The sequence below is a fragment of the Cannabis sativa genome, chromosome 8 (assembly GCF_029168945.1).
Source record: "Cannabis sativa cultivar Pink pepper isolate KNU-18-1 chromosome 8, ASM2916894v1, whole genome shotgun sequence".
NCBI lineage: Eukaryota > Viridiplantae > Streptophyta > Magnoliopsida > Rosales > Cannabaceae > Cannabis > Cannabis sativa.
In genome coordinates, this window is record NC_083608.1 from 37,211,765 (window position 1) to 37,276,614 (window position 64,850).

At 35.0% G+C, this 64,850-nt stretch overlaps 8 protein-coding genes and 3 long non-coding RNA genes across 13 annotated transcripts in view; 4 read left to right on the top strand and 7 right to left on the bottom strand.

The window, feature by feature from the left end:
- Positions 1 to 551, top strand: part of LOC115701051 (pentatricopeptide repeat-containing protein At2g41080) — a 3,140-nt gene extending 2,589 nt beyond the window's left edge. Inside the window, exon 1 of the mRNA XM_030628740.2 lies at positions 1 to 551. This exon is cut by the window's left edge and continues 2,589 nt beyond it. Within this exon, the coding sequence (XP_030484600.2) occupies positions 1 to 36 (36 nt within the window). The 3' untranslated portion in view covers positions 37 to 551.
- Positions 552 to 712: 161 nt separating this feature from the next.
- Positions 713 to 4,092, top strand: LOC115700212 (G-type lectin S-receptor-like serine/threonine-protein kinase SD2-5). Its single transcript, XM_061101934.1, has 2 exons — positions 713 to 1,477; positions 1,645 to 4,092. Exon 2 carries the CDS (start codon positions 1,769 to 1,771, stop codon positions 3,929 to 3,931), a length of 2,163 nt encoding a protein of 720 aa, XP_060957917.1. The 5' UTR covers positions 713 to 1,477; positions 1,645 to 1,768; the 3' UTR covers positions 3,932 to 4,092.
- A 908-nt stretch (positions 4,093 to 5,000) lies between these two features.
- On the bottom strand, positions 5,001 to 9,144 carry LOC115701042 (probable alpha,alpha-trehalose-phosphate synthase [UDP-forming] 7). 2 transcript variants are annotated; one of them, XM_030628725.2, is made up of 4 exons: positions 8,870 to 9,144; positions 6,581 to 8,581; positions 6,171 to 6,444; positions 5,001 to 5,680 (listed from the first exon to the last, which is right to left on the bottom strand). In XM_030628725.2, the coding sequence occupies exons 2-4, from the start codon at positions 8,503 to 8,505 to the stop codon at positions 5,369 to 5,371; spliced, it is 2,511 nt and encodes an 836-aa protein (XP_030484585.2). In that variant the 5' UTR covers positions 8,506 to 8,581; positions 8,870 to 9,144; the 3' UTR covers positions 5,001 to 5,368. The 2 variants fall into 2 exon arrangements, with proteins under 2 accessions (XP_030484585.2, XP_060957916.1); XM_061101933.1 differs by having other exon boundaries at positions 6,581 to 9,144.
- A 10,448-nt stretch (positions 9,145 to 19,592) lies between these two features.
- On the top strand, positions 19,593 to 26,380 carry LOC133029941 (uncharacterized). The gene is made up of 4 exons (XR_009683868.1): positions 19,593 to 19,659; positions 19,756 to 19,808; positions 19,939 to 19,970; positions 26,344 to 26,380. It is a non-coding gene; the product is annotated as an uncharacterized LOC133029941 (long non-coding RNA).
- Positions 20,537 to 23,813, bottom strand: LOC115700211 (uncharacterized). Of its 2 annotated transcripts, none has more exons than XM_061101935.1 (6): positions 23,330 to 23,813; positions 23,113 to 23,208; positions 22,894 to 23,010; positions 21,713 to 21,798; positions 20,955 to 21,075; positions 20,537 to 20,863 (listed from the first exon to the last, which is right to left on the bottom strand). In XM_061101935.1, exons 1-6 carry the CDS (start codon positions 23,438 to 23,440, stop codon positions 20,720 to 20,722), a joined length of 675 nt encoding a protein of 224 aa, XP_060957918.1. In that variant the 5' UTR covers positions 23,441 to 23,813; the 3' UTR covers positions 20,537 to 20,719. The 2 variants fall into 2 exon arrangements, with proteins under 2 accessions (XP_060957918.1, XP_060957919.1); XM_061101936.1 differs by having other exon boundaries at positions 22,894 to 23,007; positions 23,330 to 23,810.
- LOC115701088 (cysteine proteinase inhibitor-like) lies at positions 24,495 to 25,858 on the bottom strand. Its single transcript, XM_061101937.1, has 4 exons — positions 25,789 to 25,858; positions 25,318 to 25,418; positions 24,871 to 25,014; positions 24,495 to 24,744 (listed from the first exon to the last, which is right to left on the bottom strand). Exons 1-4 carry the CDS (start codon positions 25,841 to 25,843, stop codon positions 24,541 to 24,543), a joined length of 504 nt encoding a protein of 167 aa, XP_060957920.1. The 5' UTR covers positions 25,844 to 25,858; the 3' UTR covers positions 24,495 to 24,540.
- A 2,463-nt stretch (positions 26,381 to 28,843) lies between the features above and the next one.
- On the bottom strand, positions 28,844 to 29,593 carry LOC133030287 (uncharacterized). Its single transcript, XR_009684138.1, has 2 exons — positions 29,552 to 29,593; positions 28,844 to 29,087 (listed from the first exon to the last, which is right to left on the bottom strand). It is a non-coding gene; the product is annotated as an uncharacterized LOC133030287 (long non-coding RNA).
- Positions 29,594 to 34,894: 5,301 nt separating this feature from the next.
- LOC133030590 (uncharacterized) lies at positions 34,895 to 36,095 on the bottom strand. Its single transcript, XM_061103381.1, has 2 exons — positions 35,836 to 36,095; positions 34,895 to 35,624 (listed from the first exon to the last, which is right to left on the bottom strand). Exons 1-2 carry the CDS (start codon positions 36,093 to 36,095, stop codon positions 34,895 to 34,897), a joined length of 990 nt encoding a protein of 329 aa, XP_060959364.1.
- Positions 36,096 to 36,941: 846 nt separating this feature from the next.
- Positions 36,942 to 38,726, bottom strand: LOC133030288 (uncharacterized). Its single transcript, XR_009684139.1, has 3 exons — positions 38,572 to 38,726; positions 37,650 to 37,712; positions 36,942 to 37,185 (listed from the first exon to the last, which is right to left on the bottom strand). It is a non-coding gene; the product is annotated as an uncharacterized LOC133030288 (long non-coding RNA).
- Positions 38,727 to 41,353: 2,627 nt separating this feature from the next.
- On the top strand, positions 41,354 to 48,416 carry LOC115701073 (ras-related protein Rab11D). Its single transcript, XM_030628770.2, has 2 exons — positions 41,354 to 41,908; positions 47,758 to 48,416. Exons 1-2 carry the CDS (start codon positions 41,688 to 41,690, stop codon positions 48,194 to 48,196), a joined length of 660 nt encoding a protein of 219 aa, XP_030484630.1. The 5' UTR covers positions 41,354 to 41,687; the 3' UTR covers positions 48,197 to 48,416.
- Positions 48,417 to 48,683: 267 nt separating this feature from the next.
- Positions 48,684 to 50,984, bottom strand: LOC115701065 (probable WRKY transcription factor 69). Its single transcript, XM_030628757.2, has 3 exons — positions 50,392 to 50,984; positions 50,145 to 50,291; positions 48,684 to 49,540 (listed from the first exon to the last, which is right to left on the bottom strand). Exons 1-3 carry the CDS (start codon positions 50,526 to 50,528, stop codon positions 48,934 to 48,936), a joined length of 891 nt encoding a protein of 296 aa, XP_030484617.2. The 5' UTR covers positions 50,529 to 50,984; the 3' UTR covers positions 48,684 to 48,933.
- Positions 50,985 to 64,850: the final 13,866 nt, after the last annotated feature.

The following is a 64,850-nucleotide window of genomic DNA, read 5'->3' on the forward strand; positions in this document are numbered from 1 at the left end:
AAAAAAGGGAGTTGTTCTTGTGGAGATTACTGGTGAAGAGAGATTTGCCACATTCTTGCAGACTACAGTCAATGGGAGTTTTGTTTAAAAAAAATCAATATGATTATCATATTGAAATTTTTTTTTCAGTTTCTGTACTCTGAGATCACTCATTCTTGATTGAAAAGGGAACTAATTTATCTGTAGCTAAAGAGAAACTTGAGATCACTCATTCTTGAATGAAGAGGGAACTGTTCTGTTTTTTAGAATAAGGAAGAAGGTTGGTGTTAGTCAATCCATTTTGCAGAAAAGAGTTCTTCAGCAAAGCACTGTAAGCTAATAACCAAGATTTTGAGGTTCTTAGCTTATTTTTTCCTATAAATGAATGTCTCACACCAATCTTTGTGAAATGAATTGATTTGTTTGTAAGAGTCTTTTACTTAAACATGTACTAAAATCACCAAATTTATCTGTAAAATTGTTCAAATGATCCCCCCAACCTGGACTAAAGTTTTGGCAATAGTATTTAGTGTGTCGTTTTCTTTTGGATTAGCTATAGTTGGTTGCCTGCTTGACCATCTGTTTTTGTTCCAGTTAATTCGTTTACCAATTTTTAGTATACATTTTTTAAAATTCTATTAAGAATTGGTTTGAGGGAACTTTTCTTTTGATTTTCTTGAACATACAACGTCAACGTTACACTTTACTCTTTTTAAGCCAATGACAGCAATAAGGTACGAAAATAATTTTAAAAAGCTTTATTGGGTCTTTACTCCTTAGTATCTCACTCATCGAGTGAGATATATAAATGTTGTATGTATAAATAAATTTATAGATTAATGCTATAAATGCTACTGAAACAATAAAACCACGCAAGGTGACGACAACAAATCAGTGATCTGCGATCCACCTGTTAGTGAAGCTGTGGCCACCACAACTTGGTCTCCTCTCCTGTCGTACGGTACCAGTATATCTATAGTCTAAAATATAATGATCAATGCATATAACTTGGTACGTATATATATAAGTACGTACGTATGTATTATAATATATGTAAAGCAATATAATACGGGACATGATTATATATATACAAATTCAAAATGAGAGATAAAGGCTGGTTCGTATGTCGTGTGATGTGGGTTTACTAGAAATGGACAAACTATTAGGTTGACTTTGAAAATTCCAAGTCTTTGGTTACAATATTCATTTTTTCCTTTACCTTTTTCTGGTCTTCTTTTTCCTTTTCCTGGTTTAGGATTGTTTGTTTTTGGACCGTCACCATCTACATTAATTTATTTCATATATTGGATTAATGCTAATTGCTTAGCAAAACACAGTTGCCTAGTTTTTTTCCATTACATAATTGTCTGGTTTTTTATTTGTCTGTACAATGTTATTACATCAGCAGCATCTTGTTTGATTTGAGATTGAGACCGTGATTACCGCACCATTAATGTGAACAAGCTAGCTGTCATAGACATAGAGGGCATCATTTGTCGTAAAGTTTCAACTCCTGATCCTCTATCAATCTCTAATCATTTTGTGATAAGGATTTTACTGTCCTCTAGGAGTCTCAAGAAAAGAAAGCATAAAATTTTTCTAAGCAATCATGTCTTGCTTATTTTATAATCTCTGGATTCTATTTGGTGTGGTTTTCTTTGTCAGGTATTCGGTTGCACAAACTGGAAATTCTTCATTTCCCAGAACCAGCTACACATACTATTTTGATTCAGGACTTCCATCAACATGGTACAACAACAACTCAGTGATCATCGATGGAGGGAAGAAGATGAGAGTTATCCTTTTAATACAAGATTATAGCCGTAGTATCGGCTTTTACTGCGGATTTTACTCTGATGGAACTAGTGATTTCTACTTGCTTTCAGTCATTGCTGTTGGAGTTGGACATCATGCTGTAGTTTGGTCAACCGATAGAAAATCTTTTGTGACAGAAAATGCATCACTTCAACTGATAAGAGATGATGGCTTAGTACTAAGAGATTCAGCTGGTGGTATGGTATGGTCAGCTAATACATCTGGTAAGCCTGTGGTGGGAATGAACCTAACTGAAGCTGGGAATTTGGTTCTGTTTGGTAATCGAGGAGCAGTGCTTTGGCAGTCTTTTGATCACCCCAAAGACACATTGTTGATGGGGCAGAAACTCAACAAGGATCAAAAACTTGCACCGAATTTCTTTTCGACCGAATGGAGTAAGAGCCCCTTCTTTGCCACATTAACAACAGCTGCTTATTTCTCTGCCTTTTTCAGTACTAGTGATGGTCAATCTCTAATGTATTATCAGTTGGCACTGGATGACAATTCAAGAAATCACTCTGTACTACAGTATCAAAAAACTAAACAAACGGAGTTTGTTGTGAATGTGGGAACATCTAAGGCATCCAATTTTCTGGACTCTATTGTGTTTGTGAAACTAGATCAAGGTGGACGTTTAAAGACTTATTTATATAATCCAAAGGGTTCGAGCATGAATAATGTTGACATGGTCACTCAAGAATGCGAGAATTCATCGGCTCTCTACCTTCTTACAGAGGTAAGAGACATTGCTTACACTAACATAAGCAATGCAGATTTTGGAGTTGTGCCCACAAGAACAATCGACGATTGCAAAACAGCTTGTCTGCAAAATTGTTCGTGCATTGCAGTTGTCTTCAGGAATGGCAATGATAATTCAGATGGAAGTTGTTATATGCCATCAGAGATCTATTCTACTGAACACAACAGCACAGATAAAAGCAACGTACTTGCATTTGTCAAGGTACTAAATACCAATGGGGAACCGGAGGCTCCTTCATCATCTTGGATAGTAAGACATCGAAAAAAGATTACAATCATAACAGCATCTACTGCAGGAGGTATTGCCACCATTCTTCTAGTTATTGTTGTTATTGTGATGTTACCAAAGAACCAAAAGGAAGATGATGGGGAGGACAATCTAAAACAAGCTCTTGGAATGCCCTTGCGGTTTTCATACGAAGAATTACTGAATGCAACAGAGAATTTGAAGGAAACACTTGGTGTTGGAGGCTTTGGATCTGTTTTCAAAGGGATTTTAGCAGCAAATGGCACAAAAATTGCAGTGAAGCGCTTAGATAAAATGAGTCAAGGGATGAGGGAGTTTTTAGCTGAAGTTGAGACAATTGGAAACCTTCACCACTTTAATCTTGTAAGGTTGGTTGGATTTTGTGCAGAAAAATCTTGCAGACTTCTAGTCTATGAATATATGAGTAATGGGTCACTAAACAATTGGATTTTCAACCCAAGTCAGTCACAATATCTAGATTGGCAAACAAGAAAGAATATCATACTTGACATAGCAAAAGGTCTAGCTTATCTTCATGAAGAATGTCGACAGAAAATTATACATCTTGATATAAAACCACATAACATTCTCTTGGACGAAAATTTCCATGCAAAAGTCTCTGATTTCGGGTTATCAAAGCTGATTGAAAGAGATGAGAGCCAAGTCCTTATCCCAATGAGAGGAACTCCAGGGTACCTTGCTCCAGAGCTGCAAAAATCAATAGTCACTGTCAAAGCAGATGTATACAGCTTTGGAATTGTTGTTCTTGAAATTGTTAGCAGAAGGAGAAATGTGGATAGTTCGCGATCAGAGTCAAGTTTTCATTTGCTTGAAATGTTGCAAAAGAAGGCTGAAGAGGATAATCTTATTGAAGTTGTGGAAAACTTAGATGATGACATGCTAAATAATAGAGAAGAAGTGATAAAAATGATAAGGATTGGAGCCTGGTGTTTGCAGAACGATCACACGAAAAGGCCTTCAATGTCTACAGTAGTAAAGCTCTTAGAAGGACTTATGGAAGTTGACCCTGATATCAGCTACAAGTTTTCTCACGCCATGGCATTTGCCTCTGATGCAAATGATCACATTACTGTGGCACCACAAGCATCTCTTCTTTCTGCTCCAAGATGAAATGCATAATTAAAGAGGGTAAACAATTATGTTTTACACTTGTTTATCTTAACTGTATCATCTAAAATTCATTGTTTCGAGTGTAATTCGTTTCAAAATTTATTAATTCCTGATAGGAAATATTCTTCTTGAGATAGAGCTGTTATTAAATTTTCATGATACATAGCATTTTCCTTAAATTTTTCTTGCTTATTTCAACAACCACATACATTCCAAAAGTGAAATACTTGTAGTGCAATTACATATCAGATTTCACATGTTTTAATTTAAAAATTATTATGCAATATTACTAACCATTTGCAAGACACCACCAAATAGCAATATAGAGATAGAAACACTCCTATTCAAAACTAAACTAGAAATTTGTGAATTCAGCAACTAAACCACACCATTGAATATCATCATATGGTGGGAAGACTGACCGAGATGGTATCTATATTTATCTTGCTTTAAAAAAAAAAAGGCCAAAAGTTTTGCTCTCTTTAACTACATCTCACCTCACATATTTTCACTTTGACACAGCAGGATATATAACAACAAATCATTCACATTCATGAAAGTGCTATGTGATTGAATACTGTCCACATATTTTCTTACCAACTCTATATCTCATAGAGCTTCATCAAGGGAAAACCCTTTCTCATGTGATTGTATTGCTTGAGATGTTGCATGAATTGAGTTAATAGACAGCAGGGAAGATGGCCTCAGAAAATCGCAACAAAGAATTTCAAATTATCATTTAGTAACAACAAAAATAAAATCTTATAACTAAACAATAAAAATAATATACAGATACAACTTAAATGATAAAATTTATTGTGACTGAAATCATATTGTAATTTTTTTTACTCATACTTTATAATTTTTTAGGAAGAATTTTAGTGTCTTTGAGAAGTTGGAAACATTCTCCACTATTATACATAGCTATGGACTTTTAGTTTTAACAGAGATGAATCAAGCATACTTGTTTAGAAGGCCACACCTGGCATAGCCAAAGGGCTGCCTTATTAACTTCATGAAGATAACACATTGACTATAAACTACACATTCTCTTGGAAAGAGTTACAGATGAAGAAACATATTGATTATTTTATTTTCCTTGGAGCATTGTCTTGCAGAAATATGATGCTACACCTCCATATATTGCATAATGAAAAATTATATTATGAAAACCACTAGTATGTCAAAAATATCTCCACTGAGATTATGATATCACCCTGTGTTAAACTTACTGGAAAATCAATGTTGGTGTGTGCAACTTTTTACTGTTTGGTAATGCGACCTCTCGTAACAATATCTGGGGACTCAACTCCAGTACAAGCACACTACACTGCCTATTCTTACAAGGAAAGTTATGACTATACTTTCTACAGCTCTACTCAGCACTCTATATTACGTTTAAGATGCTCTAGTGCATTCTTCATAATGAGCCCTACTTTACATGGTGTTCATTGGATCTTCTTCCGGGAATGAAGAATCAGTAGAGGATTGAGCAAGGGTCTGAAGCATATATGTTACATCAGTTATTGTATCCATATAGTATTTTGCACTGCTTGGCTTTTGTCCAACCGTGCAAGGAAAAACTAAAGCTTTAGGGGAAAGAATATTGCCTAGCTTTTCACTACCAAATATTTCAAACATGTCTTCATCGGATCTATCATCACCAATACACAACACAAAGTCAGCTCGCCTCCCTTTTTCAGCCATTGATGAGAATATCCTTTCTGCAGTAATCCCCTTACTAGCTCCCTGGAAACAAGAACAGAAACATAATACTGTATATTAGTTCTACTAATTCCACTTAGATGAGGGTACACATTTAAATTGTTAAACTCATTCGTGAAAATGTAAATTTGCATGAGCAACTGAGGCAATGAATCAAAGGTATATTATTCAAAAGAAATGTCAGTAACTTATAGCTGTCTATGAAAAAAATCGCACAAATTTATTTGGACTCCTAAAACTATGCTCAAAATGCTTTGCAAAGAAATCAAAATGGCTTGTCATAAACCAAGCATCTAACAAAGCAGTTCATGAGTGATAATCTTTTGTAGTAAATTAAATTCTCGTTAAGACCAAATCAGATGACAGTACACATAGATTGATGAAGATAGATATAATCAAAATCAGGCTGAATATTTTTATTCTACTTTTTTCACTTTATATCACCCAACAGAAACATGTTTCCTAGCAAGTACTTTATTTTGAAGTTTTGAAGTTGAGATTAAGAGACATGTACCTGAGGTTTAATCTCTACAATGTACTTTCCACTATTTACAGCAACAGGTTCATTTGTTAAAACACTCTCGAGGTGACTTAACATCTCCTTTGCCTGGAAAGATCCAAACGTTGGGTCTGCATCTTGATATTGCCAAACGAGAGAACTTTCCTTAACTTCAATTGAAGAACCATCAGTAGCATCAGTATACAATCTCAAAACAGGTTCAACCAGATCCATCCAACCAAATTCAAAGTTTTGGTAACTAATGTCCCACTCGTCATTTTGAGGCCACCTAAAATTTGAGAAATTGATGTAAATAAGATTTTATAGTGAAGGCCAAATGTTATCATAGAGTCATGAATGATTCTTCTAGACCCTCACCTACAAAGAGAGTAGAAAATTATTGAGAGAGAGTAAGAGAAGCTCACCTGATAAAGTATCCATGTTCTGCTGCAATTCCAAGGTTCTGGCATGAAGAAAACCACTCGTTTAAGTGTTTCTTCCCTCTGCCACTAACAATGAAAACTGTATTCTTTTGGTCAGCACAAAGTCTTTTCAGAGTTGAGATAACATCCTCACTTGGGGGGTTGTTGATGGAGTTTTGGGGCATTATAGTACCATCATAGTCCAGCAGAATAACCCGATTTTCTGCATTGTTATAAGCTGACAGAATATCTTCAACTGCTAGTTTTCTGAAAGTAGCATCAACTGACATAACTCGAAAATCAAACCCAAAACCAATACCCCAATATGTTTTCTTATAGTGGTCAGCACAAGTTTTGAACATGTCTTGCAAGAAACTACGAGACCAATAAGCCACATCATGGGTACTAACATATCGATAATGTTTCCCATGCCTCAACTCTTTCTCTGAGTCACTCATAGAAATAGCTTGAAGCATTGCATCAGAAGTTGCCTGAACACACCATGGGTTTGTGCGAATTGCCCCAGAGAGTGATAGTGAACAACCAATAAATTCTGACATCACTATCATGCTCTTCTTTGGACTTGATGAAGAATCTGGTAAGCCTTGTCTACATACAACATATTCATAAGGAATGAGGTTCATTCCATCCCTTATTGCTGTCACGACAAGGCAATCAGCAATGCTGCAATAAGCAACTCTTTTACTTGCAGAGATTTCTGTGTCTATTAATACTATTGGATCATAGCCTGGTTGCCCAAATTCTTCATTGATCCTCCGGCATTTCTCTTTTGTTTCTTTCAATATTTTCTCCACATTTAGTCCTTTACCTCTGGCAGGGTTTAGAATTTGGATAAGCACAGCCTTTCCACGGTACTTCGAATGTTCCCTGAGCATCTGTTCCATTGCAAGAAGCTTGAAATTTATACCTTTGAAAATGTCAATATCATCCACACCAATCAACACCAGTTTCCCTTCAAATTGCTGTTTAAGCTCTCTCAAACTACAATCCTTATCTGCCATTGCCAGCAAGGACTCAATCCGACCCATATGAATCCCAACTGGCATAATCCTAATACCAATAATCCTTCCATGATACTCCAATTCTAAGTATCCCCTCTTTAATTGATAATTCAAACCCAACAATCGGCTGCAACAAGAGAGAAAATGTCGAGCATAATCATAAGTGTGGAATCCTATAATATCTGAGTTGAGCAAAGCTTTGAGTATGTTCTCTCTAACAGGGAGAGTTCTGTAGATCTCAGATGAGGGAAATGGGCTGTGCAGGAAAAATCCCATCCTCAATTCAATATATCGCCTCCTCAACAAGTACGGTAGCACCATCAAATGGTAGTCATGAATCCAAACATAATCATTTATTGGGTTTAGAATCTCAACCACTTTATTAAAAAACACCTTATTTGCTGCAATATAAGATTCCCACAAAGGCTTCTCAAACGGAGCTCCTTCATACACTGAAAGGGGCAACATGTAGTGAAAAAGTGGCCACAACTTCTTCTTGCAAAATCCATCATAGAATCTTTCCGAAAGATCAGGTTCCAAAAAAGTAGGAACACAATTAAAATTCTGCAAAAGAGTCCTTGACACATCGTCCTCCTCCGAAAGATCAACATCAACATTTAGAGACCCAACATAAAGAACCCGCGTACCTTTAGGAAACCCATCCTTTAAATGCAAAAGCAAAGAATCCTCATTCAAACTGAAACACCACCCTTCGTTATCCTCCCTTCTCTTAGCTTTTAAAGGAAGATGATTTGCAACAATAATTACTCTATCAGATGATGCTTGATCATCATCGTCATTATCTTCATCATTCTCTGACGATGAAAGCCTTTTTCTCTTATTTTTCCTAAGAGCAGCAAAATTCCCAGAAGACAAATCATGAAGATTTGAAAATGAATTGGTCATACTGTTCTCCTCCTCTTGAAATCAGTAATCCCACAAAAGACTTTCCTCACAACAAATTAGACGGGTTTCAGGCAATCTGCAAATGAGTCACTCAGTTCTTGATTAAAATAACAGTAAACATATTCGAACTGTGAAAATAACACACAACAACTAAAAGGAAGGGTTTGAATCGACCCATAACATACAACAACAACAACAACAACCTACATATATTTTAACACAACGCACTGATAATGACAAACTGATAACATTTAAGATCAACATCAAAACGTCATTACGAAACTGATAACAATAACTATTTAAACCATACGAAGATGATGAAAACACATTCAAACAAAAACCCAGTTCTTGAAAAAGCCCTAACCTTGTAAAATGAAGGGTCTGTAAGTGTACAAAATTGATAATTGAGAAGAGCTCTTGCATCCATCGTCTGAGCTGGTCACTCTTGGAGCCAAGATTTATACAGCATTACTCTACACTCTTCTTGATACTTATCATGAGATATTTATAAACTGTCGAAAACCTCTAGGGCTTATTCCGAACACAAATAATCGTACGTTTGTATATATATGGAATCAAAAGAAGAAAATATGGTCATGCTCATGGATACATGAATATTCAACACAATAAAATATCAAAAAAAGGAATATATATAGTTAGTAAAATATAATAAAATGCAATCAAATATATCAATTCAGCATGCAAGAAAACGTGAAGCAAATCCAAGAAATTATTGACAATTGGCAGCCTGTGACAAATAGTAAAAAGACAGACCAATGAACGTTGAGAATAAGTTCAGAGCAGCTCAGTGGGAGAGAGCGGTGACAGACTTAACAAAGTGGAACTGCAGGTGATTTTAACAAATCCTTATTACATGAAAGGGATGAAATTGGATAGTGTTGGTGAGCTGACTAGTAGTAGGGGTAAGCCAGCTGGACTCACGCGGCGAATAAACACGCGCTTAGCACGTGACTAATCAACAAGAAGGCTTTGGTCTGTATGTACGGAAGAAGCGTTACTGTTACTTCTGTCGCAACCAGTTTTTTATTGACAGCCTGGCGGATTCATCAGGAGATGACACGTGTCAAAAGGTTATTTAGTTGGTTGACTTTACAGAGAAGACAGCTTTGACGTGGCTGGAATGAGAAAAAACAGTGAGGCGGGGACGAACTTATCACCAGATAAAGAGCATATGCTCTGACTTTTTAAAGAAAAATGTTTCAAGACTAACTAGGACATTTTTATATGTTAATGTTGGTATTAATTTAAAGGCTAATTACTAATATTTTCCCTGAATATTTTTTACCGTTAAAAATTCTCCCGAATTATTAAGATTGTTAAATTTAAGCACTTTTGTCTAATTTTAGTAAAAAATTTCTAACATGGATGAAAATTCAAGGGGCATGATTTAGTACATATCAAAGTTTGAGGGGTATAATTTGGTAGATATCAAAGTCTGGGGAGCATGGTTTAGTACATAAACAATCACAGAAATAGTAAAATTGAATGAAATTAGACAAAAGTCCTTAAATTTAACAATCTCAATAGTTCAGGGGAAATTTCTAACGGCCAAAAAAGTTCAGGGGGCACGATTTAGTACATGTCAAAGTTCGGGGAAAAAATTACTAATTAGCCTAATTTAAATAAGTATGGTCTCATATAATTTAATATAATGTATCGCTAGTTAATCGAAAAGTTATATGTAGAAATATTAAGCACCATTGTCATTGTCAAATAGTAATGCTCTTTTTTAAAATACTAAAAATCTCCACATCATTTAAAAATATAATATTCTATTTTATTTTTCTTGCATATTATTTTTGACACTCTTATTTCTAAAATACTCAAATAATATAGCACTCTTCAAAAATATTATAACTATGTTTTCACATATTATTATTACAAAACTTGATAAAAATATTAAGTTTACTTTAAGAAAACCTAAATTATTCCTAAAAAAAATATTTCACTTTATTTTATGGGCTGATATGTAAATTGGCCCTATTAGAATTTAAGTGAGTATATGTTTTTTTTTAAAAAAAAAAATAGCAGAATGGTCAAAAATAATAAATTAGCTAATAAAAATTATAAAAATACATTTACAACATATTAATTTTTTAAAAAAAAAATTATATAATAATTAAATTAAATTATATAATTTTTTAGTATTGCACATTAATATAGTATAACAAAAACGAATAAATATATCAGATCATTAAATGGGTAAATACTCATTTGGTACCTTGTATTTTATTAAAATACATAGTTAGTACCTTATGTTTTGAATAATAATGGATGAGTACCCTTTATTTGTAAAAACTAACCACTTAGTACCCTTTGAACATTTAAATTTTTAATATTCCCATGTTACCCATAATTTTAATAATTCTATTTTTTTTTTTATTATTTTTAAATTGTGTAAATATATTTTCTGAATTAAATTTATAAACAATAAATAACACAATTTAAAATATCATAAAAAAATAAAAATATTTCTTTTTTCATTCTTTATGTTCTTCTTTTTCCATCTCCATATTTTTTTAAGATCTTTCTTCTCCATTCTTGATCTTTGATGGAGCCCAGAGGCAAGCTTAGAGGTAGATCTAGGCTATGGCGACTTTCAATCTTTGGGTGCGACGAGGGAAGACGATGTGTGGCTAAGTTTAATCGACAATGAGGTGGTAGGTGGTGAGATCGGACTTGACAAAGTGAGAGAGAAATTGAGAAGGAAAAATGTGAGGGAGCTGGACAATGACAATGGGGTCATAAAGATGTCTTTGCTTGCAAGAATAACGATTAGGTCAAGGAGTGTAGCTGTGTAAGGAGTTGATACTCATCTTCAATCTCTGATTCAAATTTTTTTCAGTTTTTATACTTATTTTTGGGTTTGATACAAATAAAAGATTCTTTTAATTATTATTGTTTGGTCTTTCTATATACTTAGTTTGTGTGAGATGACGATGATGATGATTTCATCCAATTTAATTAATATTTTGGGGGGTTAATATTCTTGGGTTTAGTTCGATTCTATATGGGGAGTTTTGGGTTTCATTATTCTAATAGTTTTTTTTTTTAATTAAAATATATTTTTAGTTAGTTTAATAATTTATTTTTCTAAAAAAAAAATGTAAAATGACCACTCATAGGCAAATATATATTTTTATTTTTAAATAGCTGATAGGTAGATAATTGGTAATTAATAATTAATAAAATATATACAATTTAAAAATAACAAAAGTATACATTTAAGGGGTAATGTAGGGATATTAAGGGTACCAAAGTTGTTAATTTTACAAATAGAGGATACTAATTGATCATTATTTTGCTTCAAAAAAAAAAATTGATCATTATTTAAAACATAGGGTGCCAATTATGTATTTCAACAAAACACAAGGTACGAGATGAGTATTTACCCATCATTAAATATATAAAACATTATTGAATATATCATATCACGAAAAAATTAATATATCGTAATAATAAAATTATATACTACAAAAAAATTATAACAATACTAAATTAATACTCAACATATATATATATATCATACTAACAAAATTATATATCACTATTAAAATGTGTATTCTATACCAACAAATTTATATTTAATCATTATATATAATAAAATAAAAATTAAATATCATTTTAAATAAATAATATGGTATACACAATAAAATGTGTATACCATACAACAAAACATAAATACCTACAATAAAAAATAAAATAAAACAAAATAATATATTATTACTTAAAAAAATTATACATATCACATTAACAAAATTATATACAACCATAAAATAATTATAGCATATTTATAAAATTATACACCACGTTTATATATAATAAAATAAAAACTAAACATTCATAATTTAAAATAAAATGATATACTATAAAATAAAATTTATATGCCATATAACGAAAAGCATATATCATACAACAACATATATATACCTACAATAAAAATAAAATAAAATAATATAATATCATTAAAAAATAGTATATACTATATTAACAAAATTATATATAATTATAAAATAATTATATCATATTTATAAAATTATTTATAATAAAATAAAAATTAAACATATATGATCTAAAATAAAATGATGCACTATACAATAAAATTTATACACCATTTAACAAAAAAAATTACATCACTTACAATAGAAAAATATATATAAGGGACTTTATATAAAACATAATTTAAGGTTTCACATCCCTCATATGGGACAAAGTATATTGAAATGTAAACTACTTGGTAGAGCTAGTTATGAAACTTGATAGTACATAATTTGTTGTGAGTTAAATAATTTTAATTTAGTTGACACTACTACAAAAGTGTGTTTTTGCGTAGGTCAACACTTCGATCAATGCCAAAAATCGATGTAAAAAAACTACAATAAAAAATTTTGTCAGTTTGGAACCGATGACATTTTGCGACGATTTAAAAATGATATATTCGATATTCGCGCCAATTCATAATAGACGCAACCTAGCGTCAATTAAAATCCGACACATTAAATAAAAAGAAAAAAAGCTTGATTCAATAAAGGCCCAATTGACACATAAAACCCTACATATATAAACTAAATATAAACCTAAACCTAAAACACAATCAGTCGCACCCCATTTCTCTCTCACTCTCTTGACAATCGGCAACCCCACCATGCACCGCCTCCTACGATCTTCCAGCCGTGCAACCCTTCTTCTCCCTTTCTTTATCTCATCTTGACACCAGCTCTGCCACCCACACGCCGACGAGCCAAACGGGCCATGAATGGCCTCTTCCCTTCTCTTTCGTCTCGACACCATGCCAGTGTTACCATGTAAGTTTTCTTTGCTCTCTTTCTCTACTCTCTCTTTCTTTCGATCTCGTGGGTGAAATATTTTTTTGTACAAATTTTTGAGTTGGGGATGAAAACAAAGAGGAAGACCATTGTCTATTTCTGGGTTTTGATTTAATGACGGTGGCTATTGTGTTTTGTATTTGGATCTGTTTTAGATTTTTTTGTGTATGTTTATTTGTGTAGATCTTAATATTTTTATATTTCTATTTTAGATTTGTAATATTATCTGGGTATTTGTTTTAGATTTAGGTGTAATTTCGGGATGAATATTTGGATTTGTTTTTTTTTTTTTTTGGTTTTTTTGTTGTGTCGGTACAAAATTGACGGGAATGTTGTAAAAAAATTTCTTTACACTATTAGCGATTGTTTTCAACTGTCGCTATTTTTGGTACCGACTGTAGAAAACTGACGCAAAATAATGTAGTTTTTGTGTCTATGATATATAGGTCGGTTTTAACAACCGACACTAAAAGAATATATGTCAGTTGCAAAACGACAAAAAATACTATATTTGTAGTAGTGTGACATTGAAATTAAGTCATTTTTAGGAGTAGATGTATCCATTTGTTTTATTGGTTAGTTGTATTTTCGACTAGTACATATGTCTCTTGAGAGAAAGAGTTTATATTATATATATTAACGTGTTAAAAGAAAAATCTCCCTTGGCCTTTATGTTGTACAATAATTAATATTTTAAATTATATTGATCTTTTAAAATAAATCATTTGTATTGTATTGTGCATATATTATTACTCAAATAAATTATATTGATAGCTTGTGCTGGTGAAAGTAAAGATGAAACTCAAGAGCTTCATAAAGTTTTAATTTGCAAATGGGAAAATTGTAGTAAAAGTCCTCAAGCTCGAGATTTTTGTAAATTTGTTGGTCCTTTTTTTTAACAGATCTGTTAATTTCTCCCTAAAATATCACATGTTGATATTAAATTGAGACATAAGTCCCTAAAAAATTTACGTTGATGCAAATAAGTTCCCAAAAAGTTTACTTTGATGCAGATAAGTCGTAATCTCAAAAAATTGTAGATATAGTTTGTAGGTACCCAATTTAACAACTTTTTTGTAGTTCTTAAAACTTCTACGTGTCAAAAATTTATTGTTTCACAACATAAAAATTGTTTAAAAATAATTTAAACATACAATAAAAAATTATTAAAAACTTTAATATTATTTTTCATTATCTTTTATTAAAGATTAAAAAATATTATATATATAAAAAACCTTCTACGATTCGCCACCCACCCTTCTCGATGGTGGAGGCTTTCGCCGACAAGTGTCATCTTTTCATCTTCACTTTCTTCCTCATCCCATCCCACGATCCCATGCAAAAAACTCGAAAAAATAATTAAGCAAAAAAAAAACCCTAAATAGTTGCACCTTACTCCAACCCTCTCCCTGAATCTATTCTGTCTGTCCCCATCTACAATGGGTGGTGGGTTTTGAGGGTTGTTTTGTGATATTAGCTTCTCTAGTTAAAACTTTACTTAGATCTTTTTTAGAGCGACCACTCTTGCTAATATAAATTGGAGAGTTTTAGTAAAGCATACCAGAGCTGTGATGTTGGGCTGGGAGTGAACTTGTGACAGTCAGTAGTCTCATGATCCGTAGGGGGAAACACCAGGTAAGCTGTGTAATCCCACATTTCCTGGTGAAGGTAAGTGTCATGATTCTGAGACTGTGTAGGTATGTGAATACACAATTGAAGAGGGCTTAAATGGATTGATTGGTACTACCTATATCAACAAGGTGCATCTTATTTTTTGATAGCCCATCACGAAAAAACTCCACGGTTAAGCGTGCTTGACTTGGGGTAATTTCAAGATGGGTGACCTTCTGGGAAGTTTTCCTAGAAAGTGTGCAAGTGAGGACAAAGCACGTTGGAAATACTCGTGTTGGTGTATAAGGCCAATCATCAGTCCATGAAGCTGCTAGAGTGACGTACTTATATATAAGAGCCATCATTTCGTGGGTATAAGGGCCCAATAGAGGCTTGAAACATGGATGTTACAAATGGTATCAAAGCCATGACCCATCCCAAAAAGTGTTCGACGAGGACGTCAGACCCCGTAACGGGGGTGATTGTGATAATCAGTAGTCCCGTGATCCGTAGTGAGAAATACCAGGTAAGCTGTCAATCCCACATCGCATGTGGAAGGTTGAGTGTGATGATTCTGAGACTGTGTAGGTATGGGACTACATAGTTGAAGAGGGCTTAAATAGATTGATTGGTAATACCTATATCAATAATGTGCATCTTGTTTTTCGATAGCCCATCACAAAAGAACTCCATGTTTAAGCGTGCTTGACCTAGGGTAATTTCAGGATGGGTGACCTCTTGGAAAGTTTTTCCAAGAAGTGTGTGAGTGAGGACAAAGTACGCTAGAAACACTCGTGTTGGTTTGTAGGGCTAGTCATTAGTCCATGAAGCAGCTAGGGTGACATACTCGTGTATGAAAGCCATCATTTCGTGGGTGTAAGGGCCCAATAGAGACTTGAAGTGGGACGTTATAGAACTAGAAGATGAAGAAAGATAAAAAAAATAGAAAAGATAAAAAGAAAAGGTTAATTAATTAATTTTTAAAATAATTTATTTATTTATTTAATTTAAATTAATTTTTATTAACACGTGATATTTTTTAGAACAACAATTGAGCTATTAAATTAGGTACCTGCGGAGTAACGAAAATTTTAAGCTTGGGGCTGTTGTCACAATTTTTTTTAAGATTAGGGACTTATCTGCATCAAAATGAACTTTTAAGAGACTTATGCCGTAATTTAATATCAACATGTGACATTTTAGGAAGAAATTAACAGATCTGTTAAAAAGAGGACCAACAGACTTACAAGAATTTCGAGTTTGGGGACTATTGCCGCTATTTTTTGAGGTTGGGGACTTATCTGCATAAAAATAAACTTTTGGGGACTTTGCCATAATTTTCTCTTTTTAAATTAGTCTAAGATTTATTTGCAAACACGTATATTTTATATTATATTTATATCTAAAATTCTGTATTTTAATATTCCCAGTTTAATATTAATTAAGTGATTAATTAAATGCAGAATAATGAAACTAGTATTGAAAACAGTTTTTCCGTAGTTACAGAATACAAGATACTGGTAGTGTATTTTAATATGCCCCCTAGAAAATTTAAGAATTCTCTAGCAATGTCTCTTTTATTAGAGATCCACACCCCATCATTATTCAAGATACTTTCCACTGTGTTTCGTCTGTTACGGATGATGGCCGAAATGAAGAAGAACCTAGAGCACGTATCACCATCCTTAATCCAAGAGACCTGGGATCTTTGTTGCCAATGTAAGGCTTTCTGTCGTAAAGCCTCATTTAGATTTTGTCTCACCTCCAACTCCTGGGCCCACTTTCTCGACCCCACGGGCATTTTTGGATATTCTGGAGTTGGGCTTCCATCATGGAGATGTTAGTATCTAACTTACCAAATTGCTCTCAGTTCCACCTGCCTAGGGTCAGGCGGGTAGCACCCACTTTCTTAAAAATACTAGCTGGGGCCCAGTTATGGGAAACTGACGCCTAAGCATAACTCACAATTAGGGTACTCCGCGGGTCCCTGGTCCACCAAGCCTCAAAATGAAAGGGCCTTTGTGCTCTAGACTCGGAATTCACAATACTAACATAAAGGGGTCGGTGATCTGAATTGCAAGTGTGGAGCGACCGAACCACTGCTTTAGTAAAAATCCTTAACCAACTCTCGTTAACCAAAGCCTTGTCTCCCAATTCAGGTTGTCACCTTTTATGGGCATATCTATCAAAGCATGGCCATTAATTAACTCAACAAGGAATGGGAGAAATTGGTGCTTCCCCTTGGATCCCACCCGCTCTGAGTTACTCAGGACAAAATTCACATCTCCCAAGATCAACCAAGGCCCGCCAAACTTGAAACCAAGGTCCATCATGTTCAACCAGAATTTCTTTTTCTCGTGAAAGTACGGAGGCCCATAAACACAAGACAACAACCAAGGATGATGCTTAGGGTCAGAATACACAATACCCAAAATTTGATTTTTTGATACACATAAGCATTTGAAAGTAAAATCCACATTTCAAGCAAGAATTAAACCCCTCGCATTACCCACAACATGAATAACAATGTTATTATAAAAATACAAATTCTTTAGAGTACGTACCAAATTAACAGCTTCTACTTTTGATTTGGCTATGAAAATGAAATCAGGTGAGCATGACCGAATCAGGGATTTCAATTCCAAAACTGTAGAGGTCTTCTCCAACTCTCTACAGTTCCAAGCAACACCAATCATGGCTCCTGTGGAGGGGATGGACCATCCACCTCCACAGGGGTAACGACTAAGGTTGTTCATGGGTTGAGTTGGGCCGACCAACCCAACCCGAAAATGGGCCGGTCAACTTATTTTATTATGGGCCAAAATTGTGTTGGGTTGTAAAGTGATCAACTCGTATGTTATGGGTCGAAATCGGGCTGGGCTTTTTGTGGCCCAATGAACCCAACCCAACCCATATGTGTTTCTATTACTTAAAAAAAATTACATATTTTATACATAGAAAGAAAATCAGGCAAAACCCAACCCCTAACCCTAAGCAACCCTAACTCACGCATACTCTCCCTCCGCCTCCTTCCCTCTCTTTCGTCAACTCACACTTCCAGGATAGCCAAACCAAATCAACGATTCAACAACACACTGCCTTTTTTCCTCTCTATCGCCGTCCCTACCATACCAGAAGTGGCTCTTCCCACGCTCATATCTTCGTCGATTTTCCTGGTACCCTCATTCGTCTTTTTTACTTCCAGCCAGAGCAATAACGCATGCACACACTGAAAAATCGTGTTTTTGCAAAATGTCAGCTATATATAAGAAAATATAAAATTGTAAGTGTTTGCAGAGGCAGAAAGTAATTCTGCTACAGCAAAATAAAACAGGCAGAATATAAAATATTAGCAGAAAAATAAATAACTTGACACAAGAGATTTATACGTGGTATCAGTATTCTCCCGAACACTCCTAGTCCACGGGGCCACGCCCAGAGAATGAAATCAATTAATAAAGTATCAAAATTACAAAGACAATTGACTTAAACAAGTTTAGACTCCCTCTAAAGTATTGTCGCAATCCTTTGTAATCCACTTTATGAATCTGACTTCTTGAAACACCTTCAAGCCCGAACTCCCTTCGTCTTTGAAGTGTGAGTGCTTACTTCCTCCCGAAGTAAGGCTTCAACAAGTCTTCTCCCGAAGACCAAGTGCTTACTTCCTCCTGAAGTAAGGCTTTATCAAGTCTTCTCCCGAAGACCAATCTCTTGTTCAGTCAAGTAGTTCTTCACATTCTCTAGGACAGAGTAAGAACAGAAATAGACAACTAGAACCTAGATGAACAACTAGGCTCTCACAAAACAAAGAAACACTCTCTTCTCTCAAAAGATAAATGCAAAAAATGAATAATGGAAGAGGTAACTCGAATGACTGCTCTCTAGGCTCTATTTATAGAATATAGAAACCTTAGAGACAGTCACAAATTCGAATCTACAGCTGTACAAAAACTTTCCTAAAGAAACACAATCTGCTACATCAGATTCGGATGCTGACGCAGCAGATCACACCAGAAACGGGAAACTTGCTATAATCGGGTCCGATCCTCTATCAAAGCTTGATTCCTGCCAAAAACAGATTAGATATTCTGATTGTATCAAGATACAATCGAAATCAATAAGAAAAAGACAATAATCAAAGTTTCCCTAAAAAAGACAACTTTCCAAAAGAGAATTCCTTCTCTTTTAAGAAGTTTTCAACAAAGGAAAGTTCAGCTGAAAGTGCAACTTTCCAAATAAGGAAAAGAGCAACTACAATCAAAATTTATAAGGCAAGAAATCGAATATGAATGCACAACAATCTTACCATAAATGAAAAAATTATTTTGTCAACTAACTTGCCAAAAAAGGACTTTACAATCTCCTCCTTTGGCACTTTAGATGAACAAAATAATTTTTAACATAAAGTACCTGCAAGGCAAAGTTAGCAAGATCAAAAGAAACTACTCCCCTTGAGTAACACAATCGAATATCACAAAGAAACCAAAAACAAGCTAACTGTAAAAGATATGTTCACAAGTACTAACCAACCACAACTCCCCCTGGAAAAAGGGTCCAGAGTTTGGCAAACAAACAAATTGAATGTTCAATAAATATGCACATTAATTAAAAAATATTTTGACAACTAAATTGCCAAAAAAGGACCTAACACACACCTACAGATCCCCATTCCAGATCGACGATGACAATGGAATAGGTAAGCTTCTCCCTCCCTCTCTCGTCTCTATTTTTTTTTTATTTTCGCTCAGATCGATTCTCTCTAATCAAATAAGTATCTTCTTCCTCTTTGTAGAACATCACAAATACGACACCGACATCAGTGGCTTGCTCCCTCCGTCTCTTCTGGTAATTATTTCTATCATCTTCTATGGCCTTATTTCTTATTTCTTTACTGGTAAATATTAAATACTTACAAAGCACTTTTCATGTTTATTTGTTGAAGTGTAATCTTGTCTTGATATCATTCTTTTTCTAGGCAGCCACGACACAGGAAGCACCACCTCAGTTGTAAGTAATTATTTTTTTATTCATTTATTTCTAACTTTTTTCATCTTCTTTAAAATAGTATTTCATTTATATTAATATTTGAAATCAGATTTAAAATAAATATTGAATAGATATTGTCCTGTGTATTTATTCGTATATGTTATTTTTCTTTTAAATGAGAAATACGTGCCTTTGATTATATAAATTAATTTTTATCAACTTTTTTATAATTACTAGAATTAAGTAATTTAGACAGAAATATATGCAGAGTTATATATACCCTTCGACTAAAATTAAAGATTATAGACTATATATGCATTTGGAATAATTCAATAAGATGATTGAGTAATTAATATTATTTAATTGTTAATTTTGTATTTTGATCCCTTTTTTTTTCACTTATATGTATTATACTAGGTAGGAGTTACGTGCCGAGGCACGTAAATGTTAGTTTTAGGTAAAGTTTATTTTTTTTTCTTCTTATTTAGATTGTATGTGAAGGTATGATTACACGAATGATTTGTTTTAGCAAATTAATATTTGTGCTATTATAATTGGTTGGTAAAATATAATTAGGTATATATAAATCAAAATAAAATGATACTTATTATTTACTTCTAGAAAATTGGGTATATGAAATACTTGCATACAATACTCCATGTAAATCCGTAGATAACAAGTCAATAGAAATTGAAAGAAGCTCGGCACCAAGAAAAGTCTTAACACTAAATAAAATAAAATTACTGTAAAAAAAAAATGGCAACTTCTGCCTAATCTTCCATTGGTTCAACTGCTTGAATGGTGAACTGATTGTACTTTGAACTCATTGTTCGGTTTGCATCTACGTACAACTGAATTCTCCATTTTTTGGCTGATAGTTGCCTTGTAGTTTTTTGGACAAACAACTTATGTTTCTGAAGAAAAAAAAATGATTAGTTATAAGTTTTAATGTATTTCTATGTACGAAAATGTATAAATTTTACATATTTATTTTTTTATAGTTACCTCGTCCGAATATGATCTTAATTGAACTGCAGTACATGAGAATATGTTTTCTGCAACATCACCGAACATCACAGCATCTAGCAACTCTGTACCATCGTCGAGTTGTACATATGTCCTTGCACTAATAATTTATACAGAATATGTAACGGTTAGTATGAATGTGCAAGAAGTTCAAGTATTAATTTAGTTATAATGTGCTTACCGTGGTGTAGGAAGACATCTTTTTACGCATTTTGGATTTTCACAATCTGTTTCTTCGTTGTCGTTGTAGAACATAAGTTTCTTATTACAAAAATCACACGACATGTAATAAAAATCTTGGTTGATATTTTTTAATATGATTTCAGCTTCAATCCAATAATATGCTTTCTGCAAAAAAAAAAAAAAAAAAAAAAAACTACATATGTAATAGAATTCAATAGTATATTAAGTACAAAAAAATCAATGATTTTTAATTAATTTTTTGTGTATATTAATTACAAAATAAATCAATGATTTTTAATTAATTCAATATTATTAAGCTCTTAAAACACCTAAAACAAATAAATAACTATACTAATTATACAGTCTGAATTGGTTAGTAATAAAAACAAAAATCAAGATAGTAATTGAAAATTATAGAAAAATTGCAATAAACTTTAATTACCAGCAAACATAAAGTCAACGAAATTGGAAAGAATCCAGCAAATTTGAGAATAGAGTAAAAAGACGATAAGGTGTTGAGAAGTAAAAAGACAATGAAGACAGAGTACTCTTACCAGTACCAGTAGAAAGACAATGAGAAGAACTTGAAGTTGTCGAGGCCACGGAGCGAGTAAATTGGAGTGGAGGCTTCAGGATTGACCTTGATTGAGAAAGAAGAGGAGAAGACGATGATAAAGAAAGAGAGTTTTAGTGTTAGTTAATTAAATCTAAACATTATAAATATGAAAGTGAGATTATTAAAAATTGCATTACAGTGAGACGGAATTGAGACCTGAGAGCAAATCTATGGAGAGAGCAAATTGCATTATAAATATGATTAACCTAATATCACATTCCCAAGTTCAAATTCAAAAAATTAACAATTTTCAAATTAAAACTGCTTCCTTATTTCATGATGATATTTATGAGCATAACTAAAAATATTCAGTTTCTTAAAAAAAAAAAAAAATAAATAAAATAACAATAATTTAAATAACATTCAAATAACTTTTAAATAGGAAACACATCCCCAAGTTCAAATTCAAAAAATTAACAATTTTCAAATTAAAACTGCTTCCTTATTTCATGATGATATTTATGAGCATAACTAAAAATATTCAGTTTCTTACAAAAAAAAAATAAAAAAAATAACAATAATTTGAATAACATTCAAATAACTTTTAAATAGGAAACAACATAGCTTGCTTTTCCGACAGTCTTAGACTACATATTCGCAAAAAGAACATTATAAATAACAATAAACTCTTCACGGCAAAGTTAACAGCATAGCTTGCTTTTCCGACAGTCTTAGACTACATATTCGCAAAAAGAACATTATAAATAACCAACATTCACCAAAATAAAAAAACTGAATAAAATATAGAAGTGCACAATTTTTCTGAGTAGACCATTTTAAGTACATATATTATGTTGCATCACATTTATTTTAAGTATACTTGTTATGACTATACCTGAAAGAAAACTATGTTTTCTTTTCTCAAATTGGCAACCCACCTAAGTCTACCATTTTAGGAGTAGAAAACTACAGCAATTGCTATGTAGTTTCCCAGTTGTTTGTACTCCCCTTTTGGGCATGTTATGATATATACAAGTGTCAAAACTACAAGAAGTTTTAAATCCAATGATTACCGATTCCAAAAAAAGGGTCTTAATTATAAGATGACTGACATTAGTGCATATAAATATAATATATATATATGGTACTAATGATTTAACATAAAAGATGACAACATACTTCCTCACGAACAGGAGTCAACCGAAGATGTGAATAGCTCTTTATTGTTTTGGGAGAGCCAATATCTTCAGCTTCAGAACCCGACTCAGCAGTCGATGTATCACTACCTTTCACCTGCTAGAAGGTGCAGCCAATATAATAATATGACAACCAGGAACAGAAAAAATAAATGGCATGCTCCACATTAATACAAAGTCAAGATAGTTTATGAAGTTTTACCGCTGGGTAGTGCGGTTTAATATAGGTAACCTTCCCCTCGCTGGTTATAACCTTGACAATCTGCCTGGCACGCCGCGCTTCACCATTGTGAACCATCTGTGAAAAAAGACGGGTTATAACAATCATTGGTTTCTAATTAACAAGGACATACAAGGGTTCATAGCTAAAGCTTGTAAAAATATTACACAACAGGAAAAATTATTATTCCAGTTTAAACCTTCAATATTTCTGGATTCTTCCACGGACCCTTATCAGATCGAAGGCAACCTCCCTCATCGACACGTGTGGGAACCACCAAGAAATTCTGGCAACTCACTGTGATTTTCATACAATTAGAGTGTTCCACAGCAGTCTAAGGAAATCTGAAATACATATCCATGTTAGTGACTAATTGTTGTCAATCATAACCTCATCTTTGTTAACATTCTGATCATACACTAAATTATTATAAGTTCATCAAATGCCTTGAGTAGCTACAGCCTCTTCTTTTTGTCTTTTTCCCTTTTTCTTTTCTGTCTTTCCTTTTTTCTTTTTTGTTCAGAAAAAAAACATCCACTTGTATTAAAAAGATAATAAGAGATCCTACATTATGTTCTGTTTATAAATTCTTTCCCAACATTTATCTTCTAACATTAGTTTTCCAATTCACAGAAATGCTTGATCTTTTGATAACTTGATCTGTCAATACAGTGTGTCAATCCTGACTTACCAGCAACATTTTCCTATCAAAACAGAGAGGTGAAGATTATGGGAGGTGAATCAAGCTTAAAGCAAGGAGTTGAATTAAATTAGACATTTTCATTAAAATCATTTGAAGACATAATGTAAGGCACATAACATATAGATACATTTCAATATCAATCAAAGGGAAAATTAGCCTTAAGGTAGCATTTTAGCAGAGTGCTCCGATAGTATGATGGTTCCTACTGGTCACTGGGGCTCCAACCCCAGTGACCAGTAATCAACCGATTCTGAGATCATGACCAAGAATTCTCTAACAAACGAATTGAAAATAATAATAATAACACATCATCTTTCTTATATAATGATCAATAACATGTTAACTACTAAGTGATCAAGTCTAATGATGTCAATTCATGAAACTTAAGCAAATACTAACATGAAAACAATGGTTTACACAATAGTACTTGTAACCAAATAGCACAAGGGTCAAAGTTAAGTGATCAGGATCATTGTTTGTGTCAGTTTTGAAATATGAAACAACTCAATTGAGGTTCAATTTTATCAGAGCGTCTAATGATACTACTCAAAAGAAATATATATTTTCATAATATTGCAATAAAAGTAAGATTGCAAAAACAGAGTCTTTTTCTTATATTCCCGTATTCATAATCATATATAGAATTAGATAAATAGATTTGAAAAAAAAAAATCAAAGACGTTTACAGCTTACCATATAGCTCAGAATTAAGAGGATGATCCAGAAGGAGCATCACCAATATATTTGAATTCCTGGAGCTCCTTAAAATGCATCCATGGCTTCTCCCACACCTTGGCTTCATAAACCTTCTTCTTATCCCCATCCAAAGCCTCCAACGTAATATGATGCATCGTACCAGAAACCACTTGCACTTTCGTGTTTACAACCTTCTCAAATTGCAGAAGCGAATTCTGCATCCCAAAACAAAGAAATCAATCTCAGTTCTTTCCCTCTACACAACGATCGGTCATCGATCGATATCTGAATAACTAAATAAGAAAAAAAATTGTAATCGGATAGAAAATGAGGATCTGCACCTGTTTCTTGTTGTGTTCATCGACAGCAAAACGAGCAAGGCTTTCGATCTCGAGACTGTTCTGATTCCCATCAACTTCTTTGATTCCACCGACGGTCGCCATTTTCCTTTCTTCCAAAGTTTTCTTCTCTTTGAAGTCAAACTCCTGAAAGGAATATAGAAATTAGCCCACAAGCACTTCACTTCCCAATAACTTCAAAGCCTGCCAGGTAATAATAATGCTAAATTAAACACAGACTGCATATACTTAACAACCTTGGGATTTAGTAAATCTCTAGGCCTTTTTCCTGCGTATAAATAACACAATTAAATGTGACCATTATAACCAATATTTCAAAAATGCAGCAATTTTTGGTACCCAAAGTTAAAGAAATGCATTTAACAACAGAATGAGCCCTAATAACCAATAGGTTTAATCAGAGGAAAGTGAAATAGACTGCCCACATACCAAATGACTTCCCACAACACCATAGTGAGCGTAATGAGGACCCTCAGGCTCTCCAACAATCTTGAACGTCAGCATATGCTCAGGGATGAGCTTCGCTGTTTCTGTTCCATTTGTTTTTAAAAGAAAAGCTAAATCATTTTTGACAAAATGGATCTCGATAAGGGAACGTTCATAGATTGAATGTACGGAATATATTTATTTCAAAATATGTTGAACGATTGATGAAAACCCGACAAAATGGATCTCGATAAGGGAACGTTCATAGATTGAATGTACGGAATATATTTATTTCAAAATATGTTGAACGATTGATGAAAACCCAGATCATCAATTTCCACAACACCTTCAGAGAAAGAGAGAGACGACTTGGTCAAGAAGTCAAAACGACCAAAAATGAATGAATTGAAACTATAAAACGAACACAGAATCTGAATTTACGATGTCAATGGTGAAAAATTAGCTTAGTTCAACCTGGAAAAGCAAACCCAGATGGGAAATTCGGCGTGTTGAATGAGATAGCAGCCATAGAAGGTATCGATGGTAGCCCTAAGAAGAGAAACAATTCATTTATGTAAATAAACAGAGCAAACAGAGCTACGATTGAGATGATTTTTTTTTTTATATATATATTTTTATAAGAAAAAAAGTTAACGGCGTTAAAAGAATCCGTTAAAGAAAATAAAAATTATTTATTTTTGGGTTAAAAAAAATAAAAGAATCGTTAAACCAAGAATTACCGTCAAACCAAGAATTGCCGTTAAATAGGCACTTTTAATATATAAAGATATATGTGGGATATTGGTAAGACTTAGTATACTGTTAGGTTATTTTGTTATTTTTATTAATAAAAGTTTGATATTCGTTTTTGGATTTATAAAAGACAATGTATGATGATTTATTAAAATTTGACATACGCTTTTGGATATATATAGTGTGTGTAATTTATCATTCTATAATATTTTTTTTTCTTTTATATATGCATATTTATTTTTAATAACTTATTATTTTTTAAAATGTGAATTGTAGATAATAAATTCAAGGTCAAGAGAACAACAAATGTGACAGTCAGTAGTCCCGTGATCCGTAAGGGGAAACACCGGGTAAGCTGTGCAATCCCACACCGCCTGGGGAAGGTCAAGTGGGATGATTCTGAGACTGTGTAGGTATGGGACTACACAGTTGAATAGAGCTTAAATGGATTGATTGGTACTACCTATGTCAACAAGGTGCATCTTGTTTTTCGGTAGCCCATCTCGAAAGAACTCCACAGTTAAGCGTGCTTGGCTTGGAGTAATTTAAGGATGGGTGACCTCCTGGGAAGTTTTCCCAGGAAGCGTGCGAGTGAGGACATAGCACGCTGGAAACACTCGTGTTGGTCTGTAGGGCCAGTCATCAATCCAGGAAGCAGCCAGAGTGGCGTACTCGTGTATAAGAGCCATTTATTCCGTGGGTGTAAGGACCCAATGGAGGCTTGAAGCGGGGACGTTACAAATGGTATCAGAGCCTTGACCCAGCCGGAAGTGTGGTCGACGAGGACGTCGGACCCCGTAAGGGGGGGTGATTGTGACAGTCAGTAGTCCCGTGATCCGTAAGGGGAAACACCGGGTAAGCTGTGCAATCCCACACCGCCTGGGGAAGGTCAAGTGGGATGATTCTGAGACTGTGTAGGTATGGGACTACACAGTTGAATAGAGCTTAAATGGATTGATTGGTACTACCTATGTCAACAAGGTGCATCTTGTTTTTCGGTAGCCCATCTCGAAAGAACTCCACAGTTAAGCGTGCTTGGCTTGGAGTAATTTAAGGATGGGTGACCTCCTGGGAAGTTTTCCCAGGAAGCGTGCGAGTGAGGACAAAGCACGCTGGAAACACTCGTGTTGGTCTGTAGGGCCAGTCATCAATCCAGGAAGCAGCCAGAGTGGCGTACTCGTGTATAAGAGCCATTTATTCCGTGGGTGTAAGGACCCAATGGAGGCTTGAAGCGGGGACGTTACAACAAAGGAGAAGACTAAGACATCGCCTCTGTATAATGGAATTAAAGAATATGATGATTAAATTTTTTTAATTATTTGTTTTAATTTTTAGATTACATTTGTTATATTATTTTGGATGACTGTAAAATTTGGATTATAATATTTTAGATGACTGTATTATGATTTAATTCTGGTAGGACGGGCCAATGTGAGTGAGGCTAAAGGCTTCTGGAATTGTTTGGAGAAATTTTGCTCCTAGTCTGTTCAAAAAGTGAACAAGCTCAAAACGTCAATATTTTTTAGTAAGAATACTACCATTGGGATGAGAAGAAGCATAAAGGAAGCTTTGGGTATTGGCTCTCCAGAAGGTATCATCAAGTACTTGGGTCTGCCTCTATTTAGATCCAAACAAAAGGATGCGGATTTCAACTTCATCCTTGAAGGACTAACTTCAAAGTTACAAGGTTGGAAAGCGAAGACACTATCCAAAGCTGGGCAGGCCACTCTAATTAAGTCTGTTGGTCTTTCGCTTCCTCTGTATGCTATGCAAACCACGAAAATTTCTGATAAATTGGGGAAAAGGATAGATGGGCTCGTCAGGGATTTCTGGTGGGGTTTTGAGCGAGGAAATCATGGCTTGCATCTAAAAGCTTGGGATAAACTCTGCCTTCCTAAGTCTTTGGGAGGGCTTGGGTTTCGGAAAATGAAAGAAATGAACCTGGCTTTCTTGGCCAAATGGGGTTGGAAGATGTTGAATGGTTGTCAATCTCTTTGCTGCAGAGTTCTTAGAGCCAAATATCTCCGAGGACAAGAGTTTCTCAATTGCAATTACAAAGAATCTGACTCGTGGTTCTGGAAGAATGTGGTCAAAGCTAATGAAATTCTGAGGAAAAGGGCTTGTAAGCTTGTGGGTCATGGCAAAGACACCTCCATTTGGAGGGACCCCTGGGTTCCTCATCTAAAAGGTTTCATTCCGAAACCAATGGGAGAAATCCCGCCTAACTTAATTTGGGTGGCTGACCTAATCACCAATTCTGGTGATTGGGACATTCCCAAATTAACTGGATTGTTCGACAGTGATACAGTCTCAGCTATTTTGAAGGGAGGCAACCCCTCGGGCCAGGGAACGGATAGATGGGGATGGACTTTAGAGTCTAGCGGAAAGTTTACAAGTAAATCGGCTTACCTAGCTCAAGCTCTGGAGAGAGCCAGCCACTGTGAGGTGGCTCCATCGCTCTGGAACAAACTTTGGAATAGCAAAATTCTAGAGCGGCACAAGATTCTTTGGTGGTGCATCCTCTCCACGGCGCTTCCTGTCAGAGATGTTATTGGGAGGAGATTCCATATAGAAGACACCAAATGCCCCTTTTGTGAACAAGAGGAGGAATCCATTGAACACCTCTTCCTCACTTGTGATGTGGCGTTACACTTTTGGCGATTGTAACGCCCTAAGATTTAGGCACGCTACCCAATATGATTAAGAAACCCTAATCCCCTAAACGGGATTGGTTTTAAAATAAGCGCGGAAATTAAAACTTTAAACGAAAACGGAATGAAAATAAACTTGTAATAATTTTAACCTTACAAACAAAAGTTACATGTTTCGGGATCCCAAAAAAATCATTTTACAAAATATTACAAGTCTTTTCTCCTTAGCCGACCTAAGCGGCAAAAATAGAGTTACAAAAGTTTCAACGCAGGTAGACCCTAACCCGCTTGGTCTAGTGTGGCCCGAACATGTACATACATCGCCCAACTCCCATACTCATGGCTGATCAGAGATAGATTTACCCTTTCCTGCACAGTAGAGCACCCGTGAGCCAAGCCCAGCAAGACAGTAAGATATATCGTTAATCATATATAACTCATCACATAAATAATAATAATGCCATTTCATATTTGTCTGTATGACACAGACCTGCGTGTTACGCTCACACGCCTATTTATGTCTATGTGGCATAGACCTACGTGTTACGCTCACACGTCTAATTACAATAAGGCCTTAGAACAGTTCATCTCGGTTCTAGTTACCGAGTCCAACCTGATTATGCCTTGAACACATAACCCTTTACTTCAATATACAGCTATATACATCATGGCATAACAATTACATATTAACAATTCACTTGGGTAATAACCCTAAGCCAATAAACCGCTCACTTTAGAGTAATAACTCTAATCCCGGTTTCTAGTTTCTCATATAAATCACATTCCATATAAGCGCCATTGCGCATATCTCTACGTGCTAACTACTGTCTTACCTGATGTCCCACAAATATGGAGATTCCAAATCCCCGGTGCTCCTGACCAAGTGCCGGTAATCCTAGTCACAATTCCGGGATACACAAGTATAGGGTTAATCCCAAAATCTATTTCCACAAATTAAAAACTGTGCATTTAAATTCCAGATATTCAGATAGAGCTCGGAACGAGCTTTCCAACGATATAAAGAACGTCCCAAACGGAGTCCCGAGTCAAAAGTTATGACCAAAACAAAAACCCGAAAAAAATACAATAAGCTGCCAAAAATGGTCGCGGCTATCGGGTTTAAAAACCCAGAAACCCGATTTCCAGCCACGAAAATGCATCCAAAAACACCAATTTTCATGCTATATCAACCCACAATCATACCAAATTTTCACCTAACATAAACCAAGTAATTAGAGAGGAATTACACCTAATTCACTCTCCAACAACACCAAAAACCAGCAACTAAAAATCAGCCTTCAACAATGAATTTCAGCCCCAAAAACTCATCCATTTCAACTCATTTCACAACCAAAACTTAAATCCATTAAATAGATTTTCCAGTAATTAAATCAAAAGCTTAAAACACAATTCATGCATTAAAAATCCAATGGTAAAAACCCCAAAAATTCAGATTAAACATCATAAACTTCAAAGCTCCAACTTAAGCAAAATCACCAAGAACTTCAAGCTCAAGAACTTGAACTTGAACAATTAATTTCAAAGTTCAATAACAGAATAAAAACACAATAAAATTCCTTTTAAATTCTGTCTAAACCTAACCCAACATCAATTCAAAAGATCCAAGTACAAACATGCTCAAACCAACAAGAAAACACCAACATGCATCTCAAGACCATCCCAACCTATTTCATGCTTTTCAACCATAAAATCACAGCAGCAAATTCATTAAATTTCAGCAATAGAAAAACTACCTCAAGCTTCAATGCAATGATCAAGCCACAACTCCTCAAACAATTCTTCAATTTCAAGCTTGTATACCAAGCAAATCACCAATTTTTCAACCAAATACAAAGAGAGATAGAGAGAGAGAGGGAAGGGGGCTGTTTTAGGGTTAAGGTAAATGCAGAAAATGAATTTCATTTTTTTACAAATAATGCCTTTAGTTGAAAATAAATCCAAAAATACAATTTACCATTTTGCCCCTAGGGCCATTTCTCACATACTCAAACAATCAAGGGCATTGAATTCATTTCATATATAACACATATTTAAATAATTTCAGATTATTCACACATAAATAAAATGCCAATAATTTATCCCAAAATTATATTTCGGCCCGAACCGGTTCGGCCGAAATACCCGATTGTGACTATACCGCGCCAACTTGTCAGAACACACCTGAAAAAGGACACGCCAGATATACTATATAATATATAGTTCATAAGCACATAAATAAATTAAATTCACAGTTTTACCCTTCTCGGGTCAAAATTACTAAAATGCCCCTAACTCACCAACGGGGTCTTAACATGTCATTTCTCATATTAATTCGCATATAATAAATTATAATATAATATAATTCTACAATAATACTCAATTAACTAGTTAGGGCTTTGCTAATCCATTTCCTTAATTCCAGGGTATTACAATTACTAGGGGTGTTCACGGTGCGGGTGGTGCGGTTTTTAACCATTTTTTCAAACCAACCCGTACATGCGGTTTTTCCAATTTTCCAAACCGCACCCGCACCGCGATACTAAAAAACCGCAAAAACCGCACCGCAAAAAATGATGCGGTGCGGTGCGGTTTCTGCGGTTTATGCGGTTTGAACTATCACATTTTTTTTTTGAAGTCATCACAAAATAATTAAACTATCATTAATATAATTATTCCAAAACACTTAAGAAAATACAACAAACTTGAGACTAATAAAAGTTATAACAACAACAATAAGTTAATAATCTTTTTAAAGTTTCAACAACACACCTAAATCAAAATAATAAACTTGAAACTAATTAAATTCCAACAACAATATAAATGTACAAACACAAACTTCTAACTCCAAATTTCAATACACATGTATGGGTTTGGGTTTGTTGCTAAGAAGAGAGAGTTTGTGAAGAGTTATGGATTTTGTCCTAAAATTTATGGGCTTGGGTTGGGCTCATATGTATGGGCTTAATTAAATAAATATAAAAATTAAATTTTAAAACATGCGGTGCGGTGCGGTTTGAATCGCGGTTTAATAATTCCAAACCGCAAACCGCACCGCACCGCGCGGTTTGGGAAAAATTCAAACCGCAACCGCACCGCGAAGAATTTCAAACCGCATTTTTTTTGCGGTGTGGTGCGGTGCGGGCGGTTTGAACGGTTTGAGCGGTTTGATGTACACCCCTAACAATTACCCCTTCCTTATAGAAATTTCGTCCCGAAATTTACCTAAACAACTCTGGATATTTCTGCTGCATATCCGTCTCGAGTTCCCAGGTTGCCTCTTCTACTTTACTGTTCCTCCATAACACTTTCACCAGTGCAATTGTCTTGTTTCTCAAGACTTTCTCCCTTCTGTCAAGTATTTGCACCGGTTGTTCCTCATATGATAAATCTGGTTGTAGTTCTAAGGCTTCATAACTCAGGATATGGGACGAATCTGAGACATATTTTCGAAGCATCGAAACATGGAACACATCATGTACCCCGCCGGGGGCATAGCCAACCCGTACGCTACTTGCCCTATCCTCTCCAGGATTTCAAAAGGTCCAATGAACCTGGGGCTAAGTTTTCCTTTCTTACCAAAGCGCTTGATGCCTTTCCTTTGGCGATATTCGGAGAAACACCATGTCCCCGATCCGAAAATTAATATCCCGTCGCTTTGGATCGGCATAACTCTTCGTACGCTGCGAGCCGCGAGCATTCGCGCTCTAATTTTATCAACTGCCTCACTTGTTCTCTGAACAACCTCGGGACCCAAGAACTTTCTTTCACCTACCTCATCCCAGTGAATAGGTGATCTACATTTTCTTCCATATAAAAGCTCATAAGGGGCCATCCTGATTGTTGCCTGATAGCTGTTGTTGTACGAGAACTCGATCAGGGGAAGGTACTTTACCCATGATCCTTCAAAGTCAAGCACACATGCCCGTAGCATGTCTTCTAAGATCTGAATAGTCCTCTCGGATTGTCCATCCGTCTGAGGATGAAATGCTGTGCTAAACTTTAACTGAGTTCCCATAGCTCGATGTAGACTCTCCCAAAATCTTGATGTGAATTTCGGATCTCTATCCGAAACAATGGACTTTGGGACACCATGAAGACGAACAATTTCTCTAACATATAACTCAGCATACTGATCAATGGAGAAGTTCGTTCGAACAGGCAAAAAGTGCGCCGACTTTGTAAACTCCGTCCACTATGACCCATACGAGTCGAACCGTCCCGTGGTTCTCGGCAAGCCTACCACAAAGTCCATAGCAATGTCTTCCCATTTCCACTCGGGATATTCAATGGGCGGCAACCCCGCGGGCCTCGATGTTCGGCCTTCACTTGGCCGACGGGTAAGACACTTAGCAACAAACTCGGCGATGTCATTCTTCATGCTTGGCCACCAAAACATGGCCTTGAGGTCTTGATACATCTTCGTTGACCCGGATGAACCGAGTAAGGAGTCGTATGAGACTCGGTCATTATCTCTCTTTTAATACCGTCATCCATAGGCACACAAACACGATTCATAAATCGTAACATTCTGTTTCATCCTTTGTAAAGTCACTAGTCTTCCCAAACCAAAACCCTATCTCGGGATTTCATTAACTCGGATCTTGCAATTGTGCTTCTTTGATTCGTTCTAAAAGAGTAGATTGCGGGGTAATATTAGCCACGCCCTACAACCAACTCGATTTTAGCTCGGGTCATCTCATTTGCTAATTCGCGAGATTTGATTCACGGTATTTATCCGACTCGCCCCTTTCTACTCAAGGCATCGGCAACCACGTTGGCCTTACCGGGGTGATAAAGGATCTCACAATCATAATCCTTCACCGGTTCTAGCCGGCGTCTTTGTCTCATATTCAGGTCTCTGCAGGTAAAGAAGTATTTCGGACTTTTATGATCGGTGTATATCTCACATTTCTCGCCATATAAGTAATGCCGCCAAATTTTTAGCGCAAATACTATCGCCGCGAGTTCTAAGTCGTGAGTAGGGTACCTCTCGCTCGTACTCCTTTAATCGCCGAGAAGCATAAGCTATTACCTTTCCGGCTTGCATAAGAACACGGCGAGACCTTGTCTCGAGGCATCACAATAAACAACAAATTTTTCCTTATGCGAAGGAAGAGTTAGCACAGGAGCGGTAATCAAGCGCTGCTTTAACTCCAAAAAACTTTTCTCACACCGATCAGTCCAAACAAACTTCAAATTCTTTCGAGTCAACTCCGTTAAGGGTACAGCGATCTTTGAGAAACCCTCAACAAATCGACGATAATACCCAGCTAAGCCCAAAAGCTTCGACCTCGATGGCCGATTTTGGTATTGGCCAATCCCGAACGACTTCAATCTTGGCGGGTCCACCATTATCCCATCTTTATCTACTATGTGCCCCAAGAAAGAGACACGAGATAACCGAATTCACACTTTTTGAATTTAGCATAGAGCTTGTGGTCTCGTAATCGTTGCAATACGGATCTAAGATGCAACTCATGTTCCTCTTCCGATTCGAATAAACCAAGATGTCATCAATAAACACGATCACACATCTATCCGGGTAATCCTTGAATACCCGATTCATAAGATCCATGAATGCCGCCGGGGCATTGGTGAGTCCAAAAGACATCACTAGAAATTCATAATGTCCATACCGAGTACGGAAAGCAGTTTTCGGGACATCTTCCTCTCGAATTCTCAGCTGATGATAGCCTGAGCGAAGATCGATCTTGGAGAAGACCATCTTCCCTTTCAGTTGATCAAAAAGATCATCAATTCGAGGTAAAGGATATTTGTTCTTGATGGTAAGCTTATTCAACTCTCGGTAATCAATACACATTCGCAGAGACCCGTCTTTCTTCTTCACAAATAATACCGGAGCACCCCAAGGAGAGTAACTCGGCCTAATGAATCCCAGATTCAGTAATTCTTGTAGTTGTATCTTCAATTCTTTTAATTCTGCTGGAGCCATTCGATACGGTGCCTTTGATACTGGTTCCGCTCCCGGAACCAACTCAATTACAAATTCAATCTCCCGGGTAGGTGGCAATCCCGGTAGATCTTCTGGAAAGACGTCAAGAAACTCGCATACCAATCTTGTACTCTCGAGTCCGGATGTCACGGGTTGGTGGTATCCACCGTAACTATGAATCCCGGACAACCTCCGCTCATCGGGTCCTTAGCTTTCAAAAGTGTTATTCTTGGTATGCGTGCCCCCGAACTTTACCCACAAACACTGTTGGGTTGGCACTATCAGGCTCAAACACCACCATCTTCCGCTTGCAGTCAATCGTTGCCCCATACTTAGACAGAAAATCCATTCCCAGGATTATATCAAAATAAGACAGTTGCAATTCTATTAGATTGGCGGTTAATTCACAACCGTCAATCCAGAAGGACAAGGACCGAATCCACCTAGTGGATACTATAAGGTCTCCCGAAGGTAAAAGGGTACCAAACCCCGAAGCATAAATATCACATGGTTTATCAAAATTTTCAATTACTCTACTTGACACATAAGAGTGGGTAGCTCCCGAATCAAACAATACAGTATAAGAAAAACCATTTATAGACAACTGACCTGTCACCACTGACGAACTAGCATCAGCATCAGCCTGAGTCATGGTAAAAAGTCGTCCCGGGTTCTGAGTAACATTCTTCTTAGGCTCCTCTTTCTTAGTCTGAGGACAATCTCTGATGAAGTGACCCACCATGCCACACTGGAAACAAGTCTTGGCCCGACATTCACCCTGATGGTGTTTCTTGCATTTTGGACACTCAGGATAAGATCGGAATGAAGATCCGCGGCCATGGCGGCCACCTCTGTTTCCCCGAAACTTCCTGTTACCCCCTGATGTTCCGGAAGCATCAACCTTTCGTTTGTGATCAGTGTTACCACTGTCGGTCCCTTTACTGATATTACCACTAGCAGCAGGGTTTGATGCCGTGACAACATCCTTTGCGATCGCTCCTTTATTACCTGATGCTCAGCCTCCTCAGCAATTAAGGCTAGCTCTACCACTTTCTTGTACAAAGTGTCATGAGTAGTGGTAATCTTCAAGTCCCGACTGATTGTGGCATTCAGTCCTCTCACATATTTCTGTTTCCTGGTGAAATCTGTGGGCACCGAGATCACCGCAGAACTTGGACGGCTCGATCAAACTCTAGAGTGTATTCGGCCACAGACATCTTCCCCTGAGTTAATTTCACAAAGTCTTCCATGTGTGAAGTCCTCACAGCGATGTTATAAAATTTTTCTTCAAACAAATTCTTAAACTCATCCCAAGTCATTACATTGACATCACGAGTCTGTCCCACAATATCCCACCAGACGCGGGCATGATCTTGTAACATGAAAGCTGCACAATTCACTCTCTCTGTTCCCGTCACTCCCATATTATCAAGGATACGGGTGATTGTACTCATCCATTGCTCAGCTTTAATTATGTCAGTACCTCCCGAAAAGCGGGAGGTTGCGGCTTCACAAACCGCTCAAACACGGAATCTACATGCGGCATCATAAACCCTCGGTTACCCACCACCGGCACAGCACCGGTGGTAACACTTGCTCAACGAGGGCAGCGGTGCGGTTGCCTTAATCGACGCAACTCTTCCTCTTGACGAAGTATGATACCTCGCATTTCATGGAACATCCGCCGGTCGGCGGGAGGATTAGCATTGCCAACCCCCGCATTATCCGGATTGCGGAGGTGCAGCGGTGCGGTGGATTGGTTTGGTCTACACCATGCTCTACTTGCTCGCCCCGTGGTCTAGATGATTGCGGAGGGTCCATTTTTACAAGTACCCCCGTAACCAACAACCCCAGGCGAGTTAAGCACCAATACCACACTTATGCACTTATTACCTTAAACCCTAACTCAACTATTTACTTCATATAATTAAACACTTAACATATAGCATTTTAAGCATGGCATCATATATCACATAAATACTCTAGATGCTTACATACTGCCTAAAATAGAAAGCGGTAAATAATTGATCAAATAAGCAGTAAAGTATTTACTCTCAACACTTACTGCACCATGAGTCGAGCTTATCTCTGACGATGATTGTACATGTTCGACCGATTACAGGAAATTTAAAAACCTTGGCGCTCTGATACCAAACTGTAACGCCCTAAGATTTAGGCACGCTACCCAATATGATTAAGAAACCCTAATCCCCTAAACGGGATTGGTTTTAAAATAAGCGCGGAAATTAAAACTTTAAACGAAAACGGAATGAAAATAAACTTGTAATAATTTTAACCTTACAAACAAAAGTTACATGTTTCGGGATCCCAAAAAAATCATTTTACAAAATATTACAAGTCTTTTCTCCTTAACCGACCTAAGCGGCAAAAATAGAGTTACAAAAGTTTCAACGCAGGTAGACCCTAACCCGCTTGGTCTAGTGTGGCCCGAACATGTACATACATCGCCCAACTCCCATACTCATGGCTGATCAGAGATAGATTTACCCTTTCCTGCACAGTAGAGCACCCGTGAGCCAAGCCCAGCAAGACAGTAAGATATATCGTTAATCATATATAACTCATCACATAAATAATAATAATGCCATTTCATATTTGTCTGTATGACACAGACCTGCGTGTTATGCTCACACGCCTATTTATGTCTATGTGGCATAGACCTACGTGTTACGCTCACACGTCTAATTACAATAAGGCCTTAGAACAGTTCATCTCGGTTCTAGTTACCGAGTCCAACCTGATTATGCCTTGAACACATAACCCTTTACTTCAATATACAGCTATATACATCATGGCATAACAATTACATATTAACAATTCACTTGGGTAATAACCCTAAGCCAATAAACCGCTCACTTTAGAGTAATAACTCTAATCCCGGTTTCTAGTTTCTCATATAAATCACATTCCATATAAGCGCCATTGCGCATATCTCTACGTGCTAACTACTGTCTTACCTGATGTCCCACAAATATGGAGATTCCAAATCCCCGGGTGCTCCTGACCAAGTGCCGGTAATCCTAGTCACAATTCCGGGATACACAAGTATAGGGTTAATCCCAAAATCTATTTACACAAATTAAAAACTGTGCATTTAAATTCCAGATATTCAGATAGAGCTCGGAACGAGCTTTCCAACGATATAAAGAACGTCCCAAACGGAGTCCCGAGTCAAAAGTTATGACCAAAACAAAAACCCGAAAAAAATACAATAAGTACCAAAAATGGCCGCGGCTACTGGGTTTAAAAACCCGGGAAACCCGATTTCCAGCCACGAAAATGCATCCAAAAACACCAATTTTCATGCTATATCAACCCACAATCATACCAAATTTTCACCTAACATAAACCAAGTAATTAGAGAGGAATTACACCTAATTCACTCTCCAACAACACCAAAAACCAGCAACTAAAAATCAGCCTTCAACAATGAATTTCAGCCCCAAAAACTCATCCATTTCAACTCATTTCACAACCAAAACTTAAATCCATTAAATAGATTTTCCAGTAATTAAATCAAAAGCTTAAAACACAATTCATGCATTAAAAATCCAATGGTAAAAACCCCAAAAATTCAGATTAAACATCATAAACTTCAAAGCTCCAACTTAAGCAAAATCACCAAGAACTTCAAGCTCAAGAACTTGAACTTGAACAATTAATTTCAAAGTTCAATAACAGAATAAAAACACAATAAAATTCCTTTTAAATTCTGTCTAAACCTAACCCAACATCAATTCAAAAGATCCAAGTACAAACATGCTCAAACCAACAAGAAAACACCAACATGCATCTCAAGACCATCCCAACCTATTTCATGCTTTTCAACCATAAAATCACAGCAGCAAATTCATTAAATTTCAGCAATAGAAAAACTACCTCAAGCTTCAATGCAATGATCAAGCCACAACTCCTCAAACAATTCTTCAATTTCAAGCTTGTATACCAAGCAAATCACCAATTTTTCAACCAAATACAAAGAGAGATAGAGAGAGAGAGAGAGGGAAGGGGACTGTTTTAGGGTTAAGGTAAATGCAGAAAATGAATTTCATTTTTTTACAAATAATGCCTTTAGTTGAAAATAAATCCAAAAATACAATTTACCATTTTGCCCCTAGGGCCATTTCTCACATACTCAAACAATCAAGGGCATTGAATTCATTTCATATATAACACATATTTAAATAATTTCAGATTATTCACACATAAATAAAATGCCAATAATTTATCCCAAAATTATATTTCGGCCCCGAACCCGGTTCAGCCCGAAATACCCGATTGTGACTATACCGCGCCAACTTGTCAGAACACACCTGAAAAAGGACACGCCAGATATACTATATAATAATATAGTTCATAAGCACATAAATAAATTAAATTCACAGTTTTACCCTTCTCGGGTCAAAATTACTAAAATGCCCCTAACTCACCAACGGGGTCTTAACATGTCATTTCTCATATTAATTCGCATATAATAAATTATAATATAATATAATTCTACAATAATACTCAATTAACTAGTTAGGGCTTTGCTAATCCATTTCCTTAATTCCAGGGTATTACAGCGATCCTCCTCGTGGGGCATATATCCAGTCCGTGGCAATGGAATTCGTGTTTGGGACTGGGTGAAGTTTCTCTGGAGCCTTAAAAATAGGGGTATTCGCGAGGAGGAGGTTTTTCTCTATGCATCGATAGTAATTGATACTATCTGGAGGGCGCGAAATGAAAAAGTTCACAATAACCTTTCCCCGGATGTTCCAAAATGTATTGACCTTATTTACACTTCTTTTGCAGATTTACATGCTTCTCTAGTGCCGTCACCAACTCCGACCTTGCCAGAAAATTGGAATCCACCCCCCGAGGATTGGATCAAACTTAATTGTGACGTTCGAGAGGGACTGGCGAGCATGTGCACAGCTGTAGTTGCTAGAAACCACCTGGGTGAGGTGATTCGGATCCATACAACTCAGTTGGACTTTTCGGATGCTTTATGTGGAGAAGCTGCGGCCTGTTGTTCAGCCATTTCTCTGGCAATTGATTTAGGTTTAAAGTATATTATTATTGAAAGTGACTCGAGACTAGTTGTCAATGTCCTCAATGGGAAGGAGTCTCATTGGGCCCTTGAGAACTATGTCTCTTTTTGTTTGAGATCCACTTCCTCATTTACTAGTTGTAATTTTTTCTTTGTTAGTAGACATTGTAACTTTGCAGCCCATAATGGGGCTAAGTGGGCGTTTACCCACCAGATGTATGGATGTATTCCGGTCTCCACTTTACCGGAGAACCTACTTTGTAATGACCGTGAGGTCTAGCTTTTGGTTACTTAATGAAGACTTTCGCTAATTTCAAAAAAAAAAAAAAAGTATTATGATCACTAATTTTTGAATTTTGATAGTTTTTATCAGTGTTTATTTTCTTTTCTCTTAAGTTTAGGTTTAGATCTAAATTTTTACATAAGGGTTGTAGCCCAAACCAACCCAACCCGTGACGTGTGGGTTGGGTTGGGTTATGCATAAAAGATAATTTGAATGGGTTATAATTTTTCAGGCCGATCTTATTGGGTTGGCCTATTGAAATACCCTCAACCCGACCAACCCAACCCATGATCAGCCCTAGTAACGACAGCATCTGGCACACCGATAATAGATTCTTCATCCTCAATCAATACAAAATAGTTGGTCGGTATCGCAATGTCCATCAAACGAGCCATGGCCTTCCGTAAGTCTAATTGACTGTCTTGATGAAATCAGTTTGTCAACTTGGTGGGTATTGACAGTAGTGATCTTAGCACACACATTTTTCTTCATTTCAATGCTAGCAAGTGGTTCATCTGAAGTTCCATCAGAAACACAATTAATCTTAGCATCTTTAACCTCAGACACGGGACACGTTCCACGAAGAAAATCTCTGACTACTCTCTTTACTCTTCTAATGAACAAGCACAACTTTATCGCAAGAGAACAAGTTGTCAAAATCTAACCTTCGTTTCTTGACAGGAGTTGTTCGTTCATTAATTTTCAATGGAGCTGGGCGCTAATGTCAACACATAAATTTTTCCTCTTATTTTGGCTAGATGACCCAAGGTTTACAAAGGCTAAAGGTAGCATGTGGTGTGGTGGCAATGACATTTTGGTAAATCTTAATAAGCCATTTTAGTTAATTATTTTCCTTTTCAATTTTATTGCCTTGCAAGCAAATCTCACAGTTTTAGAGAGTGATTTTCGGACTCTAAAATAATGGGTCTCAAGTAGGCCTAAACTCAAAAAGTATACCATCCAAATCATTTATTAGTCATCATATGCTATTTTCTTTGACAATTAAATTTACTAAATTGGATCGTTTAAGTGTTTGTTGGGTGTTGGCTTTGTTCACTCAGCATAAATAATAAAAAACAAAACATCTTTAATGAAATTACATACAATAAATTTAAACGAAACAAATTTATTATTACATGATTATCACAATTATAAATATATTTTTAGCTTTTCTATAAATATTTTAATTTCATTTTCAAATTTTAATTTTGACTTAGGTTGGATTTATCTAAAATTCCAAACCTAAATATAAGATTTTGTCAGGTTGGATAGTGTTACTTAACTAAAATTGTTAGGACATTTTAATTTTGTTATTATCTTCAAATTGTTTTCAAATATTAGAAAAAGAAAAAGGTGGAAAGAAGAGGTGGTAACGTTGGTGGTCACCTTTTTATAATTTGTGCCTATATTCTAGCTAACTTCTTTATCATCTCTCCCATTTCAAAAAAGCTTCAAAACCGAACAAAGTGAAACTTCTTGAATTGTATATATAAAGATAAAAAAAAATATAGAGTATATATATTAACGAAAACTATTGTACGGTATTTCTAATCTTTACTCTCTTTCTCTTTCTCATTTGTTAACCTCGACCTCTTCGTAGAGAAACCCACCAAGGGAAATAGTGGCTTTATTTGTTTGCCTTCTCATTCTTCAAAAGGGTTGAGATTGAAAACGTAATACATGGCTGCGTACAAAACTGAAGATGAGTATGATTATCTTTTCAAGCTGGTTTTGATTGGTGATTCTGGTGTAGGTAAGTCGAATTTGCTTTCCAGGTTCACAAGGAACGAGTTTAATCTCGAGTCTAAGTCCACTATTGGGGTCGAGTTTGCTACAAAGAGTTTGAATATTGATGGGAAGGTCATCAAGGCTCAGATTTGGGACACTGCTGGCCAAGAAAGGTGGATATTTTCTGCTATTTTTGTTTGATTTGTTGTTTTTTCTTACATGGGTTTTGCTTGTTTTGCCTTTTGATCGTGGCTTTCTTTCATTTTTATTTGATTCTTGTGAAAATATATGGTATTGATTGTATGGGTTTTGATTATTTGGTAAGATGGTAGCTCTTTTGAGATAGTTTTTTGTGCTATTGGTTATTTTGTTTTGTATTGTGGGTATTTAGTGGGTTCGTTCAGGGCATTAAGACTGGTTGTTTCTTGTCAGGATTTTTTTCAGTTTTGTCTCTAAATAAACTATTTTTGACTTTAGAAGCTATGTCTTTGAAATTTTGCTCAATTTGTTTACTTCTTCATCGTTTGCTATATATTATATTCTATTAATCGATTTGAAGCTTCAATGTTGAAAGTACCGATTATATACAAATTTGAGCCATTATTTTTATTTATTTAATTGAATATGAGTCATTGTATTTAATTCAGGGAATGTTTTATTTGGGGATGTTATTTTTCCGAGAAATAGTTGAACTTCAAAAGCCTTTCTATCTAGTAAAAAGTTTATTTCCTTGGCTAAGAAGAGTGAAAATTGTGAGTTATGGTGGGAAAGGCAGACTGACCATAAATAAGGGGATTTGTGTATAGTGCTGTGATATTTTTGCTAATATCATACATCTGTAATAAAAATAAATATTTACACGGATGACTGTCCTCTGAAAAACATATTTTTACTAGCTTTAACATAGATATTTACAGGTCGCTAAGATTAAATGGTTTCGAAACTCCAGTTAGAACTTGGTGGTAGTAATTTAATATTTTCTTGTTACGTTTACAATGAAAATTGGATATTCTTCTATTGAGGTATATGGAGTTGATGCCTCAGTATCTAGACATTCCTGAGATATTGAGGAGAACTTGCTGTAGATTACTAAACCAGTAGCCAAACACCCAAACAAACCAGTAGCAAATAGCACCACCAGCAGCAATAGTAGCAGTAGAACACTAGCAAAATAGTGGCCAAACAGTAGGAAAATTATATTGAATAAAAGAGAGAACCAATTACAAACTAGGGTTAATTGTGGCATAAATGCCCAAAGTTTCGAGTTTGTAAGCGATATAAACCTAATGATGTTTTTAGTGACATAAGGACTCAATGTTAGTAAAACTGTAGTTTTCTTTCAGTTTCGTTAAAATGGAGTTCATTTTGAATTTATTAAAAGAATTTTAAGAAGTAATTGATGCTATATGTTTTCATCTAGGGTATTATATGTATTCTATTTAAGACACTAATAGAGTATGTAATGATAAAACTGGACAAAAATTACAGTTTTACTAATATTAGGTACTTATGTCGATAAGAAAAATCATTAGATTTATGCCGCTTACAAACTCAACACTTTGGGTACATATGCCACTATTTATCCTTACAAACTATGGGAACCCTTAGGCTCTTTTGATGCAAGGAGTTTTACTCAAGTCATTGCATACCCTTTCTATTCTCTTACCTATATATAGTAATTTCTCACACAAAGCCACTCTCCCAAACAAAGACTCAAATACTCTTTTTATTTATTATATGCTAGCACACCATACTAATCATAGTACCTAACATAACCGACCTCCCGTGAAAGATGATAGTGTCATCTGTTAGTTACTGTTAAAGTGCAACATAGTTAGAGCAATTTGAGGAAGCCCGTGGGATGGTCGTGCAACAGGATGTATACCCGTCAATAAGTCAACCTCGATCAAAAAATCAATCGAGCAACGTAATTTGACCTCCTTTCATCAACAAAATGAGTTGAAGTTAAAGAAAAGTGACGTGTGAAGAAGCCTTTGGCCTAATTTCGTCTTACCAAAGAGTGACACCTAGCAGTAGAGTTTATTGCCCTTTGTCGAAAATCCAATGTTGGACCCGCACTAGGATGGCACTCCACTTCTCAATAATTGAAGGTATCCTTGGAACTAGATCATAACAATGAGAAGTGGAAATGTTAATAGCACAAGGCAGTGCCACACCAATTTTAGAAATTGATCCTTCAGTTTGCCATCATTTTGCAGCTTGGGAAGTTACTCTAATCAAACTATATACCACCACAAACCAATAAATCAAATTTGGACAATCATTATGACGAACTAGTGACATTCTCCCTCCTAAAAACCTGGTCCACTCCATCTCAATTGTTAGGTTAACAACATTATGTTTGAAGAAGAAAAAATGAAATGTTCATTTATTGAGTTCAAGCTGAGTAGTTTCTTCACCTTGAGGAAGTTGATGACAAGGGTTGATGGTGAACGGACCGTAACAAGACAACAAGGCAGAGAGCATTTGCCTGGATCCCATGTCTCTAATGTAGTCGTGACCGCCTCCCCGACGTGCAACGGTGGATCCAAAAAAGGCGTAGCATCCACTGCTTCCTTCGTCGCGAACTGAGTTCTTGTGTAGGGCGGAAGTCGTCTCACAGCTGTTCGTTCATGCTGGAGGTTGGGACCAAAACTCACGTTCAGAGTACAAGAGCCCATTATACCAACCCCTCACAATGACCAATAGATTTATGTTTTTCCTTATGTGGCCAGATCTGTGGGTTGGATCTAGAATTAATTGCATAAACTTGGGCATTGTATTATTGTGATGCAAGGGATTGTTTTAGAAGATAGATTTAATGACCCCTTCTCCTTCATCGTCGGCTTAAGAAAAATGACCTATTTGCGACTTTGTTGGTGAATGGTAAAGGTGGTGTCGTCAGCACCATGATCGACTGCCACGCCGACGACTAAGATCTTATTGGCGGTGCACTCCTTTCTGGCATCATCTCCCTTACCTCTTTTTTCTCCTGTGATAGAACCATCTTCAGAGTCGTATCCAACACAACCTTCTTCTACAACATTGTTTCGAGCAGATCCTATTGCTTAGGCGACTCCACCAGTTGATAGACCCAATCGACTTCAGATGTGTCTTCTTTGAACACCGAAAGTAGCCCCTCTAGTGGCTCCACTAGCAAATCCTTCTTTTCCGACGACTCAAACGGAGGATGAAACTAGTCAGCCACTGTTGTTGATCCTCCGAGCCCCAAGCACAGATGAACAAGAAGGAGAGTGATCTGACAATGCAGTGCGCGTCTCTCCAACACCTTCTCTGAAGCTGACGAGTTTAGCAAACGTGCAATTGCGTTCTCTTATTGCTATTTCCATCTTTTCAAATTGGTATGCTAATGTTTGAGACTCGGAGATTTTAAAAATCGTTGATGGTGTTTTAAGTCCGATATGATACTACCCAGGTCCGCCTTTATGCTATTCATATTTGCTTCCTTTCTTTCCATTCTTTCTCCATTCCTTTAGCTTTCTCTTCCATTCTCATTGATAGCATTTTCCAAGAATCGGTGCTTGGATACCAATTGCTGAGAACCTGCCTTAGATTACTAAGGCAACAACAAACAGTAGAACAGTAGCAAAATAGTAGGAAAGTTAAATTGAATAACCAATTACAAATTATGGGAGCCCCTTAGGCCCCTTTGATGCAAAGAGTTTTACTCAATTCATTGCATACCTTTTCTATTCCTTTACTCACCTATAAATAGTAATTTCTCACTCAAAGCCACTCTCCCAAACAAAGACTCAAATATCCTTTTTATTTAGCTAGCACACCATACTAATCCTAGTGCCTAACAGAAATATGTTGTAATTTAAACTTGCTTAGTACAGTTAAGAGAGGTTTGTTGCTGAGACAATATCTGTTTTTATGCACTTATGGTGAGTACAGGTTTATTAACATTAGTTCTATGGCAGATTGGTTGAGATGCGTTAGTAAGTATTACTCAACAAGTCATGGGGCTTAGAAACTTTGAATAACAAAGTCCAAATGGAACACATTGGAAGATATTGTTTAGTACTAACTGACAAAAATGCCAACCCATTTGCTAGAATTAGGCCAATTTGATTTATTATTAACCTTAATTTTAAAATTAGATCTCTTTTACTCTGAATTTAAATCAGAACTCAAAAGATTGGTTATGATACTCTATAAGTTACTCTATGAGTTTGGAATCTGACCGAAGGCTAGAGTCAGTTGAATATTTGTTATGTTTAAGAATTATTTGTCCTATTGATATTCACATGCATCGTAATATTTTATCATAGTCTGCAATAATAAGCTGATTTTACTTACCTTGTCTGTGATTTGTACTTGCTTGGAACTTTGTTAGTATCTTGTACTTCACAAGTAGATACTCAATATCTAGATGATGAATACTTTTCTAGGTCCTATAATAGAAGAGAATCTAAGATGCCATGCATTATATACTTCACGAGTCATTGGGAGTCTCTGCTCAAATGGTCAGACATGTGGTTTTCTCCCACAAAGCCTGAGGTTCAAGTCCCTCCTAAGTACATAGCAATTGTTATAGTTTTGTGGTTCAAGTCCCTCCTGAGGTTCAAGGCTAAGCGAGATCTTAGTTTTTGAAAAAACATATTAGGAGTTTCTCTTTATATTTGAAAGAAGAAGTTTTCCTTAGCTGGAATATAAAATAATTTCTTGACTATTTTACTCTGGATGTGGTACAATCTAAATTTACTAAGTCAGCAGTATTATGTTAGGCCTTAGGATCATAAATAAAGAGGATAAATGAGTAATGGTAAAGGGACATTGGTACTATATATATGAGTGAGTAGCAAAGGGGAGAGGAGGGAATGAATTTGTACTGAGCAGCTCTTGACTTTGGGAGATCACCGGGTCTCTCAAATACCCATATATCAATACCAGCAATTTTTTGCTCTATTTTCTTGCTGTTCTAGACAATTTGATAGGAAATTCCTATCACAGTACTAGCTATTAGTGCACAGTTTGGAGTGAGAGAAGTACCAAAGTTTTTGAGGGGATAGAGCGTTCAGCAGAGGACATGTGGAAGAAAATTAAAGTTTGGGTAGCATCGATCTTTAACTCAAAATACTTTGAGGATCTATCCCTTTTTTTGTAAGCCTTGTGTAGAGAATGGGGTAACCTATGTATTAAATGTGATGTTTGTCCTACTTTAATAGGCTATGTGAGTCTAGCTTCAGATATAATAGTAGAATTCTGTGTTTTTGTATTCTTTTGGGAGTCCCAAGTTTTGTAACGATGTATTCCTCTACCTTATTTGAGGGTTCTAATAACAATTATGGGCGGTGGTCAGTCATAGACATTTGATCCCTGTCCCTTTTTCAAAAAACTGTGCCTTTGGTGGACATTCTGCGTTTTAAGTTTCTGACAGGTAATTAAATGTGTTGTACTTAAGAACCACACAAGCACTATGCGAATAATGAATCACATAATGAAGTTATGCATTACATAACTACGATGAAAGATACCAATCGTTGGAGAAAAAATTGCTGGATGTAGCAACTTTGTGCTGAAAAAAGCTAAATTTATTAAATTTCTATCGTCTCCTTGGGTAAATGTTATTTGTTGCTCAAAATCTTCGAGCATGTTTATGCTATCTAAATGAATTGAGTTCTTGATAATTAGATTTAACATTGTGATATGTTTTTAACAGTTGTTTGATTCTTTCCATTTTGGAGGAATGCATTTTACAAATATATAAGTTGAGTTGTTGGATACTCCAGGCCTACTATAAAGCTATATATAAGTTTCACAAATATTGCATTTTGCGTGTGTCCAAACATCAACTTAAAAGACTATTGGATTGTTGTTTGAAAAGATGCAACACAAAACTGCAATGCTAATTCTTGTAGACCTCTCATATTTTTTTTTTCCTATATGCCTTAGTGACTCTTTCCATATAATCATGTTTATGTTACTTTGTTAATGTAGTGAAATATAGAAGCCATTATCTTGTCTAATTTTCATTTTTGATGTCCTTTTCTTGTAGGTACCGTGCCATAACCAGTGCCTACTATCGAGGAGCAGTTGGTGCTTTACTAGTGTATGATGTCACTAGACACTCAACATTTGAGAATGTAGCAAGGTGGTTGAAAGAGTTGAGGGACCACACCGATCCCAACATTGTAGTCATGCTCATTGGCAACAAATCTGATCTTCGTCACCTTGTGGCCGTCTCAACTGAGGATGGAAAATCTTTCGCTGAGAGGGAGTCTCTCTACTTCATGGAAACTTCTGCCCTGGAAGCAACCAATGTGGAGGGCGCCTTTACTGAGGTCTTGAGTCAGATATATCGGATTGTGAGCAAGAGGGCTGTCGAGGCAGGTGGTGATTCTGGAGGCAGTTCTGCACTTCCCTCCAAAGGAGAGACTATAAATGTCAAGGAAGATTCATCGGTTTTGAAGAGAATCGGATGCTGTTCAAGCTAGCTTTGGTGTTTCTTCTCCTGCAACAGTTGGCCTCTATTTTCCCTGTACATGATTTTACATACAATGATTCTGTAGAATAAGAATCTAAGCTGTCTGATAAATTGGTCGGGGGAAGTTGCATTTTAACACTAGAATTGGTCCTGTAATTGGTAATGTCATGTGGATTGTTTTGCTTGTTACAAATTTACTTTGAGCTAAATGAATGAATCACTATTCTCTATAGGCATTTTTCTTGAAACTATTGTACACAAAACTCATAACAGGTGAGCCTATATGGGCTTTGGGCCCAAATTGGTTTAAAGCCCAGACATCCAAAATTGGAACTGTTCAAGTTCCGGATATATAATTGTTGTCTCTCTCACTCTAATAAATCACCTTTGATAATGTTATCTTCTGAAAATGGGCAAGGCGGCTATATTTATATTGGTAAAATGCCAACTACTATAAGACAAAAGAGAATGACTAAAATAAAAGGATAAAATTTTAATTTATAAAAGAGAAAAAGTCCATTTCTTACTTTTTTATTCTTTTTGTTTACACTTTTGATAGAGACAAAAAAAGAAAAATGATTAAGAGAATTTAGAAAGAAAAAAGATTTTTACAAGAAATTTTGGGCTATCTTACGGTACGGGGAACCCCACCAAGGAGGGTTTCAATGAGACAATATTTATCGAATTAAATACTCAAATCTCTTTGACTCGAACAACTAAGCCAGAACGATTGGTGATCCAGGGGTCCTATCCTGTGCTGCCGCAGCAGGGAACCGCACTCAGGCTACACCTCCTGTTCTGGTCCTCCGGCTCCACGATTCGCCGCCGAAACACTACCGAACACTCCGGTAGCTCACCGAGATCGGCAAACAGAGACTCATCCTCCCCACTCACTACCGAAGAAAACGCCATCGAAAAATCATCGTCCATGTAAGCACCGTCTCTCTCCATAAACGGGCTCTCCAGTACAACGGCCGTCGAAACGACGTCGTCGTCGTCGAACCACTGGTGGCGATATCCACAGCCACTGAGCAACGAAGCCGAGCCATCACTGACGAGCTCAGCTTGGCCAGAGAACACCGCGATCACCCCTTCAGGAGCTTTGGCAGGAAGAGCATCTTCGGCGCCGGATGAGGATGACGTGGCAGGTGTAGATCCGGCTGCTGCGGCGGAGGATGCGGCAGCTGCTGCTGCTACTGCGGCGGCTGCTGAGGTGGATAAATGTGATTTGGTGGGAATTGGATGGTTGTGATCGCAAGCGTAGGTGATTATGAGCTTTGTGGGGTCCACACGGCTTCTCTCCACTTGTTTTCTAGCGGGGCAACCCTTCGAACTACTACATCGATAATATCCCCTGTAAATAAAATAAACATTTAATAATTATATATTTTCTCGAAAATAATAATTATTCTCAGATAGGATCATATGATATAAGAAGATAATCCAAACTGGAGAAGTTAATTTCTACACAACAGTTTGAAATTTACAACCCAACAACGGCGCGTGTAATTCTACGCTCCAATTAATGTATTTGGATAAATTTGTCTTTTCCTAATTTATACACGTGAGCATTTAGGTATGGGGGGAAGAGAAGATTCGGTAGCATTATGATGGAACGTTATTCTCACACGTTGTGTTGGAGCGTGAGAACTCATCCAATGTTCCCCCAACAACTCCTTCAAAGCGCATTTTAGCATAGCCGCCTCCAGATTCAAAAGATCAATCAACTTGCCGGCACACACATTACCTGGCGGCGATTATAGATTCTAACCTTAACGGGAGCACCACCACCCATCCAGCTCACGTTAGTACAGATCTTTATTTTTAATTTCTATTTTCTTAAAATTAAAGCAGAAAAAAAAAATCAATTTTTTTTTTTTATAGAAAAAAAAAGATCAAATTTAATTAAGGTGTGTCAAACGAAATTTAAATAGCCAGAAAAATAAAAACAGATTTACCTGGGATAAGGAGATCCCTTGATGGGCTTTTGGCCGTACTTCCTCCAGGCCCACGAATCGGACGGTGGATACGCCTCTCCTTTGTTCTTAGATCCCTCCACGTCACTAATCGGCACTGACACAACTCTCTTCTGTACACCCCTTTTACTGAGCACGTTTCCAAAACCGAAAAATCCCCGAAAAAATTTCAGTTTACCAAAATTTAAATACAAAATTAAAAAAAAAGATACTCAAACTCAAGGCTAACCTTTTCTTAGGTGATGGCTCCTCAAACGAGGTCGTTTTGTTCATATCGTCTCCGGAGGAGGGAGAATCCGGACCATTTCCAGATACGTGTTGTTCGCTGTCTTCTGGGTAAGACGTAGTGTGAAATCGACGGTCCATGATCAGGGAGGGTTGATCACTTGAGTGAATCTGGACCCTTGATTTTTGCGCCAGCAGTAGCCTGAAAAAATATTGAGAAAAAGAGAAGAAGAGAGAGACAAGGAGAGAGAGATAGAGAGAGAAAGTGAGGGTGGAGAAGATGGAGACGGAGGCCGGAGGGGTTTAATATGGGCCGTCATGTTGACAGATAGATATCTGTGTTTGTTTATTAGGGACGTGCAAGCAAACACCCATTAAAATATTATTTTTATTATTATTATTATCTTACATTTATAAATGTATAACGTTAATTAATAAAGCTTTTTTTTTTCCTTCAATGGTGGGTTGATATTGTAGAACTCGACCTAGGTTAAGATATTATAGAATTCGCTAATTATTGGATTTGAAGTTTGGATGAGGCAATAAACGGTCCAAACCAACCAAGTGGGACTTAGACTTATATTGATTAAGAATTTTTTATTTTTTGTTCAAAGTTAAAAAATTCATTTATAAATAAGAAGTTCAAGTTGGTGAGTTAATTGAGGTATAGTCTATGAGCTAGCGTGATAGAGTATAGATAATTGATATAAATATACATTATATGTGGTGGTAGGGTTAGTTTTTTCTCATGGAAGGACTATATATATATATAAATATATAAATGGAGAATTGTTATTGAGTATTGGCAGTGCCCAATATCTTTTATAGTTAGTATCTTATAATTAGTTAGGGATGTTTTTTAAAATTTATTTTCTTAATTAATGTGAAATCCGCGGTTTAACTACACCATTAATATGACATTAAAAAAGATACTAGACATTAAGGGCTCGTTTGGAACGCCGTATTAGGTCGTAGTGTATTGTATTGTATTATATTAAATTCTATTTTATGCAATATTTTTATGTAAAACTATATGTGGTATTAACTTTTATGCACACCTAAATATATAATATTTTAGTATAAATTAAAGTTTAACATAGTATTATATAAAAATATGATATATAATCCAATTCAATATAATACAATACAATACAATACGACCTAATACGGCGTTCCAAACGAGCCCTAATACTATCTTCTAGTAATTTTCTTATAAATATAGTAGTATAGCTTTCATAAGGAAAAATAGTTAATAGCTAGCTTGGACTTTTGGGTTCTTTCTAATATAAAATACAATCAAAGATTATTAATGATTTCCTTGTTATTACTCAATATGAAGAAGAATTATTAAAAGAATGGATTTGTTTCTGTTTTGGAAAGGAAATGACCAAATATGGGAATTATTTTAAAATGACTTGGGTGTGTACTATGTGGTGATCATTAATTTATGTGATGCGAGTGTATATTATTGTTAATTAATGAAATAAGTTCGTGTTTGAATTGATCAAGTGGGGTGAAAATAATTGTATACATATTCATGTTTCGATAAGTAGCAAGTATTAATTTCTGATTTTTTTTTTCTATTTTATATAAAGGAACGTTCCTATGCATAACATTTTTTAGTCATCACATCTAAATCGAAAATGTATTTTATAAGAGTATAATGTCATTGATACATTTCAATATTAGGTTACACTCATTTGATTTAATAAATAATAATAAAGAACTTCTAACTAATTATAAATAATGTTACACAAGTATAATAATAAACAATTTAAGATGTTAAATAACAATATTCTATAGAAAAAAAAATTAATGGAAGTAATAAAATTTCAATAGAATAAAAAAGAAATAATTCATTTCATTTTTTTTAGTTACATTTTAGAGTATTAAAATGTTATTATTTGTAATGGAATAGTTTTTCCATTATTTTGGTAAAATGATTATTCTATTTTTAAATAAATAAATAAAAAAAGCTATTTCAATGTAAGATGAGAAAGATTTAATAAACATTTTATTAATTTTTTTTACATGTTAAATTTGATTCAATTCATATTCTTATTTCTTTCAACAAACTACCTAATGTTATCTTCAATTCCTCAAACTACTCGAGAAACAAATAAAATCACTCGTCAATTAACTAAGTACACTACAGGGATAGATCTAGAAGTTATTTCATTCAGAAATAACCATAATGTTTTATCTTGTATGTATATTCTCAACTTTTGATTACTATTTTAATGGGTACCTTCTTTCTCAAAAAAAAATGTTATCTTACTAAGGCAACTCATAGCCTCAAAATAGTTGTACGAATGATGGTTCCTTGTAAATGGGAGGTTCTCTTTTCTTTCTTGAATTCCTCTTAATTATAACAATCCGGTATGGCCAACGCTCTCATTTGAATATAACAATATTTCATGTATGTATGTATGTGTGTGTAAATATCTATATATATGTTTATACACTTTTGTCGGCTTCTCATGGACACACATACATCATTAATAATAAAGTGGCCGAGGCAATTATAGCTAGTACTATTCTATATATTATTACTCGAAATATATGAAAGTTACAAACAATTTCTTTTTTGAAAAATGAGAAAGTTACAAACAATTAATAATTAGGTATCTGTATTCCTTTCAAATAATAATAAATAAATAAAGCATCTGTACATACGTACGTACATACGTATACAAAACAGTATATCTCTAAACGACATTAATTGGTTTACCTAATTAAGCCATAGATAAGAGAAAGAGACAGAGGGCTCTTCACCAAAAAGTGGGACAGAATTTTTGTGAACATTTTATCATGTCTAAAACAACAATGTAGTTCTTTATTTTTATTTTTTTTCCTGAAAAATATCACTGTGTTCTTATTTAATATTAAATAAACAAAAATGAAGATTCCATTTAGAGTTTACACCCCAATTAGTGTTTCTCATGGGTTCATTTAATTAATTAATTAATTAGTATTAAATTATGAGCTGGGTTCATTTACATACGGATATTTGGTGTTATCAGCTTAATTATCAACCACATAATTATCCATGATAATGTTCTGTTCTAAAGCATCTTTTTAAGAAAAAAGATTATAATTTAATTCTTAAGTAATAATTGATTAGAAATCTATGCATGATTGGTTACATTAATAATAATTTTATTTATATTATATTTGAAGTACAGAAGCAATAACATTATGGTATGACATTTAACTCTTTTTGTTATATATATTTATTTAAATGTGTGTAGTTATATTCAATTAATATAATAATATGATGTATTGATATATGCACCTAATATACATAATATAAGTGAATATCACTCTTATATTTAACTACCATTGTTATTTAACTAAAAAGGTGACACTGATTTTCACTTCTCCCTCTCCGCCCATCTAATTTTGGATGTGTTTCCCTTTCACATTTCAAAAGGTCTTTTTTTCTTAATGTAAGTATGAATGCTCAGTTTAGACACCCTTTAATTCTTTCATATCAATTTTCGTACTACTTTTAATTTTTATGTGTTCTGTTTTGGCTCGTTATCATTAACATTGTTTTTACTTAAAACGAGGAGCAACCAGCTACAGTTATTTTTTTTTTATTGTTTCCTTTTTGCCTTTAAATATTTCTCCATGACAAATTTTCAAATGTCTCTTGACAATTTGTTTTATATTTATCTTATACAAATAATGTAATTTAGATTAAATAGAGTGTGAGAAAATAAATTCAGACAAATTAATTTATAGTATATAAATTAATGGGATAATTACATAAGATACAATTTTTTGTAACAAAAAAGTACAGTTTTTGCATTTAATTTTTTTTTTTTTTTTTTTTACATTTTTACGGTTTTTCATAAAAAACACGAAAACAACAAGAAAACTACATAAAAGTAACATGAAAATGACATCTAACATCAAAACAATAACAAAAAATTAACAAGAGTACAACATAAAAATACCGTATTTTTTGTAAATAAAATTAAAAAAATCGTAAAAATATTTAAAATTTCGTGAAACCATATTTTTGTAATTTTTTTGTTGTTTTTGTGTATTTGTGAAATAATCACTAAATTAATTTTGGTCAATTATGTAACATTTTGAATAGGGGTGTTTATTGGATCATTTTCAATATTTTTAGGCCTATCTAGATCTGATCTAATTAATTTCAGTCATCCAATCAATACAACATCCAATGCCAAATTATAATCAATCTTAAAGTGTAAATATAGACCAAACAAGAAGCAGCTACTCTAGACTCGCATCCATAAAATCTACTTGAATGATTGTAAGAGCCCCTACAAAAATATTAAGGCAGAAATAAGAGTCAAATAAACTAAAATATACACTATAAATTAAAAAAATTAAATTGATTTGATAAATAGAAATAGAAAAACTTATTTCATCAACAGGATCTCTGAATCTTCAATAGAATTTTTAAGATATGCAACAAATCTTTAACATGACTATATTGATCCTGCAATATCCCAGTAAGTCTAATAGTAAATAATTAGGGTTTATATTTATATTATGAGTTAATTAGATAATAAGTCGGATTATGATCCTATTAATCTATTTCAACATAAAATTTAAATTTGCTATAAGTGAGTAAATAGGCGTAATTTATAAATTACGGAGATTTATATAGTATGTGTGAATGTAATATAAGCTATATGTAGAATAAAAATATTTTCAAGTTTGACGACATTAGAGACTCGATCGGGGGCTAGAAAAATCATAACATGTTTAATTAATAGAATTAATGAAAATATTGTGATAAGTTAATAATGTAGGTATTAGGATAATTAGGATTATGTGGAATTTAACTTAGCGCCCTAAAAGTGGAGATTTCTTAGTGGTTAAGAAATGATAAGATAATATTAATAATAAATTTTTTATTAATATTATTATAATTACTAATATTATTATAATATTCTTTTTTTTTTATATAAAAATTTATCAGTATCGATAAGTTTGATATATATTATAAGTTTATAAACAGTAAAATTAAACAGAACGAAACTCTCCTCTTCCTTTGATAAACTTTCTTCTCCTCTATTTATTTTTTTCGATTTTTAATCTGAAATCTAGCGATCTAAGCTCCGATATTAGCGGAACAACAATCCTTAGAGAGAGAAAAGTTAAGATAAGGATTAATTTTGTTTTAAGTTAAAAACAATTAGTTTTGTATAAGGGTTTTGTGAATTAGAATGGTTATGAATGTTTTGACCTTATAGGATTGTTCTCAGGTAGTCATGGGACTAGTTCTGATATTTCTTGTTGAATCTGAGGTGATTTCGAGTTAGAAATTGAGTTTAAAACTTTTTATAGCTTAAGTCCGAACATTAGTGGTGTTTACCAATTAAGGGCTCGATTTTAGTTTCTATTACGTAAGAATAGTTGTATGTATGGTATTTGTGTGCCTTGTGAAATTTAGAGTGGTTTGGACAGGTTTTGATAGCATTTTGGTGAGTGCATAAATTGAGAATAGAGGAATTTTGCCCCTGCCCAACCGGTCAACCGATCCTGGTGGAAGCGGTTAACCGGTTCTCAACTGGTTTGCCATTTCTAGGTATTCTCAGAATTTAGGAATCGTATTTTTGTCGTAACTTTTTATTTGGGTGTCTATTTTGGACGTTTAATACCGTTTCGAAGCTTGCAGCAAGCTTACGATATAATGTATGTTTTAGAGCCAAAATATAAGTTTTATTTTAGTGTATTTGTATTACAAGATTTAGTATGAAACCTTAAGTTGTCTTTTGCAACTGTTAAGCAGTGTTTTGGGATAAACACTTATTGGTTTATTATTGTTATAACACAGGGATGGTGTTCATCAATCGTTCTCCAAGAAGGTCGGCCAACATACCCGGACTAAAACTTGAGATAAGAAAAGTATAATGTACCACACGGCATGACAGGTTCTGTAAATGCCAATTGTCTGATTAAGCAATAATAATGTGATGATACCATAAATGTGAGTACTAGGAGTAGGTATAGGCTCACCTGATTAGGTGATGCGATATGTTGGGTGTCGTGCATTATTAGGTACGGGCGACGGTGACATATGAGTACCGAGCGTAGTTACATTGACCTATGAGTACCGAGCATAGGTACAGTGACCTATGAGTACCGAGCGTAGGTACAGTGACATATGAGTACCGAGTGTAGGTACAGTGACATTTGAGTACCGAGGGGTAGGTACAGTGACATGTAAGTACCGACCGTTGGTACAGTGACATGTGAGTACTGAGCGTAGGTACAGGCTCGTCTGATTAGGCGATACGATATATTGGTGCTAGGTTGTGACACGGGCTCACCTGATTAGGTGGTGCAGTGATATTATATATGATGTTGTATTACGACACGGGCTTGCCTGATTAGGCAATGCGAATATATGAGCATATCTATATCTATGCAATGCATATGGCTGGTTATATTATCTATTATTGAATGTTATGGTTTAATCACTTATGATAATGAAACGTATAATTAGTTATTTAATGTATTCTTCTTTATTACTTTTCTTGCTGAGTCTGTGTGACTCACGGGTGCTCTGTGGCGCAGGTAAGGGCAAGAAAAAGTTAGAGCAGCCATGAGATGACAGTCTTCTCCAAGAATGTACATATTGACCCCACCGCCCTATGTGCCGAGTTGCCAGGAGTTGTTTTGCACTGGCTGTATCTGCTGTGCATTTTGATTTTGTAGTTTGCACTATTGTCGTATAGTCTTTTGTAAACTTTTTATAACAAAGATCTCCGGAAATACTTTTTTACTGTCGTTATGATGTTCGTTTTTAGTATTTTATTGTAGTCAAATTTTTATTATCCTCACAGTTTTTAATAATTAATTAATCTATTAGTATTAAACTAGTTTATAAAATTACACACGTGGTGTTATAGGGCGTTACATATCCTATATTGATCCTATAATTACACGACTATTTTCAAAATAAGTAAAAAATAATATGCAAAAATAGCTTACTAATAATATCTCAAGAATAGCAAGATTCTCGTAATACTAAAAATTCATATAGCTAATATTTTGATATTCTTCAAGGTTAAGATTCACAAGTGATCAATTTGACTATTAAAATTATTTTACTTAAGGGGCGTTTGATATCACTTTTATTTTTTAATTTTTTAATCAAAATGAAAGCAAAAATTGTGTTTTTAAAAAATAATAATCTGTTCTATAACCACTTTTATTTTTTAATTTTTAAAACATAAAACAAAACTGTGTTCTATAACTTTCATTTTTATTTTTTGATTTTATTAAGCCGGATCCAGCTCCGTGTTTGGGGTCGGGGCCATTGTCCGAGTCCAGGATTGGGACTAGGGTCGGAGTCTGTACCCCAAGGTCGAGGTTGGAGTCGAAGTCCAAAATATTGATCAAGAGAAAAAAAAAATCTGTTTAAAAATATTTTGAAAGTGCTTTTTTTTTCAAAATTTTTAAAATTTTGATTCTCAATTAAAAAATTGGAAAGTGAAAACAGTTTTATAAAACATATTTTTTCAAAATATTTTTACTTTTCTAATTAAAAAAAAACATAAAACACATTAAAAATGTGTTACCAAACGCACCCTTAATGTTGTTTATTTTAATTTTATAACTTAGTGTTATATTATTTTTTATTTTACTAGTATTAGTGTTTCTTAATGGTTATTTTGTATTTTTAAATATGTTAGTATTTTAAATCAATTATTATTTTTGTGATATGAGAACTAAAATGAAAGATTATATTTTAAAATAAAGATTAGAACGTAAAAAAAAATTGTATACAAAATTGATGTAGATTCAAAATCCAACACCAATAATAGTGTAGAATTTGGTGTATAATTTAGTGTGTCATTGGTAGGGACGGACCTAGTAGTATCAATGTGGGGGGCTATAGCCCCCACTAACAAAAATATTGCCTTTTAAAAAATTAAATGTAATTTTTTAAATTTGATAATTATAGACTAAAATAATAAAAAAGCCCCCACAAAATTAAATAAATCTAGTAAAAGTGATTATAATATAAGTAAAAATATTTTTTAATGATAAATAAGCCCCCACAAAGTAAAAATTCTGTATCCGTCACTGATTATTGGAGTAAAATAGTGTAAAGATTCCACAGCAAATTAATGAAATAGTGTAACATTATCAATGTGTGAGAAATGAGTTCTTTAAAGGTGAGAGTTGCAAATTTGGTTGGAGTGGGAGTTAAAAACTTCAATTTCGTCCATTCAAAAAAAAAAAAAAACTTCAAGTTCGTAACTAGATTTAGTGCATCATGCAATGTATAACTATTGTTGGAACGTTTTGAATATTTTTTTTTGCTTGATTCCATCTCTAATGTAACACTCAAATCTTTCTTATTAAACCCTTTAATTAGGGGTGTGCATAAATCGATCCAATCCAATAAAAACTGACCGATCCAATTATAATCGACCGCCTAACATTGGATATCCAATGTGATCGGATCGGATTGGATGTTATTTTTAAATATCCAATTGGATCAGATAGGGTGTCTAAAAATCCAATACATCCAACATCCAATCGAACTAATTAGTATTTTCATTTAGTTTGGATGAGTAATTAAATTTTATATTATTATATGTCAAATCTATATGTATATATGAAAATTAACATTAAAGTTTTACTTTTTTTTTCTTGGATTGGATGGATCCAGTCCAATCCAATACATACTGGATCTAAAATATTAGATGGATCTGATCCGATCCAAAAAATACTAGGTCTAAAATATTAGGTAAACCCAAATTAAACAAATAAATATATATGAAATACATCCAATGGATAGAACCGATCCAATCCAACATCCAATGGATGTTGGATCGATTGGATGACGAAATTAATTGGATCAGGTCGGATGGTAAAATCTAACATCCAATATATGATTGGATCGGATCTGGATAGGCCTAAAAACATTGGATGTGATCCAATGAACACTCCTACCCTTAACGCCAATTAAAGGCTCTACAATAGTCATGGAGTGCTCATTTGAACACTATACATCTTTTTATTAAAAAAAAAGCGCATTGTTAGAAAATATTTAAAGTTAATTTGAGGTATTTTTTAGAGAGTTCATTTATATGTTCGATTGGAGGTAATAAATAGAATAGAATAAAAACAAATAAGTTTCTTCCATTCTTTTGTTGGTTGCATTTTAAAATATTAGAATGGCATTCTAATAAAATAATTTTCTACTATTTTTTGTGGAATGACTATTCTATTTCAAAATGAAAGGAAATGTCATTCCAATGTAATATGACAAAAAATTTAATAATTTTTTTTTATCAATTTTTATAGTGCATTTTAAATTTTATTGAGTAATTTGCGGCATGAATACCTAAGTTTAACTCTCAGTTGTAAATAAATACCTAAGTTTAATTTTTGGCGGTGATAATACCTAAGTTATAATTCTGAAACTTTTATAGGTACCTGACTGTAATTGTTAAGTAAATTGCCACGTGGCAATTCCTAATTGGTCCGAGTCATTAAATTTTTATTTTTTAACAAAAATTAATTAAAATATACCAATAAGAAAATGACACGTGGATAATGACATAATATTTTAATAGTTAGGTATTTAAGAGTTCCAAAAATATAACTTAGGTATTATTACCGCCAAAAATTAAACTTAGGTATTTATTTGCAACTGGGAGTTAAACTTAGGTATTTATGCCGCAAATTACTCAATTTTATTCTATCACATTCCTATTCTTATTCCCATTCCTTTTCCTATACTTATGCTTTCATTTTCCCAACCAAACATAACAATAGTACTTAGACCATCTCCAAGGGTTACACTTAATTGGTGTAGAATTGTCTACTTTTGGTGCAACAACTTTAATGATTTATACTAAATATCCCACTAAATTAGGACATCACATTTACACCCGAAAACCCACCCACCCGAAAAACCCAAAAAAACGGGTTTAAAAATAGGGGTTTAGGTTCGGGTTCAAGTATTTTAAAAACTCAAAACCCTTTTTTATACCATTAATCTACTAGTGGTAGTATAATTCATATCCCATTTAAATTTGCGTGCAACCTTCCAGTACTAGAATTAACACATAAAAGGAACCAACATTTGATTCGTTGGAAAAGTCATGATTTCATAATTATAGATCATGTTCCCAGCCATCCATATTATTAGATTCCTAAAATAGTTGTAAGAATCATCTTCTTTGAGAAATTTTAACGAGTGAATCAAAGAAACTAATAACATGAACATGAGTTCGTGATTACTTAAGATTTAGACCGATCTACTATTGATCATCATTATGATATGAATTAGGTCTTTATAGTAAACGATAAGTTTGATAAAGACAGCTTTATCCATATCGGTCGTTATCATATATAATCTCTATTATATACAATACTTTCACTTAGATGTCATACTATATTAGTAATCCGAACCAAGATTATTTACATTGAAGAACGGGCTTCAGTGAACCGTACTAGCAACTATTGATTAAAAATTCCATAACTTTAATATGTTGCTGACTGTTTTATTCATATCTAAGTGATCTTAGTTCTCTGTACAGTTACAAGTCACAACCTCACATATAAATAAAGAATTTTCCAAAATTTATATAAATTATCCAATAATAAATATTAATAATTTAACATTCAAGCATATATCAAAATGTTCAATGTTGCAATAATTTTAAACACTACGCAAGTATACGCAATCAAGTAGTAAATCTCACACAGGTGAGGTCGATCCCACAGGGAATTGGATTAAGTACCACTAAATTATACTTATGATTCTATTCGGTAAATCAAAAGCAATTATGATTTAAAAACAGTAAAATTTGAAAGAAATTCAGAAAACTTAATAACACAATTTAAAGTTGAGCAAGATGAGACAATAGGGAGGAGAATCCTGTTGTTGTTTACCCAAATCGTTAATGCTTAATTACTATCCTATTCTTGGAGTGAATGACAGATTATGAAATAACCTAGCTCCTTTCAGATCTTCTAGATTCTAAATCACATGTTATCTAATTAATTCCTTAATTAAACTAACATGAAATCAGCATTAAGCAATAATCTACTCGTCACATAAGTCATGCAAATACTTTCGTTTCACATAGAACATTGATTATCTTAATTTTAGCATTCTCAATTCTCACTTTTCAGATTTTGAATTAAGATCATAGAGCATGCACAAGGTGATCAATCTTAAACATGAAATTAAGAACAAATTAAGATAATTTCACACACAAGAATTGAGGAATGGTAATTAAACATTAACTAGGCAAAACATTAAACAACAATCATCATCCTCCCTAAATGGGAAATTTAGTTCAGAAACAAATCCATAACCATTCCTATGACAATATTCAACATAAATAAATTAAAGAGGAATAAAGAAAAGAACTGTTGGTGGATGAATTCTGGATCTTCACTTGAATCTCTATGCTCTTCCTGCCGCTCTCAGCTGTGTTTTAGGGTTCCAAATCGCTCTCCCTGACTTCCAATCGCAGTTTTCTATTTATAATTGAAATTTAGGGTTCGATGGACGAAAATGCCCCTGGTCCGTACGGGATCTCGCCGCGGCCAAGCTTCCTCTCGCCGCGGCGAGAATATTGAAATTTTGGGTGCTTTCTGTATCTCGTAACTCGCGCGCGCGAGCCTCTTCATCGCCGCGGCGGCCGATGCCTTTCTAATTCTCGAGATCTAGCCGCGGCCAAGTTGTGTTTAGCCGCGGCCAGATATGCACAAAAACTCAAAAATTGAGTTTTCTTCGGCTCAGCACGCCTTTTAACGAATTTCTGCACCCGAGACCTCTTTTATTCCAAAGAACCTGAAAACATAGAAAATAAGCGTAATTCCGTCCCAAGACAGCTAAGAATGCACATAAATTGGATCCAAAACATAGGCTAAAAATAGCCTAACAAACTCCCCCAAACTGACTCTTTACTCGTCCCCGAGTAAACTAAGACTAAACTAAAAAAAACTGACAATGATAGCTGAACTTTCCAACAATTTAATTGTTACCACCACCTGCACAACTTCAATCCATCAATAACCAGAATTTCAACTTGCCAACTCTAAGAACTAAGTTGAATGTGCAATTTACAAGTAAGTAATTCATACAAACATAAAGCATCGCAATTTCCATCAATATCACAACTGTTCTAACTTTCCAACATCCCACTAACACATGATCAATAAGTTTGAATGACATACCTCTCTCCACTAATGTTGACAAATTTCTATTTGGAATCAATAGGTCTTTTTCGGTTAGCATCACATGGCTTAGGTACATGGGTAGGTGAGAAGTCATTTAGGCTATACTATACCATAAGCACAATTATACCAAACAAACCTAGACAATTCTTTTGCTTTCTTTCCATATATCCCAAAAACAGAAATAAGAGATTGCAATTTTTCTTATGTGTGTACCTCATAATTTTCTTAACTTTTTTTTTTCAAGAAGACACATTTTTTTTTTCATAGGCACAACACACAATATTATTCTTTTTTTTCTTTTTTTTTTCAATCTCTCATTCCTACACTTTATATTTTTTTCACTTACAGCACTCATTCCCCCCAAACTTGCTTCAAGGCTCATGGCATAATAAGATATGTTCAGGGTGAAAAGAGTTTAAGATAACGAATTTAGCTCAGTTAAGTGGTGAAAATTTTTTTAAAACAGGCTAAGGCTCAACTTTGGGTATACTAAGGATAAAACTTTTTTTTTAGGTAGGCTTGAAAGGCTCAATCGTTCCAAAGAAAACTTGCCTAAATCACTTTCCAAACAAAAATCATCAAGGATTTCGCTTCAAGAGAGTATGTCAAACAAATTCTATTCCATGTTCAATCAGTCATTCCACAATCCAAATAGAACACAAGTGATATGTGAGAATAACAAATGTTTTAAATCTACATGAATCACTTCCTAGCACACATCCAATTTAATTCAAACAGTTGCAGGTCAAGCACACAGTTATGTTTCAATCCATTGCACAAGTGAATAACAACAATTCAATCCATCTTTCAATTTAGCTATCACGCAAGACTAAAAAAACTAAAACAAACTAATGCGAAAAAAAAAATAAATTAAGTTTCCCCCCCCAAACTAAAATGCACATTGTCCCCAATGTGTGAAAATAAACCAGGGTGAGAGAAACTTACCTGAGCCCCTTAAAAGGGGTTTGGCGGCGGTGGCTGGTCATAAGGGTTGAAACGGGGTGGCATGGGAAAATAGTTTGGATCATCCACACCGATATTCATCCTCGTGACAAGTGTGTTCAATTGAGCCACCTGCTGCTCATCGAAGATACTCCTCTGGGCCATGTAATTTTGCATATGCATGTTTTGCTGAATCAGATAATTCAGCTGATTGTGAGTGTACTGCATGGCAGGGTCAAGAGGCCCGACAAGACGTGGTGGTTCGATGTCCTCACGTTCCTCTTCTTCTCTTGCCGGAGGACCTCCTTGAACTGGCGGTTGACCATGAGGATGAGGAGGTTTGAAGCGAAGAACAGTCGCCAAGTTAATAGGGCGCTGTGGCGGTGCCTTCGTATCATATGAGTACTGTGGTACCCCATGTTTCTCACATAGATCAGTGATTATTCCAGCCAACCCAAGTCCTCCACCGGAAGATCCCTCAACCATAATGTCAAAGGTTGTTCGAACAATATCCCCCACATTCAAATTATACCCTTTCATAATGCCGTAAACCCATTTAAGTCTGTCCATTTGAGCATCAGAAAAATGCTTGTTGGGGAGCATCCTTGCACTAACAAAGTAAAGCCAAGCCTTGGCCACTGGATTGAGTTCACATCGGTACAATTGGTATGGTTCTCCATTAAGCTCATGGAACCTAAGGCCAGGATACCCTAGAGTCTCAGCAATATCCACATAATTCGTACTTCTCTCATAAAATTGTCGTTTCAAGGGTTGTTCTTCATTAGTGAAAGTTTGGAGATCATAAAGGGCATGAATAGCGGCTGTGGTAGCAGGCACTCTAACCCCCCTAACTCTAACTTTGCCCTCTTCTCTTTCGAGCCGATTGGCTAAAAATTCCAAAGCTAGAGTTTGATTACCACGCTCAGTGACATCTACGAACTTAGTCCACTGCCTCTGTAGGATTTGATCCCTAATAGATGCAAAAGCAGGGGGAATGTTGGCAGTTTGGCTTAGGTTGACAATGTCTATCCCTCTATCTTCAATGAATGCCCTATCTTTCAATTTCAAAAACCGCTCTTGAGCCTCCATGTTGGTAAACCTAACTCTATCAAGATTAGAGCGTCCCCTAGATGGGTTGGATGATGAAGCTCCCTCCTCATTAACCCTTGACCTCTTTGGACCCATAGCACCCAAATTTTTTTTCTAACTTTCAAGATTTTTCAAAATTTTGACAGCACTTCCCCTTAAAAATCGACTTCCCGGGATTTAACCCTTTCACAATCACATTCAATTGACTCACCACAATAATATTCAACA

What these genes read in the sequence shown, in the direction of transcription:
- LOC115701042 (XM_030628725.2), bottom strand. Translation starts at nt 8,505, where the DNA reads ATGACCAATTCATTTTCAAATCTTCATGATTTGTCTTCTGGGAATTTT. An exon ending in GAACATGGATACTTTATCAG is followed by an intron (nt 6,445 to 6,580) that starts GTGAGCTTCTCT and finishes CTCAAATTTTAG; the next exon opens with GTGGCCTCAAAATGACGAGT. An exon ending in TTGTAGAGATTAAACCTCAG is followed by an intron (nt 5,681 to 6,170) that starts GTACATGTCTCT and finishes TCTTGTTTCCAG; the next exon opens with GGAGCTAGTAAGGGGATTAC.
- LOC115701065 (XM_030628757.2), bottom strand. Translation starts at nt 50,528, where the DNA reads ATGGACCGTCGATTTCACACTACGTCTTACCCAGAAGACAGCGAACAA. An exon ending in GAGCCATCACCTAAGAAAAG is followed by an intron (nt 50,292 to 50,391) that starts GTTAGCCTTGAG and finishes AAACGTGCTCAG; the next exon opens with TAAAAGGGGTGTACAGAAGA. An exon ending in AAGGGATCTCCTTATCCCAG is followed by an intron (nt 49,541 to 50,144) that starts GTAAATCTGTTT and finishes TTTTATTTACAG; the next exon opens with GGGATATTATCGATGTAGTA.
- LOC115700211 (XM_061101935.1), bottom strand. Translation starts at nt 23,440, where the DNA reads ATGAAAATCACAGTGAGTTGCCAGAATTTCTTGGTGGTTCCCACACGT. An exon ending in AGAATCCAGAAATATTGAAG is followed by an intron (nt 23,209 to 23,329) that starts GTTTAAACTGGA and finishes CTTTTTTCACAG; the next exon opens with ATGGTTCACAATGGTGAAGC. An exon ending in TAAGATCATATTCGGACGAG is followed by an intron (nt 20,864 to 20,954) that starts GTAACTATAAAA and finishes TTTTTTCTTCAG; the next exon opens with AAACATAAGTTGTTTGTCCA.
- LOC133030590 (XM_061103381.1), bottom strand. Translation starts at nt 36,095, where the DNA reads ATGGGAGTGACGGGAACAGAGAGAGTGAATTGTGCAGCTTTCATGTTA. An exon ending in CGAGCCGTCCAAGTTCTGCG is followed by an intron (nt 35,625 to 35,835) that starts GTGATCTCGGTG and finishes CCCTGCTGCTAG; the next exon opens with TGGTAATATCAGTAAAGGGA.
- LOC115701088 (XM_061101937.1), bottom strand. Translation starts at nt 25,843, where the DNA reads ATGGCTGCTATCTCATTCAACACGCCGAATTTCCCATCTGGGTTTGCT. An exon ending in ATCTGGGTTTGCTTTTCCAG is followed by an intron (nt 25,419 to 25,788) that starts GTTGAACTAAGC and finishes CAAATGGAACAG; the next exon opens with AAACAGCGAAGCTCATCCCT. An exon ending in GTGTTGTGGGAAGTCATTTG is followed by an intron (nt 25,015 to 25,317) that starts GTATGTGGGCAG and finishes TATTCCTTTCAG; the next exon opens with GAGTTTGACTTCAAAGAGAA.
- LOC115700212 (XM_061101934.1), top strand. Translation starts at nt 1,769, where the DNA reads ATGAGAGTTATCCTTTTAATACAAGATTATAGCCGTAGTATCGGCTTT.
- LOC115701073 (XM_030628770.2), top strand. Translation starts at nt 41,688, where the DNA reads ATGGCTGCGTACAAAACTGAAGATGAGTATGATTATCTTTTCAAGCTG. An exon ending in GACACTGCTGGCCAAGAAAG is followed by an intron (nt 41,909 to 47,757) that starts GTGGATATTTTC and finishes CTTTTCTTGTAG; the next exon opens with GTACCGTGCCATAACCAGTG.